Source organism: Mytilus galloprovincialis, chromosome 11, assembly GCF_965363235.1.
Source record: "Mytilus galloprovincialis chromosome 11, xbMytGall1.hap1.1, whole genome shotgun sequence".
In the NCBI taxonomy this organism is placed as follows: Eukaryota; Metazoa; Mollusca; class Bivalvia; order Mytilida; family Mytilidae; genus Mytilus; species Mytilus galloprovincialis.
The window spans coordinates 19,652,350-19,724,438 of NC_134848.1; the positions used below are offsets into that span (position 1 = coordinate 19,652,350).

Genomic DNA, 72,089 nt, shown 5'->3' on the forward strand with positions numbered 1-72,089 from the left:
GGTTTTCTTACTACAATCGAAAAGAACTTGCTGATATTCATTCTAGGTCAGTGATTTCATTTAGTAATAATAATCTCGGTGTAATGACGAAGTTTAAGTGTGTTTATGACACGTGTATAGCAAATTGCTAATAAACTGCTTCGTGATGCGCCGGACTTTAAAGGAACATACAGATAGATAAGGTACACAATGTAACAAGTATTATTTGTATCAATATATCGGTACCTTATTCGATCAGGAACGTATAAATTAATGGTATTTTTAATTATGTGGAAAACGAAATGGTCTGAGATAGTAAAATTTTTCAATCAACATCATTGTCATATAAAAAGTTAAATTATTGTGCAGACATCTGTACTAAACACAATTATAGAGATTAAAAGTAAGACTGTATGTATATTTTAAATTGCTTTCTTCCGATCGCCATGTTCATTGACCCTTAATTCACATTGATGCCAAAATAGCAGCTCAGAAAAAACGGCCATGTTGGTTTATTTGATTCTTCTGTAACATGACTGGTCAGATGAACAATTGATTGTTTCACCTCCCATATAATCCGATCCAAAAATAGTACACTCCTCCGCTATATATCTAAATAACACACAATCAGAGTTACTACGACATACTCGAGCACAATCCAGAATGTTGCGCTGACTTAAAAGACGTTGGATTTGGTGAGACTCAACTGCAGCTTTCCTAAATTGAGTAAATAATACACTTCCTGTTTGACATTTAATAATGTTATTTGAAGCCGTTTCGGATTTATATGGCTTAGATTTAATATTTGTTGTGGAATTTAAAGTTATCCCTTTATCTATTGGGCGTTCTAATTTAGGTTTTGATTCAGGTGTTGTGTCTTCGTGAGAACTAGATGAATATGCCATATGAACACGATTATTTTCAATAGACTGTCTAGTCCAAATGTTGGCTGTAGAAGCCTCTATCTTGTGTTGATTATTGGAATTAGTTTCTATCTGTTTCGTAATTGGATCATCTATCGTTGATACGAAATGAGAAGACGACATAGTATTTCGTGTTGTAACTCCCAACACATATTTCTGGATTGTACCAGCTTGTGCATTTGCGGTTACGCTATCTCTTTGCCTTTCATTCACAGAAGATCCATGTTCATAATCTACGTTTGTGTCGTTAGCATCGTTTGCAATATTACCGTCAAGCAGAGGGAACGTTCTAGCCTCCTTACTTAATTCATCTTCAAGTTTGTTGTCAGACGTCACAGACGCAATGTGGTCATATAATGCTGTTGTTTGTTCATTATTATCATTTATATGATTTATAATGTTTTCTTTAAATATATGCTGATCTGAATCTTTAACTTGATCAGTAGTTTTATCCTGCTTGATATGTTTTACCATCTCTATCATTTCGGTAGTATGTAATAGTCCATCTATTGGAGCTGTCGTCTTTGATGAAATATCATCAGTTATCGTAAGCATACTTTCAGGTACTTCAGTATACATTCCATTTTTCGGTTCAGTTTGTTCGGTTCCTTTTGACAGATATTTATAAGTTCTTTCAACAGCTATGTTAGTTGGAGTTCCTTTGATACTTTGCGAGATGAAGAATGTTGGATTCTCTGTTCTGCCTACTTTTATCTTCATAGTTTCAATGTTGTCATCAAGTGTAGTTAGATCATGATCTGGCGAATATTTAGTACTATGGAATGTGTGTATATTATCCACTGTTGCTGACTGAACAGACATTAGATCCTTTGTAACTTTGTTTACCCGGGAATTCTCAAAAGCTTCATTGATCTTTGTCGTCATCAATTGATCTAAACTTGTGATATTTGGTGATGTACCTGTTTCATATTTTGAAACATCCGTAGCCTCTGATATGTGAGCCGGCTTTGTTTCATCTTTTGAAACATCCGTAGCCTCTGATATGTGAGCCGGTTTTGTTTCATCTTTTGTAAGATCCGTAGCCTCTGATATGTGAGCCGGCTTTGTTTCATATTTTGAAACATTCGTAGCCTCTGATATGTGAGTCGGCTTTGTTTCATCTTTTGAAACATCCGTAGCCTCTGATATGTGAGCCTGGTTTGTTTCATCTTTTGAAACATTCGTAGCCTCTGGTATGTGAGCCAGCTTTGTTTCATCTTTTGAAACATCCGTAGCCTTTAATATGTGAGCCGGCTTTGTTTCATCTTTTGAAATATCCGTAGCCTCTGATATGTGAGCCGGCTTTGTTACATCTTTTGAAATATCCGTAGCCTCTGATATGTGAGCCGGCTTTGTTTCATCTTTTGAAATATCCGTAACCTCTGATATGTGAGCCAGCTTAGTTTCGTATTTTATTCCATTTGTTTGAACCTGCGCACCAGCCGTTTTCTGTGTCATTTGGGAATTTGCAGTAGTAGTATCCAGCGCACTAAATATTTGAAAATATTCAGTTTCGTCTTTCCAGGCAAAAGTTGTTAATTTCTTGCTAGTTTCCATCAACTCTTTTGTTTGATATTTTTCACCAGTTTCCACATGCCAATCAGTTTTAGAAGACTCGACAACTTTTGTCGGCTCTGCTGTTTGAAGTTGATGCGGTAAATCATCATTTGTTTGGATCTTATCAGTTGCAAACCAGTTAGCAGAATACATGTCTTGAGCATTAGTCGTTGGTGAAGCTGTAGTGTAGAATGTTGATTGTTCTAAGTTATCAGGTCTCGTAACTTTCTTGTCATCGACGATTTTTGTAACGTAAGTGGTGAATTCTTGATCTACAGGTTGGTTGTTTTCTATTTCCACTCGTGGAGCATATACCACTGTGGTATCTAGCATATTAGACGGTATCGTCACAGTTGTGGCTTCAGTCTCTTTAAGGAAAGAAATACATTAAAATAATTTTTAAAAACATAAATAAATAACATAGAAGTTCATGTTTGTGTTACTAGTAATAAGAAAAAGTATGCACTAAATATACTTCTTATACAGTTAACTTCAGTGTTTAAATGGTGTAATCATCCTCTCACATCATTCATAATTATACACCATTACACATCACACCATTTGACTCATTTGAACATCGTGAATTATAAATCCTTAGCACTACAGAACATAATTACTATTAATGTAACGAAAGTAAAAGAGGGACGAAAGATACCAAAGGGAAAGTCAAACTCATAAATCTAAAACAAACTGACAACGCCATGGCTAAAAATGAAAAAGACAAACAAAGAACAGCACACATGACACAACATAGAAACTAAAGAATAAAAAACACGAACCCCACCAAAAAACTAGGGGTGATCTCAGGTGCTCCGAAAGGGTAAGCAGATCCTGCTCCACATGTGGCACCCGTCGTGTTGTTTATGTGATAACAAATTCGGTCAATAGTCTAATTCGGTAGGTCACATTCATGAAAGGGAAGGGAATTGTAGTTACGACGTAAGGAACATATCCAATATCATTTGTGAAACGGTTATTCCATAACGGTCAACCAACTCGTGATGGCGTCCGTAAAATTTGCGAAGGGATGATTTCAACTTCACCATTTGGAACTCTTGGTTTAATAGCTTCCTTGTGAGCAGCAACCCTCTATCAAGAAAATCATGATAGGAAATGCAAGCACGGGAATATCGTATCAATTGGGAGATATATACCCCGTATGCAGGTGCTGCTGGAATGTTGCTACTTAGAAATGGAAAGTTCACAATTGGAAAGCTGAAATCATCTCTTTTGTCGTAAAATTTGTTTTCAACTGACCCTCATTGTCAATTTCTAGATGTAAGTCAAGATATAAGGCCGACTTAACTGTATCTGTAGTATCCTTTATCCTTAAAGATAATCAAATATATTAAATGCATGCCAATTCGATAGAACTCATTATTCTGTAGTAGTCAATATACGCATGTGCAAACAAATTTTATTGGATTTAGAGCATGGGTTTTTTCATAAAGCGAATGAAGCACGTCATATTAGATATATACAACTCGTCTAAACATCAACCCAACAATGTTAGATCTGTAAATTTGCTTTCGCAAATTTTTCGTTCTTCCCTCGCCGGGATTCGAACCCATGCTACTGAGATATCGTGACACCAAATCGCCTGCACTGTAACCGTCCCGCTAGACATATATATTAACCATATCAAGAACACTCTAAACCAAAGAATGGAAAGCAAAGGATGTGTTTGTAGAGCTATATTAAACTGTATCTACAAAAATACTCTAAAGTAAATTAACAAAAAGTATTCTTAATTATGTATAACTTAATCAATCAAACATTCCCAAATTGATTATATATACAAACCTCTGCAAATGAACTCTTCAGTAAGAATTTCTGAAATAATAAAGATCAGTGTTTGTATTTTAGAGACAGCATCAATTGATTTAGACTTGTGTGAAAGTGTTTAATTTTTTTTCAATGCAAAATTTTATGCTATAGCGTCATTCAAAATACTTTAAAAAAAGTTCCATGGCGGCAAAATAAAACAAATGCTGTTTCTAATCTGATGACTGTTGACATATTTCTTCCGTCTTATTTTTAAACCATTCCGAATGCCGTAATGGATTTATCGCGATAAACGTTTCTACGGGATAAATAAATTCCCACAGAACCATCACTGATTTTTATTGCAATTTCATTTTATTTTTTTCTGTTTGTAAGATAAATCTTGATTGATAGCGAATTGTATATATTTGCAAACAGGCAGATTATCCCTTTACCTTTAGATCACGTGATATGGTTTTGATCAAAATATAAATTGTCTAAATTAGCTTTATATACATTTCAGATTTAAAAATATCTGTTCATATTATCGATAGTTATTAATAGTTTAATTATGATGGAATTTAATTCTGTTACCTGAACATTTTGGAACACTGCAATAATCCCACAAAACATTGTCAGTGTAGCACCATGGTGACCCCCTTTCTCCATCCGGGTCTCTGCAGTATAAACCAGCCGACTGAATGGTTTCGTCAGGAAATGAGTGTAAGTTAAAGGTTTTGTCTTTAAGTTCATTCCACGGTTTACACTGCAATCCGTTCGACGTGCATATTCTTTTACCCTTATACTCTCGACTTTTACCGCCGACATAGCATTCATTTTCTGTAGAACAAAAACAAACAACGTCAAACTGATTACCGAAAACGATATAAAGGTAGTGGCTTTTTGATATTCCAAAGAATATGTCAGGAGGGTTTAGAGATTTATTGTAGAATTCAGATATTTCATCATTACCACTTCAAACGTTCATTAGTAGGAACTTGCGGAAACGTTTTCGACTTAAAAACAATACCCACTATATTGAAAGAATAATGCATTTTGAAATTATTGACAATGTTTCAAAGGGGCGAAACACCGACATACAATATACATGTCTACACAAACCTTATTCACTATTTATGTTCCTCGTTAAGACAAGGGGTCACGTTTATCTCACCAAGGTGTTCTTTTCAAGTCAATATTTTTGTAAGACCGCATGCATGCATTCTTTAGAACAGTTTGTCCTATTTGCAAACTATTCTTCAATAAGACAGAAGACGGTAAGCGGAAAGTTTCGCCTGTAGCCAGTGTTTAGGTTTCAAATTTTAACGAACGTTATCATTGCATTTATTAAGTCAGGGATTTATTGCTACCATATATTTCTTTAAACCATTACTATTTTTTATTTTATTTGATACAAATATTTGGCTTCAAAGTAGGTCTACATATCGTTGCTTGCTCTCATTTCATTTAGGCTCTGTCTCATTTGCACATCTCCTTTTTCGTATCAATAGAAGAGGGGCGAAAGATACCAGAAGGACAGTAAAACTTATAAATATAGATCCATTCGGTTTATTTAAAACCAATTCTAAATATTTTGTCAATACCTGCACATGATACATAAGCAGGACTCCATGTTCCATTTGCCTGACAAACTTCCACAGGACAATAATTATTGAACGACATCACACCTTCCTGGAGTTTGGCACATTTATAAATAAGTGCGCTTCCTTCAGTTGTTTCAAAATTGTCCAATGGCGCCAACGACACACACTCATTGTCTGCTCTAAGTTGGAAATCCGGTAAACCACAATCTACTAATGATGTAATATGATGAATACAATGGGGATTTTATAGCAGTATGTAGTAAATATATCAAACTTATAGTATGTGACGCCAGCCAAATGATTCGTCTACACAAGGCCTTATCTATGGCATTTTAATAGAATTAAAGGAAAGTTGAGTATTAGAACAATAAAATAATTCATTATTGTTAAACCCACCAAAAGCTGACAAATTTGTTATTAAGCATCAATTTGATCACAAGAGAATACTATAAATTCCAATATAAATTATGTTATATTATTTTAACGCACTGGAACATTATTTTATCATCAGATAACAAGATAACAGATAAATACTCTGATTATTGACCAACATATTGAATTTGGCAGGTCTCAGATTCAGAATCTTTAAATACCCATATAAAAGGCCGTACAACCACATTTTATCTCCTTCAATCTACGTCAGGTGAACATTTGTCTTGTTGGCGACCATAGGACATCTTCTTAATGATGTCTTGGGACATGTTCATATACATTTAAATAGGTCAACGATGACTTAGAATAAATTGTCAATGATACAACGTTTTCCTTTTTTCATTTGTGTTAAGAAAATGTACTAAGATCAAGAAGATACCAGACGTATAACTTGGATTTTTTTGTATGAATAAAATTACCTGTTTGTTCATTTTGACCTGCAAAAGTAACGCAACATTAGGTTAATAAATATTTGATTCAAAACTCTATAGTCATGTAAATCAATTTAATTTCAAACAGGGGTATATACTGTTGCCTTTATAAATGATTTGCGACAAAATAAACATAAAATAACAACATGTATAAATGCATGACAAGAGGATGCGTGTATGATTGAACAAACCTATAATTACATTACGAGTCCCTCGCCGATTGTACTAACAACTGCTTTATAATGGAACCCAAGATGTCCACCAGTTTTAGTGATTTTGGGCAGAAAATAATTTCATTTTTTCATCAAGTCGGCAAACTTATTATATTTTATCTGTAACCCTCTGTGTTGACATGATTTATCATTTAAATGGCCACAATATAAACTAGTCTAACGTAACCCACTTTGAATTTTTCGAAATACTAAGGATTTTTTACTCCAGGAATAGACAACTTTAACTATATTTGGTAAAAACTGTCGGAATTGTTTGATCGTCGACACTCTTCAACTTCTTATTTTTTTATTCTTTTTAATCGTTTTTTATTGGAGCGTCAATGGTCAGTCTTTTGTATACGAAATTTTTAATCCTTGTATCTATGATGACTTTAATTACTATAAAGGTGAGATTATTTTTTAAAGATTATAAACGAAAGGGTTGATATATTTGAGATGACAATCATATGCTATTAATTTCTACTGAAACAAAAGTTACACCACACACTATGGCGACGTCAGTCTTTTCTAGTTTTCTTTTCTTTTACTTTGTAGTGCTGATTATAAAACAACATTTCCCTTGAGTAGATAAAGGTTATTTTCAAAAAGTGTCTCATAAGCAATATTTCAAAATGGGGATTTGATTTGTGAATTATGATTGAAATACATTTTAGCGAATAGAAAGTAAGTATAAAGTCTAATCAGCGTGCGAAAAGAATGCAAAACAAATATAAGAACAAAAATACAGCAAAATATAATAACATAAAAAACAATTACTATATATACCACATACTTGACATAACGTAAACAATATAAACAACTTGCCTTCTGAGCAAGGAATTTCATTTACAGGTACATCTATAAAGGCATTAAAAACACTAAAGTTATTATTTAATAATTCTTTTGAGATTTTACAATCGGTCTTAAATACTGTCTCGAGCTTGAAAACACTTTTTGTCAATAACTATTATATAAGGTCATATAATTTTAAAAATGTAATGCAAAATGTTTTCAACGCTGTTCATTAGAAAATTTCGAATTCCTTACTTCACTTTTTGTTCTGCATTTAGTAATAACTTCGCATTGTTTATATGTACTGTTGGTTTTAATTCAATGATTGTTGATCACAAGAAAAAAGTTAATTTGTTTGTAGCCCACATTTTAAAATATTTTACAAGAAGCATATATTTGCAGCTCTATGAAAGGAACGAATTTTCGAGGATAAATTTAGCGTTTTATTAAACAAATGCATAATAAGGAATGCATTTTATACCTTGGCATTTTGGTATATCACAAAAGTCCCATTCAATATAATTGTCTTGTGTATAACACCAAGGTGAGCCTCGCAGAAAACCTGGATCCCTGCAGGTCCTACCAGCATGTTCAATTGTTTTATCTGGAAACACGTCTTCATAGACAAATCCATGGGAATGTGGCACCTGGCTTGTCCAAGACTGGCATGGAATTCCAGATTTTGTACAAACACGACGTCCATTATAGTGTTTCCCTGTTGCTATACACTCATTTTCTGAAAGATGATACAAATACATCATAAATATATAACAATTATTACAATAACTTCTCTATTTTCAAAGCGTGAGAGAAAAAAAAAAGATATTCCACATCTTATAAAACTGTATACGTATCTATGTGAAAAGCGAAGGAGTAGATTCAATAAGGTTTAAATATGGAACCTACTTCTAGCTACAATTTCAAATCAGTATTTAAGGCCTATCATCACAAAAATGATAAATAGGAAACAATGATTAAGTAGACGTTTTATTTTTTAAAATTTTTGTATTTGCTTTTTGAGGTGCTCAAATTATCATCAATACTATGAACAATGGAAACCTATAGCGCTTGCATAGACACACAGCATGGCATATTTATATACATATCTTACAACAAGTAACAAAAATATATGATTTGCTGATCAAATTTTATATCTGAATCTCACAGATAAAATATACATGAAGATGAAAAAAGCTGTCGATAACAAACGAAATAATTACATTTAAATATTATTAAGTTATAAATGAAGATATTTGATTGTTTAACCTACATGGTTCAAAATGAGGAGTCATCGAAACGATGTAAGATATTTGTTATCAAAATATAAGAAGCCACCATGAACACTTATGTTAAGAATATTTAAAAACAACTTAAAAGATATGAATGGAAAGAGCTAATATATCACTATATGATAAAATTTATATAACAAAGCCCCCATACTTATGATTTAATACGCCAGATGTGCGTTTTTGGATAAATAATACTCATAGGTTGCGCATGAATCAAAATAGTTTTAGCCATAATCAAATAACAGGCAGTTGATACGAAAGAGAGTAATAATTTATGTTTGTCCATCAAATATGACACCACTTGCTTTCTTACGTGAACTAATCTAACTTACTGGCACATGACAAGCTTGCTGTGCTCCATGTCCCATTTAACTGACAAACTTGCACAGGACAATATCCAAACTTAGCTTCTGACATAGTATTTGACCGAGCTTCACAATCAAAACGAATGGTGGATCCTATGGACTGACTATAACGAGGAACAGGCTTGATAGATAAACACGAGTCGTCACCTTCCACAGCCATGTTGGATTCTCCACAATCTGAAATGAATATCAAACAATACACCTTAAAATAATAGAGCATCCCCTATCGAAACCAAATGTTACAATTATATTTTTTTATTAAGACAATCCTTGGAAAAGTTTACTTTACTATAGATAACAGAGATCTATTAGAATATATTTAAACAAGTATCATATTGATATCATCGCGCGATGCAATAATATATCTTTGAAAACAAAAATCGATAAAAGTTTTTTTTTGCAGAATCACGAAAAAAGATGTTTTTGGTATACGTCAATGAGACGACAACCTAGCAACACAATTTACTAGAGGTAAATCGATCTTCGACGACAGACAAAATGTTTAAAAAAGAGGGACGAAAGATACCAAAGGGACAGTCAAACTCATAAATCTAAAACAAACTGACAACGCCATGGCTAAAACTGAAAAGAACAAACAAACAACAGCACACATGACACAATATAGAAAACTAAAGAATAAACAACACGAACCCCACCAAAAAAACTAGGGGTGATCTCAGGTGCGTCCCGAGTTCATACAAATAAATTTAACAAAAAACATTTAAAGATTTGTCTTTAACAAGCAATGCAGGAAAGAAAGAGTGGAAAGATATAGAATTCATGAACAGGCTTGATAGCAGATTTAGGACAACACATGCAAAAGGATTAAAGTTAAACTTGTTTTGAGCCTTTAAAATATTGATCAGTACATTTATTAAAAAAGGTGCATACAATTTAATGCAATAAAAACCAGAACATCACATAACAGTTAACCCCTAACAAACACGTTATATTGTATAATTGCAAAACCCTTAACCTTCTGAAAAGAATTCATATGTCGTCCTACACTTAATATCAATTCATTATTTGAAAATTAAAGAATAATGAATAAAGAAATGCCATAAACCATCAGGCCGATAGACATACTCTTTTAAAGTGTTTGCTGATGAATGTAGTCTCATCAAGTCTATATATAGATCATACGTTTACGTTTAGTTATACTTTTCAACCTGTAATATCGTTGAGATGAAATAATTGAGCGTCTATTCTACCAATATTCAATGTTTTACTTCCTTTGTTCACTTTTGTGAAGTGATCCAGTGTTGCACATGTTTTATTCACGTTCTGACTGCCTAGACAAAATGTCATACGAATGTTTAACATACCTTGTTGTCCCAACAAAAGTGAGGATTCCATATTGCAGTGACTTCCTATGTTAACAAACACAAAAACAATTGTAATTAGATACAGTAAGGGTGATCAGAAATTAGAAAAAAAAATTCATGTTTAGTCCTTAATAGCACTTAATATACGTCGAATTGATTTTTTAAGTTGTAAGTTAACATAAGCTGAAAACTTATTGTTTTAAATCGTGGTCTTTATGCTTATAGGTGATGTTATCTACCCAAAATACATTACCTTTGCTTTATTTTTTTTTGTTGTTATGGCACCCTCAACGGAGTTGGGGTGACATATTGTTATTCTACGTTTCTTTTTTTTCTTATTATGTCACCCTGACGGAGGTCGGGTGACATATTGCTATTGTTCCATTCTTTTTCTTATTTATAATTCCACACTTTTTTGTCCAGACTATTTCTCAGAATTGCATGGACCAATGTTGATGGAAGTGTACCATTATGTTAACCCCCATGTGCAGATGTGCAATCGGGGGTTGGCATTTCCAAGATGGCTGCCGTTGTCATGGAAACAGAAATAATGTGAAAAATCGGAAAGTCTTCTAAAATGAATGAAACTTTGGGGAAATGATACTTGGCATGCGAAGACATGTTATCCATCTTTGGAATTTTCAAAATGGCCGCCGTTGCCATAGAAACAGTACAAATATGAAATTTTTTAAAATGCTTTTAACTTTCTGAAAATTTGCAAATTGAAGTATTGTGAACTATATATTATGTAAATTCAATGTTATTAAATTTCGAAATGGCTGCCACTTTGTGGCAATTGGAGGACCAGGGTGACATCCGCTATTGCTCGCAATGGCAATTCTAGTTATGGCACCCTCAACGGAGTTGGGGTGACGTATTGTTATTCTACGTTTCTTTTTATGGCACCCTCAACGGAGTTGGGTGACGTATTGTTATTCTACGTTTCCTTTTTTATGGCACCCTCAACGGAGTTGGGGTGACATATTGTTATTGTTCGTTTCTTTTTGTCTTATTATGGCACCCTCAACGGAGTTGGGGTGACATATTGCTTTTCTACGTTTCTTTTTTTCTTATTATTTTTTTTCTTCCACTTTTTTTGTCCAGCTTATATTTTCGAATTGGATGAACCAAATGTTATGGAACTCTACCATAATGTTAACCAGCATGTGCAGATTTGCAATCGGGGTATGGCATTTTCAAGATGGCAACCGTTACCATGGAAACAGAACATATGTGAAAAATAAAATTTTTGTTTTTGGTTAATAATTTGAGTATGCCTGAACTTAGAATCATCAAATTTTTATATATTGTTGGTGTCCACCATATACAAGTTTCAGAGGATTTTGAGAATCTTTGGAACTACTATATTGCCATGGAAACTAAATATCATTAGCATTAAACCCTATGGGAAAACCTTAAAGTACCATTTACTCCGTTAACAAGGAAGGTCAAACTCAATGAAACTACATGGATATGTAACATGGCATGTTTCAAAGTGGCACCTGTCTTTGGAATTTTGGAAATGGTAACTGTTACCATGGAAACAGCAAAAATTTCAAAAATTTCAAAATGCTCCAAACTTTATAAAATTTTACATCAATGTTCTATGACATGTGTAGATGCGCTGTCTGACTTTGGAATTTTCAAAATGGCTGCCGTTACCCTGGCAATGGGGGAAGGGTGCCATCCGTTATTGCTAGCAATTACAAATCTAGTTATTATTATATTTATTCTTCCACACTTTTTTGTCCATACTATTTCTCAGAATTGGCTTGAACAATAATGATGGAACTATAACATAATGTTGACCACCACATTATATAGTGCAGTGGGGTATGGCATCATCAAGATAGCTGCCGTTGCCATGGAAACGAAACAAATGTGAAAAATTTCTGTTTTTTGTTTTGGTGAACTGTTTGAATATGCTTACACTCAGAATCATCATATTTTAATACAATGTAGGTGCCCACTATATACAGGTGTTGGATGATTTTGGCACTCATTGGACCTACTATGTTGCCATGGAAACTACACCAAAAATTTCAAAAATATCAAAATGCTCCAAACTTCATGAAACTTCACAGTAACGATGAGCAACATTGAAAGATGTGGCATTTGGCGTTGGAATTTCCAAAATATCTGTAGTTACCATGGAAACAATGCAAAAAGGTCAAAACTTTAAATTTTCACAGAACATTCCAGAACATCAATGTTAAATTTACTCTAGAGACATTAAATGGTCTATATGATTATGGAGGGAAAAAATTGCAGCGGGGGTTTGACTTTGGAATATTCAAAATGGCCGCCGTTACCATGGGAACAGCAAAATTATGAAAAACTTCAAAATGCTTTAAATTTAATGAAACTTATAACAAATTTTGCCTAGCTTATGTAGACTTAATTTTTGAGTTTCGAATTTTCAAAATGGCCGTCGTTGCCATGGAAACAGCAAAAATTTTCTAAATGGCTGCCGCTGGCCTGGCAATGGGGAAAGGGTGCCATCCGCTATTACTTGCAATGGCAAATCTAGTTATGGCACCCTCAACGGAGTTGGGGTGACATATTGTTATTGTTCGTTTCTTTTTGTCTTATTATTATTATGTCACCCGATCGACAATGTCGGGTGACATATTGCTTTTCCTCTGTTTCTTTTTCCGTATTATTATTATTATTATTATTATTATTTTTCTTCCACCTAATTTTGTCCGCCCGCTTTCTCAGAGCTAAAAGAAACAATCTGAATGATGGTGCACTATAACAAGGAACCCTGAATTTCCTTTTGACTTTTTGACTTTGGAACTAAAAAATGGCTGCCATCACCATGGAAACAGAAAAATGGTGAAAAAATATAATTTTGGAGTTAGATGAATTGTTTGAGAATGATTAAGCTTAAAATCTTTAGATTTTGGTACAATGTAGGTGCCCAATATATACTGCTTTGGGATGATTTTGGCAATCATTGGAACTGGTATGTTGCCATGGATACTACACCAAAAATTTCCAAAATATGAAAATGCTCCAAATTTTATAAAACTTCACAGTAACGATGAGCAACATTGGTTTATGTGGAATTTGGCGTTGGAATTTCGAAAATGTCTGCCGTTACCATGGAAACAATGCAAAACAGGTCAAAATGCTCAAAAAAATTCAGGGTTTGTTGAATAATTTTGGTATGCCTTAATTTAGAATCATCTAATTTTCATAGAATATAGTTTGCAACTATACAGGTTTTGAATGATTTTGACAATCATTGGAACTACAATGTTACCATGGATACAGCAGCAAAAATTTCAAAAAAATCAAAATGCTTTAAACTTAATGACACTTCACAATAATGTTGACTGTCATGTGTTGAAGCAGAATTTGAAGTTAGAATTTTCAAAATGGCTGCCTTTGCCATGGAAACATAACATAAAAAATTTCAATATTTCAAAATGCTTCAAATGTTCTGAAAATTTGTAGAAAGATGAATTACCATGCATATATGTGCATTCACTGTTAAATTTTTTTGAAATGGCTGCCGCTTAGTGGCAATGGGGGGAAGGGTGACATCCGCTATTGCTTGCAATGGCAATTCTAGTTATATTTATTCTTCCACACTTTTTTGTCCATACTATTTCTCAGAATTGGCTTAAACAATATTGATGGAACTATACCATAATGTTGACCACCACATTACATAGTGCAGTGAGGTATGGCATCATCAACATGGCTGCCGTTGCCATGGAAACGAAACAAATGTGAAAAATTTCTGGTTTTTGTTTTGGTGAACTGTTTGAATATGCTTACACTCAGAATCATCATATTGTAATACAATGTAGGTGCCCACTATATACAGGTGTTGGATGATTTTGGCACTCATCGGACCTACTATGTTGCCATGGAAACTAAACCAAAAATTTCAAAAATATCAAAATGCACCAAACTTCATGAAACTTCACAGTAACGATGAGCAACATTGGAAGATGTGGAATTTGCCGTTGGAATTTCTAAAATATCTGTAGTTACCATGGAAACAATGCAAAAAGGTCAAAACTTTGAATTTTCACAGAACATTCCAGAACATCAATGTTAAATGTATTCTAGAGACATTAAATGGTATATGATGGTATATATGATTATGGAGGGAAAAAATTGCAGCGAGGGTTTGACTTTGGAATATTCAAAATGGCCGCCGTTACCATGGGAACACCAAAATTATGAAAAACTTCAAAATGCTTTAAATTTAATGAAACTTATAACAAATTTTGCCTAGCTTATGTAGACTTAACTTTTGAGTTTCGAATTTTCAAAATGGCCGCCGTTGCCATGGGAACAGCAAAAATTTTCTAAATGGCTGCCGCTGGCCTGGCAATGGGGAAAGGGTGCCATCCGCTATTGCTTGCAATGGCAAATCTAGTTTCTTATTATTTTTTTTCCACCGATTTTGTCCAGCTTATTTCTCGGAATCCGATGGACCAATGTTGGTTAAACTCTACTATAATGAGGACCACCATGATAAGTTGTGCAGTGGACTTTGGCATGTGCATGATGGCTACCGTTACCATGGAAACTAAAAAAATGTAAAAAAAAATCAAAATTCCAAATCTTTCATTGTAAGACCCAACTGGATGAAACTTTATGGAAATGTTCCTTGGTATGCCCTGATGTACCGACTATATTCAGAAATTCCAAAATGGCCATCATTGTCATGGAAACAGGGCGAAAGTTTAACATTGGCCCTATGGGAAAAAACATTAAACCTGCTTTTTCTTAAAGAATATGATATTAAACCCATAGAAACTTTATGGGGAGGTAACATGTAATGAGTCAAAGTGTAATCTGTCTTTGGAATTTTCAAAATGGCTACCGTTACCATGGAAACTACAAAAAAATGAAAATGCACCAAACTTTATGAAACTTTACAGAAATGTTCACCGGCGTGTGCAGAGTTGAAATATAATTTAGGAATTTTCAAAATGGCCGCCGTTACCATGGAAACAGCAAAAAATCCAAAATTTTCAAAATACTCTAAATTGTCTAAATCTTTACTGTAATGACAACTGGCATGTCTTAATGTGAATTTCGACTTTGAAATGCTCAAAATGGCTGCCGTTCACCTGGCAATGGGGGAAGGGTGCCATCCGCTATTGCTTGCAATGGCAAATCTAGTTATGTCACCCTGACGGAGGTCGGGTGACATATTGTTATTGTTCCATTTTTTATTTATAATTATTATTCCACACTTTTTTGTCCAGACTATTTCTCGGAATTGAATAGACCAATGATGATGGAACTTTACCATAATGTTAACCCCCAAGTGCAGATGTGCAATCGGGGGTTGGCATTTCCAAGATGGCTGCCGTTGTCATGGAAACAGCACAAATATGAAAAATTTCATGGAACATTCAAGAATATAAGTGTTCAATTAATTCTACGGCCATAAAAGGTTATATGATGGTATAATATTATGGGGAGCACAATATGAAGCAGCAGTATGACTTTGGAATTTTCAAATGTTGCCATGGAAACTGTTCAAAAATAGCAAAATTTAGAAAATTCTTCAAAAATGTATGAAACGTTACAGAAATGTTAACTTGTAAATTTAGATGTGGCATTCAACTTGGGAATTTCCAAAATGGCTGCCGTTACCATGGCTGCTGTTTAGTGGCAATTGGTGGACCAGGGTGACATCCGCTATTGCTTGCAATGGCAATTCTAGTTATGTCACCTGATCGACAATGTCGGGTGACATATTGCTTTTCTTATGTTTCTTTGTTATTATTATTATTCTTCCACCTTTTTTTGTCCGACAGGTTTTTTGGAGTGAAATGGAACCAATCTTAATGATAATGCACTATAAGGAGGAACACAAAATTTCGAGTTGCAGTAGGGTCTAAGACCATAAAAAATGGCTGCCGTTTCCATGGAAACGGAACAATTGTGAAAAATTCCAGTTTTTGGTTTTGTGAATAATTTAGAGATGCTTAAACTCAGAATCATCATATTTTATCATAATGTAGGTGCCAGCCATATATTGGTTTTGGATGATATTGGCAATCATTGGAACCACTATGTTGCCATGGAAACTACCCCAAAAATTTCAAAAATTTCAAAATGCTCCAAATTTTTTGAAACTTCATAGCAACGATGAGCAACATTGTTAGATGCGTAATTTGGCATTGGAATTTCCAAAATGTCTGCCGTTACCATGGAAACAGTGCATAAGTGTCCAAATGCTCTAAAAACCTCAGGGTTTGGTGAATAATTTTGGTATGCTTGAACTTGAAATCATCAAATTTTTACACAATATAGTTGTCAACTATATACAGGTTTTGAATGATTTTGACAATCATTGGAACTACTATGTTACCATGGATACAGGACCAAATATTTCAAAAATTTCAAAATGCTCCAAAATTGATCAAACTTAATATGTTTGTTGACAGGCAAGTCTGGATAAGACTTTTGACTTTGGAATTTCCAAAATGGCCACCGTTGCCATGGAAACTGCAAAAAAGTCAAAAATTCTAAAAATGCTTTGAACTTGATGAAACTTGATATTATTGTTAACTGGCAAGTAAAGATGAGACTTTTGACTTTGAAATTTTCAAAATGGCTGCCGTTGCCATGGAAACAGCAGAAATGTGATTTTTTTTTAAAATACTGAAAATTTACAGAAAGATGTATTGCCATGCATATATGTGCATTCACTGTTCAACAATTTTGAAATGGCTGCCGCTTAGTGGCAATTTGGGAAGGGTGACATCCGCTATTGCTTGCAATGGCAATTCTAGTTATGGCACCCTCAACGGAGTTGGGGTGACATATTGTTATTGTTCGTTTCTTTTTTTCTTCTTATTATGGCACCCTCAACGGAGTTGGGGTGACATATTGTTATTGTTCGTTTCTTTTTTTCTTATTATTATTATTATTATGGCACCCTCAACGGAGTTGGGGTGACATATTGTTATTGTTCGTTTCTTTTTTTCTTATTATGGCACCCTCAACGGAGTTGGGGTGACATATTGTTATTCTACGTTTCTTTTTTTTCTTTTTATTATTATTATTTTTATTCTTCCACACATTTTGTCCATGCTATTTCTCGGAATTGGTCAAACCCATATGCATGTTGATGGAACTATACCATATTATGAACCGCCATGTGAAGTTGTGCAAGAGACATTGGAATGGTAAAAAATGGCTGCCGTTACCATGGAAACAGAACAAATGTGAAAAAATCCAGTTTTTTGTTTTGGTAAACTATTTGGATACTATTTAACTCAGAATCATTATATTTTAATACAATGTAGGTGCCCACTATATACAGGTGTTGGATGATTTTGGCACTCATTGGAACTACTATGTTGCCATGGAAACTACTCCAAAAAATTCAAAAATCTCAAAATGTTCCAAACTTAATGAAACTTCACAGTAACGATGAGCAACATTGGAAGATGTGGAATTTGGCGTTGGAACTTCCAAAATCGCTGTTGTTACCATGGAAACAATGCAAAAAGGTCAAAACTTTGAATTTTCACAGAACATTCTAGAACATCAATGTATAATTTATTCTAGAGACATTAAATGGTATATGATTGTATATGATTATGGGGGGAAAAAATGCAGCGGGGGTTTGACTTTGGAATATTCAAAATGGCCGCCGTTACCATGGAAACAGCAAAAATACAAAGAACTTCAAAATGCTTCAAATTTATTGAAACTTATAACAAATGTTGCTCAGCTAATATAGACTTGACTTTTGAGTTTGGAATTTCCAAAATGGCCGCCGTTACCATGGAAACAGCAAAAATACAAAAAACTTCAAAATGCTTCAAATTTATTGAAACTTATAACAAATGTTGCTCAGCTAATGTAGACTTGACTTTTGAGTTTGGAATTTCCAAAATGGCCGCCGTTACCAAAGCTACCGCTCACCTGGCAATAGGGGAAGGGTGCCATCCGCTATTGCTTGCAATGGCAAATCTAGTTATTATGGCACCCTCAACGGAGTTGGGGTGACATATTGTTATTGTTCGTTTCTTTTTTTCATATTATTATTTTTATTCTTCCACACTTTTTTGTCCATTCTATTTCTCGGAATTGGCTTGAACAATATTGATGGAACTATACCATAATGTAGACCACCACATTCTATAGTGCAGTGGGGTATGGCACCATCAAGATGGCTGCCGTTGCCATGGAAACGAAACAAATGTGAAAAAATCCTGTTTTTTGTTTTGATGAACTGTTTTGATATGCTTAAACTCAGAAACATTATATTTTGATACAATGTAGGTGCCGGCCATATACAGGTGTTGGATGATTTTGGCACTTATTGGAACTACTATGTTGCCATGGAAACAACACCAAAAATTTCAAAAATATCAAAATGCTCCAAACTTCATAAAACTTCACAGTAACGATGAGCAACATTGGAAGATGTGGAATTTGGCGTTGGAATTTCCAAAATATCTGTTGTTACCTTGGAAACAATGCAAAAAGGTCAAAACTTTGAATTTTCACAGAACATTCCAGAACATCAATGTTAAATTTATTCTAGAGACATTAAATGGTATATGATTATGGAGGGCACAAATTGCAGCGTGGGTTTGACTTTGGAATATTCAAAATGGCCCCCGTTACCATGGGAACAGCAAAATTATGAAAAACTTCCAAATGCTTTAAATTTAATGAAACTTATAACAAATGTTGCCTAGCTTATGTAGACTGAACTTTTGAGTTTCGAATTTTCAAAATGGCCGCCGTTGCCATGGAAACAATGCAAAATTTTTCTGAATGGCTGCCGCTGGCCTGGCAATGGGGAAAGGGTGCCATCCGCTATTGCTTGCAATGGCAAATCTAGTTATTATTATTATTATTTTTATTCTTCCACACTTTTTTGTCCATTCTATTTCTCGGAATTGGCTTGAACAATATTGATGGAACTATACCATAATGTAGACCACCACATTCTATAGTGCAGTGGGGTATGGCACCATCAAGATGGCTGCCGTTGCCATGGAAACGAAACAAATGTGAAAAAATTCTGTTTTTTGTTTTGGTGAACTGTTTTGATATGCTTAAACTCAGAACCATTATATTTTGATACAATGTAGGTGCCGGCCATATACAGGTGTTGGATGATTATGGCACTCATTGGAATTACTATGTTGCCATGGAAACTATACCAAAAATTTCAAAAATATCAAAATGCTCCAAACTTCATGAAACTTCACAGTAACGATGAGCAACATTGGAAGATGTGGAATTTGGCGTTGGAATTTCCAAAATATCTGTTGTTACCATGGAAACAATGCAAAAAGGTCAAAAATTTCAAAAAAAATAAAAATGCTGTAAACTGGATGAAACTTTACAGGAATGGTCACTGGCATAAGCAAAGTTGACATTTCAAGTTGGAATTTTCAAAATGGCCGCCGTAACCATGGAAACAGCAAAAATGTCAAAAACTTCAAAATGCTCCAAACTTAATGAAACTTAACAAATATGATAATTTGAATGTGTAGATGCACACTTTGACTTTGGAATTTTCTAGATTGCTGCCGCTCGCCTGGCAATGTGGGAAGGGTGCCATCCGCTATTGCTTGCAATGGCAAATCTAGTTATTATTTTTATTCTTCCACACTTTTTTGTCCATTCTATTTCTCGGAATTGGATTGAACAATATTGATGGAACTATACCAGAATGTAGACCACCACATTCTATAGTGCAGTTGGGTATGGCACCACCAAGATGGCTGCCGTTGCCATGGAAACGAAACAAATGTGAAAAAATCCTGTTTTTTGTTTTGGTGAACTGTTTTGATATGCTTAAACTCAGAAACATTATATTTTGATACAATGTAGGTGCTGGCCATATACAGGTGTTGGATGATTTTGGCACTTATTGGAACTACTATGTTGCCATGGAAACTATACCAAAAATTTCAAAAATATAAAAATGCTCCAAACTTCATAAAACTTCACAGTAACGATGAGCAACATCGGAAGATGTGGAATTTGGCGTTGGAATTTCCAAAATATCTGTTGTAACCATGGAAACAATGCAAAAAGGTCAAAAATTTCAAAAAAAATAAAAATGCTGTAAACTGGATGAAACTTTACAGGAATGGTCACTGGCATAAGCAAAGTTGACATTTGAAGTTGGAATTTTCAAAATGGCCGCCGTAACCATGGGAACAGCAAAAATGTCAAAAACTTCAAAATGCTCCAAACTTAATGAAACTTAACAAATATGATAATTTGAATGTGTAGATGCACACTTTGACTTTGGAATTTTCTAGATTGCTGCCGCTCGCCTGGCAATGTGGGAAGGGTGCCATCCGCTATTGCTTGCAATGGCAAATCTAGTTATGGCACCCTCAACGGAGTTGGGGTGACGTATTGTTATTGTACGTTTCTTTTTTTCCTTATTTTTATTATTCTTCTTCAACACTTTTTGTCCACACAGTTTCTCGGAATTGTATGGACCAATGTTGATGGAACTATACCATAATGTGGACCAGCATATGAAGTTGTGCACCTGACTTTGGAATGGTCAAGATGGCTGCCGTTTCCATGGAAACTGCAAAAATCCGAAAATATTCAAAGTGTTCCAAACTGGAAGAAACTCCACAGGAATGGTAACTGGCATGAGCTGATTTGCAGTTTGACTTTGGAATTTTCAAAATGGCTGCCGTTACCATGGAAACAGCTCAAACATCAAAAATTCTAACTCTTTCATTATAACATCCAGCTGGATGAAACTTTATGAAAATGTGACCCAGTATGCCAAGATGTCAAGACAATATTTGGATAGTTCAAAATGGCCGCCGTTGTCATGGAAACTGGGGACAAGTTTTGCATTGACCCTATGGGAAAATGCATAAAACCTGCATTTTCTTAGAGAGTATTTCACCAATGTCAATGAAACTGTATTGATATATAACATGACATGTGGCAATTAGATGTCTGCTTTTAGAATTTTAAAATTATCTACTGTAACCATGGTTGCAGCAAAAATGTTCAAAATTTCAAAAAATATCAAAATGCTGCAAAATGAATGAAACTTAATAGGAATGATAACTGACATATGCAGAGTTGGATTTTGCAGTTGGAATTTTCAAAATGGCCGCCGTAACCATGGAAACAGCAAAAATTGCAAAAATTTCAAAATGCTTCAAAATTAACGAAACTTTACAAAAATTATAATTTGAATGGGTAGATGCACTCTTTGACTTTACAATCTTCTAGATTGCTGCCGCTCGCCTGGCAATATAAGAAGGGTGCCATCCGCTATTGCTTGCAATGGCAAATCTAGTTATTTTTATTTTTCTTCCACACATTTTGTCCGCGCGAGTTCTCAGAATTGAACCTACCAATGTTTATGGAACTCAACTATAATGAAGAACCCCACTTGAAGTTGTGCACCTTGCTATGGAATGGTAAAAGATGGCCGCCGTTTCCATGGAAACAGCACAAATGCGAAAAAAATCAAAGTGGTCCAAACTGGAAGAAACTCCACAGGAATGTTAACTGGCATGTTCTGATTTGCAGTTTGACTTTGGAATTTTCAAAATGGCTGCCGTTACCATGGAAACAGCTCAAATATCAAAAATTCTAACTCTTTCGTTATAACATCCAGCTGGATGAAACTCTATGAAAATATTCTCCAGTATGCCAAGATGTCAAGACAATATTTGGAAAGTTCAAAATGGCCGCCGTTGTCATGGAAACTGGGGCCAAGTTTTGCATTGACCCTATGGAAAAATGCATAAAACCATCATTTTCTCAGAGAGTAGTGCACCAAAGTTAATGAAACTGTATTGATATATAACATGACATGTGGCAAAGAGATGTACGCTTTTAGAATTTTGGAATTATCTACTGTAACCATGGTTGCAGCACAAATGTTCAAAATTTCCAAAAAAAATAAAATGCTGCAAACTGGATGAAACTTTACAGGAATAGTAACTGACATGTGCGGAGTTGCATTTTGAAGTTGGAATTTCCAAAATGGCTGCCGTAACCATGGAAATAGCAAAATTGGACAAAATTTCAAAATGCTCCAAACTTAATGAAATTTTACAAAAATGATGACTTGCATGTGTAGATGCACTCTTTGACTTTGAAATTTTCAAAATGGCTGCCGCTCGCCTGGCAATGGGGGAACGAGGGTGCCATCCGTTATTGCTAGCAATTACAAATCTAGTTATTTTTCTTCTTGCAACAAATTTTGTCCAGGGGATTTCTTGAAATCAAATGGACCAATGTCGATTGAACTCTACTATAATAAGGACCCCCACGTGCAGAGTTGCAGTAAGCATGGAATGGTTCAAGATGGCTACCGTTTCCATGGAAACAGAACAAATGTGAAAAAATCTAGTTTTTTGTTTTGGTGAACTGTTTGGATATGCTTTATCTCAGAATCATTATATTTTGATACAATGTAGGTGCCCACTATATACAGGTGTTGGATGATTTTGGTGATCATTGGAACTACTATGTTGCCATGGAAACTACACCAAAAATTTCGAAATTCTCAAAATGCTCAAAACTTCAGGAAACTTCACAGTAACGATGAGCAACATTGGAAGATGTGGCATTTGGCGTTGGAATTTCCAAAATATCTGTTGTTACCTTGGAAACAATGCAAAAAGGTCAAAACTTTGAATTTTCACAGAACATTCCAGAACATTAATGTTAAATTTATTCTAAAGACATTAAATGGTATATGTTTATGGAGGGCAAAAAATTGCAGCGGGGGTTTGACTTTGGAATATTCAAAATGGCCGCCGTTACCATGGAAACAGCAAAAATATGAAAAACTTCAAAATGCTTCAAATTTAAGGAAACTTATAACAAATGTTGCCTAGCTTATGTAGACTTGACTTTTGAGTTTGGAATTTTCAAAATGGCCGCCGTTACCATGGAAACAGCAAAATTATCCAAAATTTCAAAATGCTTCAAACTTAATGAAACTTTGCAAAAATGTTACTAGACATCTGTAGATGCACTATTTGACTTTGGAATTTTCAAAATGGCTGCCGCTCACCTGGCAATGGGGGAAGGGTGCCATCCGTTATTGCTAGCAATTACAAATCTAGTTATTATTATATTTATTCTTCCACACTTTTTTGTCCATTCTATTTCTCGGAATTGGCTTGAACAATATTGATGGAACTATACCATAATGTAGACCACCACATTCTATAGTGCAGTGGGATATGGCACCATCAAGATGGCTCCCGTTGCCATGGAAACGAAACAAATGTGAAAAAATCCCGTTTTTTGTTTTGGTGAACTATTTGGATAGACTTTAACTCAGAACCATTATATTTTAATACAATGTAGGTCCCCACTATATACAGGTGTTTGGATGATTTTGGCACTCATTGGAACTACTATGTTGCCATGGAAACAACACCAAAAATTTCAAAAATCTCAAAATGTTCCGAACTTAATGAAACTTCACAGTAACGATGAGCAACATTGGAAGATGTGGAATTTGGCGTTGGAATTTCCAAAATATCTGTTATTACCATGGAAACAATGCAAAAAGGTCAACACTTTGAATTTTCACAGAACATTCCAGAACATCAATGTTAAATTTGTTCTAGAGACATTAGATGATATATTGGTATGCCTACATGTTATGACCATATTAGGAAATTCCAAAATGGCCGCCATTGCCATGGAAACTGGACAAAAGTTTAACATTGACCCTACGGGAAAACACTCTTAAGCTGCATTTTTTTTTTAAATATAACAACAATTCCACGCATATCGTAATCAGGAGTATGTGCACGTAATGCTGTACTGCTAACCTGTACTAGAATATGCTAGAATAAAAATATGTATTTTATTTAACGTGCTTCTTTTCTATACAAAAATCGCGCTTTTAAGAGAAAATCGCCACCGACAGAATGAGAAACACTCAGAGTACATATTACTGACATTTCTGCACTTGCGTTAAAGTACATATCCGTGAATGACACACCTGTTAAAATCTACACATTAGCTGAAATCAATCGATAAACATGTAATTTAATTGTACACGATAAGTTACATGTATTGTGTGATACGCGAGCTATTGAAGAATAAATTGAACAGTTAGTACGCCGCTCCGTCAATATATACACGTGTTGTCTGTCCAACGTCCCCTCTAGAAAGAATATTAATATGCTAAGTCCACGATAATATCCTTGAGTATCACGTGACATCACCTTCCTACTTGCGCGCGTGTCTAATTTTAGATTTAAAAGGATTCCCAAACTATGTATAGAACTGAAACGTATTCAACGGAAGAGAAAAAAAAAAGGGGGGGGCGGGGGGGGGGGGGGGGGGGGGGGGGGTTGTTGTCGTGTGTGTGAAGAAATGCTGATTCCCACATGTATAATAGATATTTGACTTTTGTACACTCATAAGTATTGATGCTACTGTGACCATGTGCAGTACGGGGTGCTATCCTCAGCTATTGCTAGCAATAGCAAATCTAGTTATGGCACCCTCAACGGAGTTGGGGTGACATACTGTTATTCTACGTTTCTTTTTTTTTCTTATTATTTTTCTTGCACAAATTTTGTCCGCGCGAGTTCTTGGAATCCAATGGACCAATGTTGATGGAACTCTTCTATAATGAGAACCCCCATGTGAAGTTGTGCACCTTGCTATGGAATGGTAAAAAATGGCCGCCGTTTCCATGGAAACAGCACAAATGCGAAAAAAATCAAAGTGTTCCAAATTGGAAGAAACTCCACAGGAATGTTAACTGGCATGTGCTGATTTCCAGTTTGACTTTGGAATTTTCAAAATGGCTGCCGTTACCATGGAAACAGCTAAAATATCAAAAATTCTAACTCTTTCGTTATAAGATCCAACTGGATGAAACTTTATGAAAATGTTCTCCAGTATGCCAAGATGTCAAGACAATATATGGATAGTTCAAAATGGCCGACGTTGTCATGGAAACTGGGGCCAAGTTTTGCATTGACCCTATGGAAAAATGCATAAAATCAGCATTTTCTCAGAGAGTAGTGCACCAAAGTCAATGACACTGAATTGATATATAACATGACATGTGGCAATGAGATGTACGCTTTTAGAATTTTGGAATTATCTACTGTAACCATGGTTGCAGCACAAATGTTCAAAATTTCCAAAAAAAAATTAAGTGCTGCAAACTGGATGAAACTTTACAGGAATAGTGACTGACATGTGCGGAGTTGCATTTTGAAGTTGGAATTTCCAAAATGGCCGCCGTAACCATGGAAACAGCAAAATTGTCCAAAATTTCAAAATGCTTCAAACTTAATGAAATTTTGCAAAAATGATAACTTGCAGGTGTAGATGCCTTCTTTGAATTTGGAATTTCCAAAAATGGCTGCCGCTCGCCTGGCAATTGGGGGACGAGGGTGCCATCCGTTATTGCTAGCAATTACAAATCTAGTTATGGCACCCTCAACGGAGTTGGGGTGACATATTGTTATTCTACGTTTCTTTTTTTTCTTATTATTTTTATTTTTCTTCCACACATTTTGTCCGCGCGAGTTCTCAGAATTGAACGACCAATGTTTATGGAACTCAACTATAATGAGGAACCCCATTTGAAGTTGTGCACCTTGCTATAGAATGGTAAAAAATGGCCGCCGTTTCCATGGAAACAGCATAAATGCGAAAAAAATCAAAGTGGTCCAAACTGGAAGAAACTCCACAGGAATGTTAACTGGCATCTGCTGATTTCCAGTTTGACTTTGGAATTTTCAAAATGGCTGCCGTTACCATGGAAACAGCTAAAATATCAAAAATTCTAACTCTTTTGTTATAACATCCAACTGGATGAAACTTTATGAAAATGTTCTCCAGTATGCCAAGATGTCAAGACAATATATGGATAGTTCAAAATGGCCGCCGTTGTCATGGAAACTGGGGCCAAGTTTTGCATTGACCCTATGGAAAAATGCATAAAATCAGCATTTTCTCAGAGAGTAGTGCACCAAAGTCAATGAAACTGTATTGATATATAACATGACATGTGGCAATGAGATGTACGCTTTTAGAATTTTGGAATTATCTACTGTAACCATGGTTGCAGCACAAATGTTCAAAATTTCCAAAAAAAATTAAGTGCTGCAAACTGGATGAAACTTTACAGGAATAGTGACTGACATGTGCGGAGTTGCATTTTGAAGTTGGAATTTCCAAAATGGCCGCCGTAACCATGGAAACAGCAAAATTGTCCAAAATTTCAAAATGCTCCAAACTTAATGAAATTTTGCACAAATGATAACTTGCAGGGGTAGATGCCTTCTTTGACTTTGGAATTTCCAAAATGGCTGCCGCTCGCCTGGCAATGGGGGGACGAGGGTGCCATCCGTTATTGCTAGCAATTACAAATCTAGTTATTTTTATTTTTCTTCCACACATTTGTCCGCGCGAGTTCTCATAATTGAACAGACCAATGTTTATGGAAGTCAACTATAATGAGGAATCCCTTTTGAAGTTGTGCACCTTGCTATGGAATGGTAAAAGATGGCCGCCGTTTCCATGGAAACAGCACAAATGCGAAAAAAATCAAAGTGTTCCAAACTGGAAGAAACTCCACAAGAATGTTAACTGGCATGTGCTGATTTCCAGTTTGACTTTGGAATTTTCAAAATGGCTGCCGTTACCATGGAAACAGCTAAAATATCAAAAATTCTAACTCTTTCGTTATAAGATCCAACTGGATGAAACTTTATGAAAATGTTCTCCATTATGCCAAGATGTCAAGACAATATTTGGATAGTTCAAAATGGCCGCCGTTGTCATGGAAACTGGGGCCAAGTTTTGCATTGACCCTATGGAAAAAAGCATAAAATGAGCATTTTCTCAAAGAGTATTGCACCAAAGTGAATGAAACTGTATTGATATATAACATGACATGTGGCAATGAGATGTCTGCTTTTAGAATTTTGGAATTATCTACTGTAACCATGGTTGCAGCACAAATGTTCAAAATTTCCAAAAAAAAATAAAGTGCTACAAACAGGATGAAACTTTACAGAAATAGTGACTGACATGTGTGGAATTGCATTTTGAAGTTGGAATTTCCAAAATGGCCGCCGTAACCATGGAAACAGCAAAATTGTCCAAAATTTCAAAATGCTCCAAACTTAATGAAATTTTACAAAAATGATGACTTGCATGTGTAGATGCACTCTTTGACTTTGGAATTTTCAAAATGGCTGCCGCTCGCCTGGCAATGGGGGGACGAGGGTGCCATCCGTTATTACTAGCAATTACAAATCTAGTTGTTATTGCTGTGTATGCATTGATTTTGTCTCATGAATGGATACCCCATTTCTTTTGTTTTTCTATTTGTTTTATATTAAACGGTCTTCTGTTTCATATACAATCAAAATGTACGTCAATCTAAGGAAACTACTATAATATTACAGTGACTTTGATCGCCTTATTACATTCTGGATTAGTGGTTTTAATCCTACAGCATGTACAATACAATTAAAAATCGTAAATTTGATCATTTGTTAATATTAAACACAGGAAAACTATTTACCTTTCATTTCACAGAACAATACAAGCCAAGAAATGTAATCAGTATACGTCATCTGAAAATATGAATTATGTGCAAAAATGAAACTGAATTTTGTATAAGTCGCTTTCTTGGCAATCAAATTGTATTTTAATATCCCAATAGTAGCAGACATCGTACACTTATATTTTTTTTCTCATTAAGCCAATGCATTACATCGATACAGAGATAACAAACACTACAATACATTTTTACAATATGCCCAAATACAAGCTCTCGAGAGAGGTCACATGAGGGCACAAGCCAAGAGTACCAACACAAGTATTTATATTTTTTATAAAAGAACACAGCTGGTTTTCTTATACTTGACATAACGTCAGAGAATTTAGCTGTATTTTGACATTTTGTAAAATATGAAGACAAATACTCTTTTTGTTTTTGATGGAAAAAAAATGTATTCAAATATAAAAGGAAAAATAAAAGGTTTTGGCATCTTTCTGTTCATTTGGAAGTTTAGGTCTTCGAATTCCACATAGAATAATAATGTCTTTGTAGTAAAAAAAATATTCCTCGAATTCCAAGTTTTTCTTAAACATTTTTTAAAAATTTTTTGGCGAATGTTGAACGAGGGAATTCACATTCTGAAAATATAGATATAACAATCTCTGATTTATAACATATTCTAACCATTCTTTATTAATAAAGTTTTGTTTGTCCACAAACATCAATACCAGATTGTATCTTATTTACTGACAGAATATTTTGAATGAAGTAAACTAATTGAAGAAAAAAACTTCTACAAATTTAATGACAAGAACTGAAACACTGGGTACAAAATAGTCATTGCAGGGCATAACAGTTATATACAATAACAGAGGACGACGAATGCAGGTTTTGGCAATAATTCACATGGATCTGCGTTGCACGATCATAGAAAAAAGCTGATTTACTGTGTTGAGAATAAATCGAAGCAATGCGTTTTATTTAACCCCATTGCGTACAACATTATAGGCCTGTTATCCGTGATTATGTATTTAGACTGGCTTTAAAGAAAACTTTTTATTTCTTTTAAATTGCAATTTACATTTTATTATTTATTATACCACATTTATTTAATGTTCACAGCAATATAAAATCTGTATTTGAATTAAAGGAATTTGATAGTAGCTTGAACATCATTGTATTGGAACTTATTTTTAAATTAATGCACTGCATACGTAATAAGATGTTATTTTGACAGTAGTAAATATGTAAGTTTAAGGTTGAAAAGCATTGAGGACCCAATTTATACTTGCTGTTTAGTTATAGTACATTTATTATTCTACATGTAACTATCAAAGACGTATCTACTTTTTACATGACGATTGCGTAAGAATAAGAAGGATAATTGAAGTTTATAAATTAGGGCAGGATCTGCTTACCCTTCCGGAGCACCTGAGATCACCCCCGGTTTTTGGTGGGGTTCGTGTTGCTTAGTCTCTAGTTTTCAATGTTGTGTCGTCTGTACTTATTGTTTGTCTGTGTCGTTTTATTTATGGCAATGGCATTGTCAGTTTATTTTCGATCTATGAGTTTGACTATCCCTCTGGTATCTTTCGTCCCTCTTTTAGAAACATTTAAAGTAACAATTAATGTTTTTTTCTCGATATCTACAATTCAAAATATTATGACAGCTTACCTTGTCAAAAGCTGGAATATCTTTTACACTACTCCAGTTTTATCTCTTTGACCATATAAGATTTATTTGTCTTTAATTGGATCACATCCGTATTGAATATGACTATTTCATTGACTTCTGATTATTTAATTGACTCCTGACATCATCTCATTGTTAAGACTTAATGTGTATTAACTAGGAAAGTTTTATGATCATGTTGTTTTCGTATTGTTCTAATAGGCCCAATATCTATAAAGAATGCATGTCATAACTATAACTGTATAAATTTTATTTCGCTAGAAAAAGAAAGCATGATTACTTTTCCGCGTTATAGCAATTTTAGAGTGATTGATAGGATTCACAAATGCATAGGATAAATACTCCCTAATTACTATTTACATGAAAGTTGAAATTGGCAGACCCCTGCACAAATTGACTTGACCTAAATATACTTAAAATTATGACCATAAATGTTCTATGTAACAAACAAAATCTAGCAGGAGGATAGGCGATATTATAAGTTTGGTTTTCAATCGCAGTTGTCAAACTTACAATGTATTTGAACATGTTGAAAGGCAAATTTATTTAAGTTAAGGATATTTTAAATAAAATAAATTATCATACTACATTACAGTACAAGTCATATATTTACCAAGGTATAAAGAAATTTAGTGCATGTTTTTGTGAATCTTTTATCCAACAACTCAAAAGTGTGCCAAGGGTACTGTTGTCTTAAAGGTTTGATATTTAGTACTTTTCTTTTTTGGATTTCAATTTCTTCTGATTTTTCTTGGATATTTTACTTAAAATAGATTTTTGAACATTGGTAACCATTTATTTTTGCAATTTATACTGACGTTTTTTGGGTATTAAGTTTAAACTTTTCATAATAAAAGTAATATTTCCAATGCATCTCCCTAACTAGGGGAACTTATTGTATATTAGCTTTTCGCTCTTTTTTCTTATTAATTAGAATCTCAAATCTCAAATCTGTTTGAATATGGTACACACATATTTCAGTTTATAAAAGAAACAGCACTTATCCTTAAAAGTGGCTACACCAATTGACATTAAACATGTCAAAACATATCCCTTTCGAAAGACATATTAAGTTGTAAAGTAGTTAAGTGAGTACAATTAAACTTTGAAATATTTAGTGACTGTACGTAATCATTGTTTAAGATATCACTTGCATTCATATGGTAGCCGGTTATTCTATAGGGCGAAAACGCGAAATCGCGTTTTCGACTTCGCCTTTTCGCGTTTTCGCCTATAGAATATGAAACGCGAAAACGCGAAATGGCCTTAACTGGCCACCATACATTAAGGTTTTCTGAAAACGTTGACTCATATGGTCAATAAAAGTAAACTCATTGGATTTGCAAAACGGATAATCTTTACTGAATCAAATTATTATTCTGTACATTCGAACAGGTTGGCAATGTAATATTCCATTACAAACATAAAATGATGAGTTAACCAAATACTTGTAAAAAGTATGGAAAAAACAGAAACAGCAGCCTCAAAGTGATTCATAGACTAAGCAGAATGTAGTTCACAAATTTAACTGAACTGACATTAAATAGTAAATGTAACAAGTACTTCCTCGATATGAGTACAGAGTTTTAGTAGATCACATCATTCGTACATATGATAATTGAAGTTAGTCGGAAGTAACCATGAAGTGGTTGTCTCTTGAAAATAGTAAAATTATTAAGTACAATTAATCAAATTTTAGTGCCAGTGTCAAAATAAATTCAACAAATATGGAAGAAATTTTAAGCACTGCGTATAATAATGACGGCTTTGTTAAGATCATTAATAAGGAATACATTTCAAAGATATAACATGGTCATAGTTAAACATGGGTGATCAAGTTGAACTTGTAAATATTCTAGACACGGAAGACTTTCAGGGAGGGGATAATATCAAAACTAACATGTGGAATCAGAAACTTGCTAAAATTCACAAGGTTTTGGGGAATAGAGATAAATTTATTCTAGTCTTTATAGTAGTGCAAGTGATTTGTGTTTCCCTGACTATTGTATATTTGAACGGTAAGTATATTTGAATCTATTCTAAACTTATTTGCATGTGAGAAAACATTCTAATACTGACAATTTACACAAGAAACAAAACTTGATGAAACACTAATTTACTAAACAAGCGACATAAAATACATCAAGAGGTTAGTGTATTGTCATCAAACTCAAATATGTTCACAGTCTAATACGAAGTTGCAAACAAAGTACTCAGTACTTATATATCCATGCAGTGTTTCATTGGTTAATTGTTGTATTCTTGCATTTTGTGGATGCGGTTTGTCCAATAACTGAATGTCAAAAAGCAAGATAAAAAATAATCAAACAAGAAAGCCTTCATATCATATCTCTATTCCTCCTAACCACAAAAAAAGACATAAAAAGGGACTTCTAATACCTTTCTACAGGTACCAAAAAATACACAGCAGAAATAAAATAGCCCATTTCTATCAGAATGAAAACAACACAGATAAAGAATTCAAGCAATGATCATAATGCTATATATAACTAACGACGAGGTTAACTATATGTAACAATACAATGTCTGAGAACAGTGCTTAATTGGTGAAAATCTCTTCTAATAAAAGCATTGTTAGCGGTTACATAACCCAGATTCTACATGACATTTCAGAGGTTCTAGGTTCAAGTGTCAATACGTCATCAATCATGGGCCAAGTAATAAATGAGACATGCAAACAGATGTTGTGGGTGAAATAGATATGACAGAAATTCACTTTAAAAATAAGCAACAAGATAGTTATAAATGTCGCCATGATATATGGCTTTAAAATAGTTCTTTGTAATACATATGTTTAGCTGTTTCCATAATTTATTAATTCAAAGAGATCTACATACATTCCTCGAAATAAAATCACTTGCTTAAAAAGAACAAGAACATGTTTATAAGCCACGAATGGTACTCACATAGTATAATACTGACACGCCATGTCGGAAGTTTAATCAATAACTCGAGAGTTAGCAGGATCAAATGCCAGAACACATGACTCTGATCCCGTACCAACCATTTTTGCATTTTACCCAGTATTTGGCTTGTTGGCAAATATAACTTAGAAAATGTCGGGAGTCGGTTTCACAAAAAAAAACTAGGACTAATATAAATCTTAGTCGTAAGTTTAAACGAAGCCTCATTCCTTTGCATTAGGTGATGACCATCTTACTATAGAAAAGCAGTTAATTGCATGAATATCTTACTTTTTATGCTAATTCTTTTTAATAGTTAATCAAATATCATATATATTTTTTCAGCTAATATTGAAAAGATTGCAAGACTAGAAACGCAGATACAACAATTGACTGCTAATAGTTCCAAACTAACAAGTGTAGATAGACTAGTTCAGTTATCAAGTGAGTTCATGTATACGTGAAGAGTTAAAAACTCAAAACAAGGCTAATGTAAGATTTTTTGTAGGACAAAGCAAACTATGATACAGATTTCCATGTGTATGTCACAAGATTCTGAAATATGATCAAAATGAATCGGGTTACGTTCGAAACTAAAACTTTTGAAAAACAGGGGCATTATAGTAACACAACCTTACTTCAAATAAGCTTACATTAAGAGTTATAGAATAAATAATCGAAGAATTCAAATAGAGACAAGTATTCAACGAGTGACCGAAGAATACACTAATTTACGAATGCGAATTATCAGTGTTGTTCGGTGACGAGAGGAATATTTTTCGATATTTTAATTTTTGGTTAGTTATTCTTTTTATTACATTGGTAAATGACTTTTTTTCTATATGAAATTAATGAAGTAACTGTAAGGAACTATATCTTTTTTTCTACGCATTCACAATTTGTTTTCCAAGTATACTGCTGTACGACGTCAGAGAGTTAAATAACCACGTTTATTTCATATGTGAAATCATCATATAAAAAAGAAGATGTGGTATGATTGCCAATGAGACAACTATCCACAAAAGACCAAAATAACACAGACATTAACAACTATAGGTTACCGTACGGCCTTCAACAATGAGCAAAACCCATACCGCATAGTGAGCTATAAAAGGCCCCGATAAGACAATGTAAAACAATTCAAACGAGAAAACTAACGGCCTTATTTATGTAAAAAAATGAACGAAAAACAAACGACAACCACTGAATTACAGGCTCCTGACTTGGGACAGGCACATACATAAATAATATGGCGGGGTTAAACATGTTAGCGGGATCCCAACCCTCCCCCTAACCTGGGACAGTGGTATAACAGTACAACATAAGAACGAACTATCAGTCTTTATTTAACAAGGTAATCAATGTAATAAATTTAGTAAATGATTTCGAAAACCCTGGTGTGATAATTTTTCAGTAAAACAGATTTCTTTCGTTCAAATCAAATACGTTGTTTTATACACAAGCGAATCAAACGAGTTGAGATATATAAACACCATAAGATGGTGACAAGGGAACGTCACCATCTAAAAATTGATAATTAACAACAGGAAATGAAAGATCATCTCTTTTATCATAAATTTTGGTATTAAGCTTCCCGTTAAAAAAATATATAACAAGATATAGGAAATGGCAGTGTTCATTATTAGTATTTATTTAGCTTTATCAAAAGTCAGTTGGTCAGGAGAAATTTATTTAGTATACATACTGAAGTCGTCATTATTGAGAGCCAATTCATCATCCAAATATCTAAACGTGTTATTAAATTTTTGAATCAGATTTTGTTTTTATGTATTTGTTGGTTTTGGTCATAAATTGTAACTCATAACAATACAAAAACAAGTCCGCAATAAGTGCTGCACAGTTAGTCCCCATTGGAATTTCGGTAACTTGTTAATATCCGGAATCTCCATATCGAACAAAAATGTTATCTAGTGAAAATTCAAGGGCAGTTAAAGTATCAAAGATGGTACAATTGACATATTTCTTTTTGTGTGTTGCTAAAAAAAGTGACATAAAAGAATTTGAACATATATATTCACGTTCTCACTTTTATATGCCCATACATGTACTGTACCACATGTTTATATTTGATGTTGTCTTTTAATATGGGTTGATTATTTCTGTTTGATTCTAAATTTATATTTGGTTACTGATCTTGCAAATACACATGAAATGCACTTGTTGGTCCTTTATTGGTGAATATTCGGTATGGACTTTGCTCACTGAAGAAGACCATACGGTGACCTGTAAGTGTTACTTACTGTGTCATTGGTCTCTAGTGGAGAGTGGTCACATTGGCAATCTTACCATATCTTCTTTTATATAATTATGAAAAGGTAACAGAGGATTCGAAGCGTCAACTAAAGATGAAAAGGTCTACAGAGATGAAGCTAGTTCTTATCTTAAAACGGGTTCCTTGGGTAAAAAATGTTACCATAAGGGAGAGAAAGGTGAGAGAGGTGATAATGGACTGAGAGGTTTGTCGGGCGACAAAGGCAAAATAGGAGACAAAGGTCCACATGGTGAAAAGGGACCAACTGGAAAAAAAGGTCAAAATGGAGAAAAGGGGCTAAAAGGTGAAATGGGACGTATTGGAGATAAAGGTCAAATAGGCAATAAAGGTCAAGATGGAGACAAAGGTGTAAATGGGACAAAAGGCCCTCACGGGAACAAGGGAGAAGTAGGAGCTAAAGGTCGAGAAGGAGATAAGGGCGAAAAGGGCTCGATAGGTATAGTTGGTTCTACTGGAAATAAAGGCTTGTCTGGTGAAAACGGATTGGCAGGGTCAAAAGGTCATCGGGGAGAAACTGGACTTCCTGGCTTAAAAGGTATACATGGCGAAAAGGGAATCAATGGTGACAAGGGTGCAATTGGAAATAAGGGACGAAGCAACAACAATGGTCAAAAAGGTACTAGTATATAATATTCATTAAATATCAAACTAACTTGAAAGTGAAAAAATGCCGTCAATTTGAAATTATTGTAAATACTCATGTGTGTCAATTCGAACAGTGGTATACTACTGTTGCCTTTATTTTTCTATTCTATTATTGAATATATTTAATAGCAGAGTGTATACTTTACGAAATGGAATCTTGTTCATGTATTGTTTGCATGTACAGTTTGATTCACTAAGATTGTGAGATAAAGAGACGAAATATAGTTGATCACATATTAATTGAAAAAGTATGACAAAAATACCGAACTCTACTGGAAAAACAAAAAGGGGGAGTTTATGAACAATCACGCGCTATCAATAAAATTGAATATGTGAAAAATAGCTGTCAAATTCTTTACTTGGTACATATATTACAAAAGTTTGTTTTCTTGCTGGTTGCTTAAGGTGCAATGGCAAATAGTTCATGCATATTTAGGACGAGAAAAAATAACAATATCAAAGGCATGTAGGTCCAATACTAGAGGCCATTCCCGATTAAGATCGTGAATATTTTGACTGCCATTGGGAGAAAAGGTACATTGGATAGTGAGAAACATTTGTCTCTGCACCATGTCATTTACATACCCCTGATAAAGGAGGAACATCCCACTTACATACCCCTCATAAAGGAGGAATATGCTTTCTTTTCAAATATCCTAAGTGATGTATAACCCGTGTAATGTGGACATGCTTAACTCCTGAATATAAACAACACTTTGGTAAGGGAATTCATATTATAGTTAAAAGACCGATATATAAGCCCAGGTGGTCGTGTGGTCTAGCGGGACGGCTACAGTGCAGGCGATTTGGTGTCACGATACCTCAGTAGCATGGGTTCGAATTCCGGCGAGGGAAGAACAAAAAATTTGCGAAAGCAACATTGTTGGGTTGATGTTTAAACGAGTTGTATATACATAATGTACACAGCCATGTGTCACCATCATTGCTGGTGATCCGATGGATAAATCTGTTGTAGAGTTGTCACTGACTCAGACGTACTTATTAATATAATTATTTTCTGTGACTGTATCTTGCATTAATTTGTAGGATCCTTTACTATAGATAATTGAGCTGATCTGTAACAATAACATCTTCATGCCTTATATATCATGTACTGTAGTACGCCGCTAAATTAAAACTAACGAGGAAAGGTAACACATGGCCACCGAAAGCTTCATTTTTGTGAAGCCCAAGTGGTCGTGTGGTCGTGTGGTATAGCGGGACGGCTACAGTGCAGGCGATTTGGTGTCACGATATCTCAGTAGCATGGGTTCGAATCCCGGCGAGGGAAGAACAAAAAATTTGCGAAAGCAAATTTACAGATCTAACATTGTTGGGTTGATGTTTAGACGAGTTGTATATACATAATGTACACAGCCATGTATCACCATCATTGCTGGTGATCCGATGGATAAATCTGTTGTAGAGTTGTCACTGACTCAGACGTACTTATTGGTATAATTATTTTCTGTGACTGTATCTTGCATTAATTTGTAGGATCCTTTACTATAGATAATTGAGCTGATCTGTAACAATAACATCTCCATGCCTTATATATCATGTACTGTAGTACGCCGCTAGATTAAAACTGACGAGGAAAGGTAACACATGGCCACCGAAAGCTTCATTTTTGTGAAGCCCAGGTGGTCGTGTGGTCTAGCGGGACGGCTACAGTGCAGGCGATTTGGTGTCACGATATCTCAGTAGCATGGGTTCGAATCCCGGCGACGGAAGAACAAAAGCAAATTTACAGATCTAACATTGTTGGGTTGATGTTTAGACGAGTTGTATATATATATATATATAATTCGTTGTAGAAGGGTCTAAATACAGCACAAACAACATTTTCAAAAGACCAAAATTAAAAAGTGAAGAAGTTTATTTAAACAAAACGCATTTGACTAACAGGTCGAACAACTGATGTTCTTTAACCCTGCTGACTGCCATTGGCGATTGCCAAATAAAATTGATCCCAAGATGTAACAAAATAGATCTTCATATAAATTTAATACTAAACAGAAAACAATTAACTTGTGGCCACAATGTTATGCACCAAACATAAGGTGTAAATATTTTTTTTTGTACACCAGATCCGGATTTCGACAATAAATGTCTCTTCAGTGATGTTAGGGATCGAAACGGTATTTGGAAGGCCATATAAAATGTAACCTCATTTTTAGATATACTCTTGAATTTTAGGAGTCAATATAGGATGAACGGATCAAATAAACCGGAGGGAAAATATGATACAAGCCCAAACGAAAAAATATAAACGAGTCTAAATTGAAAGCTACGTTCAAACCTATGATTGCGTTGGATAAAACGTTTTTATACGTGTGCATGTAAAACAAATTTCGTTGTAGAAGGGTCTACATACAGCACAAACAACATTTTCAAAAAGACCAAAAATGTGAAGAAGTATATTTAAACAAAACGCATTTGACTAACAGGTCGAACAACTGATGTTCTTTAACCCTGCTGACTGCCATTGGCGATTGCCCAATAAAATTGATCACAAGATGTAACAAAATGCATCTTCATATAAATTTAATACTAAACAGAAAACAATTAACTTGTGGCCACGATGTTATGCACCAAACATAATGTGTTAATATTTTTTTGTACACCAGATCCGGATTTCGACAATAAATGTCTCTTCAGTGATGTTAGGGATCGAAACGGTATGAGAAAGGCCATATAAAATGTACTCTCGTTTTTAGATAGACTCTTGAATTTTAAGAGTCAATACAGGATGAACGGATCAAATAAACCGGAGGGAAAATATGATACAAGCCCAAACGAAAAAATATAAACGAGTCTAAATTGAAAGCTACGTTCAAACCTATGATTGCGTTGGATAAAACGTTTTTATACGTGTGCATGTAAAACAAATTTTGTTGTAGAAGGGTCTAAATACAGCACAAACAACATTTTCCAAAAGACCAAAACAGTGAAGAAGTATATATATATAGTCATTGTTTGTTTTGTTGCAGGTCAGGAGAAGTCATGTGGTGATGGATGGGAAAAGTTTAAGGAAAGTTGTTATTTCATTGAAATCAGACCAACGAAGACATGGAATGAGGCAAAAGTATGATTTTTCCTTCATCAAGAGGAACACTCGAAATCAAACTTTCCTTCATCCGGAACACTCGAAATCAAACTTTTCTACATCAGGAATAGATTACCTAAGTTTACGATTATTTGATCCTCAATGTCTCTCCACTTCGTACATCATTATGCCTTTTTAACACATTTTCATTCCAGCGTCACTGATGAGTCTTGCGCAAATTAAAATTTCATTTTATTGTACATTCGACCTACATACATGAAGAGCTATTTGACCAGAGGACATCTGCAAATGTTGCATCTTTATATGTTTCTTAGTATATTACACAATATATGTTCATTTTCTATTTTTTCTAAATTGTCAAATGAGATTTGTCATATGATCTATAATCATAATAAATAATATTGCGTGTTTCTTGATTTTAAACTGTATTGCCTTATATGCAACTATCTAAATGAATGTGTACTTTATTTTCAAGATGGATTGTCACATTAAAGGAAGCAGACTTGTGAAAATAGACAATGCCTTTAAAAATAGCTTTTTGAAATCATTTGCAAAAGGTATATACTTAACTGCTTCGGATAAATTATATCAACCATTTCTTTAAAAAAATATTAAGATAGTAGCAAAAATTGGTTGAAAAAATTGTGATATTGCACGAATTATTCGACAATTGAATTCTTATGATTGATATTCAGAACTGCTATCGTTAGTGGATTGTGATTAAATTCTTGCGGAAAAAATATTAGTTTCTAATTTTTCAGGCAAAATAAAAATTACAAAGACGCTTGATAAACTTTAATAAAGCAGGGATACAGGGGATTCCCTCTATCTGATACATGACGTCATAAAGGCACACACAAGTAACGATGAAGGAAATTAATTGTTATGATACAAGAAAAATCTAACTTATGAAGGTTTACATATAAAAAAACGTGAGAGAGAGAGAGAGAGAGAGAAAATATGTATCTTTTTCCTATCATAGCTTACATTTGATTAACATACTTCATTTCAGATAGGAATGCACGTCACGTTTGGATTGGGGCACATATTCCATTCAGAAAATCTCATTTTGTTTGGGAATCTGACAACACAAATGTTACTTTTACCGACTGGGCATCTCGACAACCTGATAATTATCGAAATGCCGAAGACTGTGTTCATATGGACTACGGCCTGTCAAACACATGGAATGATAATAGCTGTTCAAAGAGACTCGGATACATTTGTGAAAAACAATAATTGCTTTGAGTATCAAGCTGAAACTATGAAAGGAAAACAATCGAAATAACAGGCGGCAGATATGACAACTTTGAGTCGTTCAATTTGTGTCTTAATTCCCTTTGTTTAAACATATATAAAATTAGAATGTGCTAAACTGATATAGCTACTTACAATTATGTTCAAATACAATGAAACCGGCACAAATAATGTTTGTGTACTGAATGGCGCAGTGACCAGCTCAAACTTAATTTTCAATTGCAAAATACCTCCTCTACCTCAAAGTCAAAACTAAAATAGAAAGTCCATATAAACAGAAAAAAAAAACTGTTTTGCAGAAACCGTGTCCTTTAACAAAACAATCTACAAAATATAGCAACAAGTAAATGAAACTTAAACAGAATGAAACAAAAAATAGTTTGTGAAAGAAAAGTAAGACTTCTAACTATAAAACGTGTGTTGGTTTAGTCACTATAAACTCCTCAGTTACTTAAACATGATAAGTGACCTTAAATACTGACCGCCAAGCCGAATAACAACAATTTTTACACAACTCATTTAAACTCTTCCATATGAATCATTGCGCAATCTTTCAAACTCATTCCGCAAAACGCTATAATTCACTATCTTTTTTTTTAAACTAAACTAAAAAGTATATGCTAAAGAACTACATTTTTTGTAAACCATGTGAAAATAATTGAGCATATGCAATTCCTCTTTCTCACTTAATACAATGTTTGGGTAATGAATGACGCAATGACCAGCTTGACGCACAAAGAAAACATGCTTGTTTGGGTAATGAATGACGCAGTGACCAGCTAGACGCACAAAGAAAACATGCTTGTTTTGGTAATGAATGACGCAGTGACCAGCTAGACGCACAAAGAAAACATGCTTGTTTGGGTAATGAATGACGCAGTGACCAGCTAGACGCACAAAGAAAACATGCTTGTTTGTGTAATGAATGACGCAGTGACCAGCTAGACGCACAAAGAAAACATGCTTGTTTGGGTAATGAATGACGCAGTGACCAGCTAGACGCACAAAGAAAACATGCTTGTTTGGGTAATGAATGACGCAGTGACCAGCTAGACGCACAAAGAAAACATGCTTGTTTGGGAAATGAATGATGCAGTAACCAGCTAGACGCACAAAGAAAACATGCTTGTTTGGGTAATGAATGACGCAGTGACCAGCTAGCCGCACAAAGAAAACATGCTTGTTTGGGTAATGAATGACGCAGTGACCAGCTTGACGCACAAAGAAAACATGCTTAAGTAAAGATACATTAGATACATCAAAAAAAAATCTTCGAAACTGCAAACAATTTCTAAATTTTCTAGTAGGTTCAAATTTTTAATGTTTTTGATTTCCAGTGACAGTGCATTTAAAATATTCTATCAGATTTAATATTCTGAGCGGCAGGTATAGCCTCGCCACTCACAAGATTTAAACAATGTTAACCGGAAACAGTTGCATTACCTCCAAATTTAGCTAGCATCGTGCAGATTTTCTTTTCTTAAAGAAAATGATTAAAGTATAAAGAACCAAAGAGTTCTTCATACAAACGTATCATATGTCATATATCTTTATTATCTACATCTTAAATTTTTTTTAAGTAAATATTTTTTCGTCAACAATAATTTCGCTACTATTACAAAAAAGTCTGATGTTCACTATATAATATGTGAAAATTCATTAAAGCGGGCTAAAATGTATAAGCTGAAGAACACATAGTAAGCAAACGCGAGTCTGAGTACTGCGAGTATACTTTAAGGAAAACAAACTTAATGCTATGAAAAATCAGAGGTACCTTTTCTTGATAATGTTAGATATTTTTGTCCTTTGTACCTTGCAGAAATTAAATCTGAATCAGGATGGTTCCCGATGTTTTCGATGTTTTCCCACTTAATTGTGTTCCGATATGAAACTGTAAAAAGTGAACTGAAATATACTAATTTAATGCATTGCTGTATTCCTTCAGATGTTTAAGGTTTAGGCCATGATTTTCATAAATTTATTGCAATATGAACAAGCATTCATAGGACACTTAGAACAATTATAAAATATTTTTACAATGGCTGTCAAGGAGAGGCGAAAGATACCAAAGGGACAGTCAAACTCATAGATCGAAAATAAACCAACAACGCCCTGGCTAAAAAAAAAAGACAAACAGACAAATAATATTACACATCAAGTGAGATTTATGAAAAATGAAGTGTTCACACCACACCAGTGGAAATCAATATTATAGCTTACACTAAATTGTACTATTAGTTACATAGTGTGCCAGTGACCTAACGGTATATATGGGGTCAGTAAATTCCATATGGGGGAGAGCGAAGCTCGAATCCCCATATGGAATTTACTGACCCCATATATATCGTATTACGTCACTAGCACACTATGTAACGAATTTATCTTAGCGACTATCGATTTTTTCTCAGTACTGTTTTCTTTTTCTAAAGGGACGTAACACCACTACTAACCGTGTATGACATAAGCCCCGCCTCCTTGTTACCTTATATGGAATATAAAGGGACGCAACTCCACTACTAACTGTGTATGAAATAAGCCCCGCCTCCCAACTAACCAAATATTAAATATACATGGTTTCCACGAGGACGCTTTTAACCAATCATAATCTTAGAAATGTATAGGAGGTAAGATAAAGTCACTTACATGTAATTGTTTTCGGCGAAATAGATAAGTTTGGTAAGAGTGCCCGTATTAAATAAATTGTTGAATTTTAGACATGGTATGCATGAAATTTTGAAATTATTTTCTGAATTTATAAAGTGTTATTTTCGTTGATTTATTTCTGCAAAGATCAGCATTTCAAAAAGTAAAAGTATTTTTTAAACTTAGATGTATGTTGATGATTAGTTCGACATCCATATCTCTTAATGGGAGTCTTTTCATTTGAACTGGATGTTTATTTTTTAATGATAACGTATAATTTTTCAGACCTGCATGTTTAATTATATATGTTCATCTATATCTTCAAATGATGTATCATTTACACTTAACTAAATCAAATAACTGCAGATAGGTCTATACAAGATTCCTATCCTACGATGTCAAATAAACAAAATATATTTCTTTTCACCGTATTTTTATAATGGCGGACAATATTACACTACTCTTTCTTTTAAATATGCGATTCATTTGTGTGTATCTTAGTAAACTAAATATAGTAATAACTTTAGTATTCTAAGACGGAATAGATAAAAAAAAAAGTCAAATCAAAAGGAAATGTAAAACAATTGTTCGATTGAAAGCATCCACTTTGTTAATATCTTAGAAAAGAAATGATAAGTTACTGATACAATAGTGTTTCATAAACCAAAAACTCTTCGGAATATATATAAAAGTCATTGCATTTTAATTAATTCTGTTTTAAAAAAAAGTGAAAATGGATGAACATGTATATGATTTACCGATGGAAGCTCGTGTATATAGTATCTTAACTAAATTGTTGAATGATAAACATGGTGGTAAATCGAGTCGGAAAAGAGATAAATTAATGATAGTCCTCATAATAATGCAGTTGATTTGTTTATCAGTTACGGTTGCATTCGTTATCATGCATTTAAATGTTTAAAATTTAAACTTTTTTTCTTTCAGGACATAATTTGTTAAGGGAAAGTATTCACAAAATACAAAACCTCGTTGTGTTTAACAGAAAGAGTTGTAGATTAATATACAAAAACAGAATGAAAGTGTCGTAGGAAATCGGACGTGTGTTCCATAATGATGGTGATCAGACTAGTTACAAGTAGGAAATGATGCATGCGTTTGATAAGTATCAATAACGTTTTACGATCATAATGAAATAATATCAAAAATTAAAATATTATTGTTATGTCATGTATTTCAATATTATTTTTTACAGTGAAATGCAGTGAAGTCTAGCATTTGATAGTTCATTGATAACATTCTGGCGTATCATAAACAAACAACTTGTAACGTCTCATTTCATTTGCCGAAAGATTCAAATACAACAACAATGTAGTCAGTGTGCACGTGAATTGACACAGGTGACCGACAATGGAATGTACTATGTTACTACAACGTAAAAACAAGGATTTGTTTAGTTTACAAACCTTTGGTCAAAAAAATTAGATAAATCTTTTGTTAACTTCAAATAGTGGGGTCGAAATATTATACTGATATTTTGTATTAAATAATATTCTAAGTTTTTTATGCATGCAGCAACTCAATTATCGTGTACCGCATAATGAGAAATATAAGGATAAAATAAAATGCATGTGCCGCTTTTATACGGATGAATATATGAACCACTTTTAATTTCTTTCATACTGACGATAGGTTATAATCCTAACAATGTCGTAGTCCCTTATAATAAGTATCTCATAATGCTGATCCATTACAATAATTAATGATGGGTTGCACTGACATTCCTCTTTTATTATTTTCATGCTATAAAACATACACATAGTAGCTAAGCGTACCATAAACGGAGGAAATTGTCCCCCAAAATAGAAACAAAATAACTTTAATTGTATCATTTGTGCACCTGAATAATTTCAGTGAAGGCATGTTGTTGTAATAAATTGAAATGTTACATCGGCGAAGATTTTTTCTTTTGCATGTGTTGAACAAAATAATAAATTAAAACTTGCGAGAAATGTCGTAGTTTATAAGGAACAATTCTCGTTTGAATTGTTTTACATTGTCATTTCGGGGCCTTTTATGGCTGACTTTACGGTATGGGCTTTGCTCATTATTGAAAGCCTTACGGTGATCTATAGTTGTTAATTTCTGTGTTATTTTGGTCTCTTGTGGAGAGTTGTCTCATTGGCAATCATACAACATCTTCTTTTATATATGTATTTATAGTATACAAGCTAGGTATTATCCCGCAGTTAAGATTTGTCACTTTTTAAGACCACATCCGTAAAAAACGGACGCCCACCGGACAGAAGGGATCAGAAGGGCAATCATACCACATCTTCTTTTTTAAATATAAATGTACTGTTTTCGACTTAAAATGGATGAACATTTAATTTTTAATTTTATACTGTAAGAATACAGCTGCATAACATTGTTGAACTATTCGCTAAAGTACATGTAGTATGTACTCGTATTTAACATGAAATACAAAACGAAACATGTATGATAAAATGATAAACAAAATATCAAGAAATTAAGGATGACTAAATGCATGTACAAGAAGAAACTCACCTTTTATATCACAACATTTTATGAATAAACACTTTTTTTTAAAAACTGATTGTTTCTATTTACATGTACATATTTACAATATACGTTCGTTTTTCAACCGAGAATAGCAAAACCTCATGAAGTATATCGCTGGGGTTTATTAACTACATTTAATTACGCTGTGCCATGGTTTGCCATCTCCGTTTTTTTTAAACAAAGTATGGTTGGTTACATGTAAGAATTTACTTACAATTTCGGGATTTTTTTTCTCAAGTAAACGGAATCAGAAAAAAATCACCATCCTATGTCGAATACCTAAAACTTGTCAAAGAATATGAAAAGTGCTTGTAGAAAAGTACTGTGGTGCCGCTTATGTATACATAGAAGAACCAGTCCATATCTTACAGTATGCCAAGCAATACCTCTGGACGACTGACGTCACGAGGATTCTCTTCGACTTCCGTTTACTGTATTAACCACATGTATTATTATATTGCTGTCTACTGATTCATCAGATATACAGAGATTTACAGATATTAAAGGTATTCTGTTTATTACACATACACTTTACTTATTTGTACCATATCGGCACAACATTGGCGTCGTACGACAAAGAACGAATACATTTTTTTAGCAAGTGAGGCGGACTCCACGAGGGCGCCTTTGCAAATTTGAAAACTTTTAATACTTCATTTTTTGTAAATTCATTACGTGCGCATTACCATAAATTTACATCAGATTGATTGTAGATTAAATTTCATCAAATTTTTACAGTTTAGCACGTATGAAATCTTCATATTTTATATTTTTCATCAGATAAGGTTAGGAACTTCCGGTTATCGCCATTAGGTCTTTCTTCACGGAAGTCATTTGTCTGCAAAACTCCATTGCGCGGACGCAAACCGGAAACAGTCTTCATTTCAGTAGATTGGTTTCGTATAATATTTTATACTGAACTTGGACTGATATTTTATATTAAAGAAGGTATATACACTCATAAATATTTATGAGCAACATATTATACACCGTATAATAAAGTACAGTGTGTCAGCTGAGTCTCTGTTCCGGTTCTGCCCTATTTTGTTGCCTGCATTTTTGAAATTGTAAAAGTAGTAGCTTTTATAAAAAAGCTGCATTGTTTATGTCTTGAGTCACACATAAAAGTTGTGATTTTGAGATTTATTTGCCTTGAGTAATTACTCAGTGCATATTGTCATATTGTTTTGAGTTGCATAATATTGTAATTTGAAATATTTAAGAATATTGTAATTTGAAATAAAGACAACATGTCAGGAATTGGGGATGAGAATGAACTGAAGGAAAACATTGAAACAGAGGAGTTGATACATGATGACATATTCACAAAAGAACATATAGCTGATAATACTTTAACAGAACAAGCTGAAAATACCAAAATGTCATTGGAACAGCTATACCAAGAGTTTCAGGCTGATAGAAAAGCAAATGCAATAAGAGCTGTTGAGACTGAAAACAGAGTGAAACAAAGTGAGGATCGCATTGAACAGATTTTTCACGGTTTGTTAAATATTCAAGCCGAACAAAAAGAAGCAACAAAAATCAGTTCAGAAAACATAGTGGCAATATCCCAACAAGTGCAACAATCAGAACAGAGAATTGACGAGAAGATTGATGCTAACGGTAAACGTTTAGAAGAGTTAACATCGGATAAGTTTAATGCCTTGGGAAGACGGCTAGACAAAATGGCTGCTGCTAATGATGAGGCAAGTACTGTGCAATTTAAGAGCGCATTTGAACACCCAGGTTCATTTCAGCAGATGGCATCAAGTGTTAGCACTTTAATTGACAAGAGGAATAAGGAAGTCAAGCTCCCTTCTATGGATACTCCTGTTAAACAGAAATCTTATATTGCCAGTACTCCATTACTGCAAAATAAGCCTCCAGCATTTGGTCTCTCGCCAATTATGTCATTCGATCACACTTCACAGCCTGAATCTAAGGCAGGTACAACTCCAGTATCGAGTGCCAAAGGTAATGTGTTAGGGCCCTCGGCTCTGCACAACACAGTGTTGTTTCAACAGCCTCAGGGCAAAGGTATGCCAGAAATTGTTGGTAGTGAGCAGGAGATTTATCATATGCAAGGTTCGTTGCCACTACTGAGTGACAAGGGAAGCGTGCCAGGGCCCTCGGCTCTGCACGGGACAACCTCAGATATGGTAACACAGCATCCATTCAAAGGCATAGAAGGAGCATCCACTGCATATAAACCCCAACATTACACAACTCCAGCAACGGCTACTTTTGCATTGTCCTATGTGGGTACGCCATATGTATCTCAGGGTATCAATGTTAGTACACCTTTACACGTTGCACCAGCTACCAGTAGCGAATCATATGCAGCGTCCTTAGTACAGAGTAGACCAGCACTGTACCCTCATATAGGATCCATGATACAACAACCTCCGCCTGCGTTTATGACCCCTGTGATGACAACAGTCGCATCGACAGGTCCGTCACCAATGCAAATTGACACTAGCAGGTCATCAAGATCACGCACTAAAAAGCAAAAGGAAAGAAGTCACAGCTCTTCGTCAGACTCCTCTCTTGATAGGGAGTACTCTAGATGGCAGGAAAACTCTGGGGCGAGAGTCAGGAGTAGAAGTCCCCAGCTTCCTAAAATGCAAGTTTTCACAGGAAGAGGTTTTCTTACGTGGGAAGCCTTTATCTATCAGTTTGAAAGAACAGCAGGAAGGAGACAATGGGAAAGTAGGAAGAAAGTTTGCCGACTATTGGACTGTCTAGCTGATGTGGCTTTAGAATATGCAAGAAAGGTCAACATCGATGATGACTATAAGGCTTTAAGGAAAGCACTGAAACAGCGTTTCAGCAAAAAGGACGAACCTGTATCAGCAAGACGTCAGTTGCAGTATGTGAGGCAGCAAGACAGTGAAACACTGGAGGAGTTTGCTGAACGGGTCCATTTTATTGCAATGGATGGGTATGATAAATGTGACAATTCTGTCATTGATCAAATTGGCACAGAGGCATTCCTCAGAGGTTGCAAGGACAAGGAGGCTGCCCGTCACGTGATAGAAAGGAACCCAGAGTCCATCAATAAGGCGTTGAAAATCATGAAAACGTCCATAGCAAATCAGAAGGCTATTTATGGATCTAGAAGTCCAAATTTTGCTCACAGACAGGTCTCATTTGCTGATAGCGCTGGTAAATCACAGGACAAAGAAAGTGCTAGTACTGTTAATAGTCCATTGGAAAAGGAAGTAAGGAACTTGACTCAACTTGTGACCAAATTGACAGAGGTGATGCTTTCTTCTGATCAACATACACGTGGTAGGTCTCCTGAAAGATATACACCACCTAAGTACAATGCGTATCGATCACCTACACCACCTCCTAATCAAAGTTCATATAGTCCTCAACAAAGGTCATATAGTCCTCAACAGAGGTCATTTAGTCCTCAACGTCAACGTTCACCATCACCACGTCCAAATTCTAGAAATCCAGGCTACTTTAAACAACGGTCTCCTTCACCTGGCGACAGAGCTTATCCTAGCTCTAATCCAACAACGGAGTCGTTAAATGCCAACGGGTCGAGCCGGTAGGCCAACACTCGACTCTTAAATCACATGGCCAAGGGAAAATACCACCCGACAAATCAGAACCGAGGCCCACGGCTTCGTCTGATATTGTTATAAGACGTACGATTGGGAAAAGTTTGGCGGTAAGGGGAACAGTGTTTCAACAAAATGCAAGTATGATTGTTGATACAGCAGCTATGATTACACTCGTCAACGAGAAATTAATACCAGAAAATATAGAATGCTCCGAAACAGTGACGCTCCGTGGTTTGGGTGAGCAACTGGTCATTGGCAAGATCATTAGGAACACACTCCTGAATATAGATGGGTTAGAAATAAGATGGGACGTGTGCAGGGCACCACTTACAGATGATGTCATTCTAGGTCTAGATATCCTGGATACGCTTGGTGCAGTCATAAACCTCAGCACTCCATCACTTACAGTTAACAACAGAGTTATACCTGCATCATTCGTTACTGGATCTGATGATAGTGCTTCTCAACAAGTCTGCATTAAGCGTACACTCACAGTCCCGCCAAATTCAAAAATGATCCTTAGCATTGATACGCACAGAGGATCTGAACAAGAGTTTATTTTGGAGCCATGCTCTCTTGCCAGTGGAGTTTTAGTTTCACATGTTGTCGGAAAAGGCAAATCTTGCCCTGTAACTATTTTAAATGATGGGAATCGTTACATACGTATTAAAAAGGGTACACCGATAGGTCATTTAGAAGAGATTGACAGTATAATGGAGGAGACTTTGGAAGAAAGTGAAAATCGAACTCCAGATGTCCGTCGTGGCATCGTAGAAACACAAACCCAGGTGCCCACGGCACCAGGTTTAAGCCAAGAAGAATCGTCTACGTTGCCATCCCATTTAACAGACCTGTATGAACGTTCTATAAAGCATGTGATTAGTCAAGAAGATAAGTTAAAACTCAAGAAGTTATTAATCGAATACCAGGATATATTTGCACAGCACGACCTAGATCTCGGTTGCCTTACAGCTGTCCGGCATAAAATAGATACAAAAGACCACGCTCCAGTTAAACACCGAATGCGAAGAACACCTCTTGGATTCCAAGATCTCGAACAGCAACACCTTGACAAGATGTTACAAGCAGGTGTCATTGAGCCATCATCTTCTGAATGGGCCTCAGCTCCAGTGCTGGTAAGAAAGAAAGATGGAACCGTGCGCTGGTGCATTGACTACAGAGCTTTAAATGACAGAACAATAAAAGATTGCTTCCCTATTCCTATTATTGAGGATTGCTTGGACTCACTCCAAGGCACCACCACGTTCTGTACATTGGACCTTGCCAGTGGCTATTATCAGATTGAGCTTGAGCCAGAAGACCGAAAGAAAACAGCATTCATTACAAGATATGGGTTGTTCGAGCACACCAGAATGGGAATGGGCCTTTGTAACGCTCCAGCAACATTTCAGCGGGCCATGCAACTCGTTTTAAGAGGACTTACTTGGACACAGGTGTTAGTTTATCTTGATGATGTCGTGGTTCTCGGTCGCAACTTCGAGGATGGTCTCATTAATTTGAGGGCTGCATTTGAAAGATTTAGGCAGTATACCCTGAAGCTGAAACCGAAGAAATGCCAACTGTTTCAGCCCGAAGTTGAGTTTTTAGGAAAACTGGTGAGTGCTAATGGCATCTCCGTTTCTCCTTCTAAGATAGAAGCAGTGAAAAAGTGGCCAACTCCCAAGTCAAAGAAAGAACTCATGTCATACCTAGGGTTTGTCAACTACCACCGGGATCACCTACACAACTATGCAGAAATGACTGCATGTCTATACGACCTTGCTCACCAAACAGGAGAAGTTGAATGGCAACAGTGTCACGAAAAGGCGTTCCAACAGTCAAAAACGGCGTTAATAAGTGCACCTTGCTTGACATATCCTAATGCCAATGATAAATTCATATTAGATACCGATGCATCTGACACCACCATAGGTGCAGTTTTATCACAATTACAAAATGGTGAAGAAAGGGTTATATGCTTTGCAAGCCATGTTCTCTTGAAGCCTCAGCGTCGTTATTGTACAACAAGGAAAGAGTTACTGGCCGTTGTAAAGTTTTGTCGGCATTTCCGTCACTACTTACTTGGTAGACGTTTTATTTTACGCACTGATCATAACAGTTTGGTATGGCTGATGCGTTTCAAGCATATTGAAGGACAACTAGCGCGATGGTTGGAAGAATTGTCATCATTTGACATGGAGATCATCCATCGTCCAGGAAAGAAGCATTGTAATGCCGATGGTCTAAGTCGCATCCCAGACGATGTTCCTGAATGTGACTGCTATCGGGCAGGACTTGATCCCACAACACTGCCATGTCATGGTTGTAAATATTGCCTACGAGCTCACGAACAGTGGAGCAGATTCGGAAATGACGTAGACGACGTGATTCCATTGGCTACTAAGTCAGTGATAGCATCAGTACGCACTGTTTCAGTAGTCGCTGAAAATGACAAGGACATGTCCACTGACCAAGAGCCCACGGCTCTGGCAGGGGATTGTCACTCAGATCCATCACCAAATTTAGACGATACTCTACCATATGCTGATGGTAACCCATGTAGCAACTGGGCACCTGAATACCCACCTGAACAGTTAAAGATATTTCAGCAAGAAGACCCTGATTTGGCTCCAATATTAAAATGGATGGAGGAAGACGTCGAGCCAACACAGGCTGAACTACGTTTGCAAAGTAGGGCAACTAGGTCGCTTTGGTTGTGTAGACCTTGCTTTGTCATGTTTAACCATGTTCTATACTACAAATTCATAGGTTGTCCAGCACGCCAAGGTCTTTGTTTAGTTGTTCCATCAGAATTAAAAGGAGAGGTGCTTAAAAATTGTCATGACACCAAAACATCAGGACACTTGGGTCAGAAAAAAACGCTCGATAAGTTAAAGCAGGCTTTCCTCTGGTATAACATGCGCAAAGATTGTGAGGATTATGTAAGTACTTGCGCCACCTGTAGTCAAAATAAAAAGGCGCATGTGCAACCTAGAGCACCACTTGGGCAGTTCCACGCTGGGTATCCGATGGAGAGAGTACATCTTGATATTCTTGGACCTTTTAATACAAGTAATAGCGGCAACAATTATGTTTTGATGATGGTGGATCAGTTCACAAAATGGGTAGAGATGGCTGCGTTACCTGAACAGACTGCGAAGTTGATTGCCGAGAAATTTATTGTGCATTTCGTGGTGACATTTGGGTGTCCCTTGGAAATCCACACTGACCAAGGACGAAACTTTGACAGTGACTTATTTAAAACACTATGTGATGCCTTGGAAATTGCCAAAACCAGAACAACCCCGTATCATCCCTCATCAAATGGCCAGGTAGAGAGGTACAATACCATTGTATTGGCCATGATTAGATGTTTTATTGAGAAAAATTGTCGTAACTGGGACAGAGACTTGCCTTTCTTGTCTATGGCAATGCACTCAATGGTGAATAGGCAAACTGGATTTACGCCGAATCAAATGATGTTGGGTAGAGAAACTATCCAACCTGTTCATCTTCTCCTCGGCATGCCACAGTACGGTCAGAACAGAATGACCCCCAACGTTTGGGTAAAACATTTAGTCGGTAGGATGCAAAAGATTCACGAATTTGCAAGGCACAGTCTTCATACCTCGCAACTAAGACAAAAGCGGGATTATGACCTCAGAGTTGTTGAACATAAATATCAACCAGGCGATTTGGTGTACAAGGCAGACTCAACTACAAAAGTCGGACAGAGCAGGAAGCTTAAATCACCATGGTGTGGACCGTTTCTTGTCGTGTCTAGTAGACCCCCATTGTACACTATCCGAGGAAGAAAAGGAGACTCAGTAGTGCACCATGACAAGTTGAAACTTTGCAACGACAGGGATATCCCGACCTGGATCAAAAGACTAAGGCATGCGTTATTCCAAGCTGAAAGTGAAATGGATGAGAGCTGGGATGATCTTGATGATACAATACCCTATGGTGTTGACTTTAATGTTCAGGGCATGTTCGATGCAAATCAGCCCACTTTTGATAGTGTTGTTTTACCCCAGTCATTAGGTGACCCGTCCTATACCCACACTCTGTTGACACAAGAACTGGAACAGGGTCCCCAGTGTGATACAGTTACCGCTTTAGATGCTACTAATAATAGCATTGATGAACCTCAAAATTTAGACCTGGGGGAAATTTCAAGTTCAGATAACGGTTTCAATGGGGACATTGTAGATGCCGAACTCAGCAGCACAGATGACGAGAAGAGGCCCTCGGCCTCTCTGTCTTCTGAGCACACATCAAGGTATGGTCGGCCAATCAGATGCCCACTACGATACCAAACGTAATAGATATTATGTGGGATAATTTCATATGTATATATGTATATATTTATTTTTGCGTGTTCGTACTTAGTAATAAATGTGCATAATTTTCGCTATTGTATTTCTAACCATGTTATGTTTTGATTTCCTCTCATTCTAGGATGGAAGAGGGGTCTCGTTCAGACCAAGATGTGTTGTCACTGAGTCCACACAGCGAATGGCATGAAAGTAAATCCGATTGTACCGATCTTGACGTGGCAGATCTAATGGTTATAGATGAAGTAGGGCCAGATGAAGACGTATGTCCAGATGAAGAAGTAGGTCCAGCTGAAGAAGTAGGTCCAGATTACCAGACTGCTGGTGTAGCTTCTGGGGCCCTAGGCCCTGTTGAGACACACAGCAGTGTCGGTGTAGATACTAGTATTGGTATATACCATAGTGAGATCGATGAGGAGAGAAGCGGTGCGGTAGCAGTCTCGAAAAACAGATTACGACAGTGTCCAATATGTGGGATGGTGTCCAGGGAAAAGACACGCTGTCATGTCCTCAAGAGACACCTTCCATGGTTTTGGTCGGGTGCTACTGCCTGTTGGGATTGCTGTGAGCAGGAAATCCAGGCATCTTCTCTAGCCAGGAGACACACAGAGGAACATAGGATTGGTTGTTTCTTTGATGAAGAACACCTTCATTTGTGGTGCCAGTTGGTGAGTGGCTCTCTTCACCTTGTTAAATCGTGGTTTGGCTTAACAGATCTCGAAGGCTTGTTACAGTATGTACTTGACCGGCAATTACATGAAACAGTCACCAGTGGTTTCAGTGACCAAGAGCAGCAGCTACTGGTGTTCTATGCACAGAACTATAGTCCTGACCGCCTGTCGCACATCAGTGCTAACCCTCCCAACCATGTCATCAGTCTGACCAACTGGGAGATTATGACTAGCCTATTACGCAGAGTGGGACCTGCTCAACAACAGTCTCTTTTGTCCTGTGATAAATTCGTTACTTACGAGGGGGCATGGATTGTGGACACTGTACCAGTACTTCTAGAGCCATTTGTTTTTGTAGACAGCCATTTTCATTTAGATTTAATCCTCAAGAGACTACATTTTAACACATTTTTACATATGAGCTCACGGATCTCTCCGGCTGAGCACAATAACACCTTTTACTACGGAGTTGCCAATTACGTCTTCCCCGAACATTGGGATAGCTGGTCAGTACAAGTTGGAGCTGCAAAGTCAGTGTATGTATCATTCGGAATACATCCCCATATTGCTGCCAGAGGAGTCAGTCACAAGCAACTTGAGGACTTGGATCACCTGTTGGGAAACTACAAGTGCGTAGCAGTCGGCGAAATAGGCCTTGACTACACAACCAGGTGCGGATGCAAGCGATGTCACACTCCACAGCAATGTCAGCAGCGAATGCGGGACTGTCAGGAAAAAGCCTTGTTGGAGATGCTGCAGATTGCACAACGTCGACAGTTGCCTGTCATCTTGCACTGTCGTGATAGAGGTAGTGGTGATGCTGCAGCCCGTGTATTGGCCATCATTCGCAGTGGTTTTGCTGAATTGCACTATCATCGCCATTGCTTTGATGGTAGTATTGAGGAATTGAGAGAATGGCAAAGCCTTCCTAATGTTGTGTTTGGAATCACGGGCAAGTTTCTAAAGGACACGAACACAAACAGTGATGCGATCTCAAGGATCTTACCACATCAGTTAATCCTTGAGTCCGATGCCCCGTTTCTTTCGCCAAGGTCATGTTGTGAGGTGAACCATCCCTGGAATTTGATAGATGTTGCTTTGGCAGTGAGTCAGCGCAGAAACATTCCGTTGAACATTTTAAACTGGATGGCTAATGATAATGCCCTCCGATTCTACGGTATCCCAAAGTTAAGACAAGAGCCAGCTAGCTGGGGCCCTAGGCCTCGTTAGCAATTTTTCAATAATAGAGTTTTTGATGGATTCTGTATATAGTTTTATCAGTACCAGGAAGGTTCCGATATATGTATATGCGCTTCTTTTGATATATGGATGACTTTGAGTTTCTTCAACTAAATATTTTATAGAGAAACTGAATATTTTATACAGAGTGTTTTAATTTGCATCTCTAACTATTACCCGCAACATCAGAGAGTTATGAACTAGCGTTCAATTTTTGGCTATATTTTATCTTGTTTTTAGGTTTATTTTTTTAGTTTAAATATGTGACTGATTCTACACGAAGGGGACGGATGTGGTGCCGCTTATGTATACATAGAAGAACCAGTCCATATCTTACAGTATGCCAAGCAATACCTCTGGACGACTGACGTCACGAGGATTCTCTTCGACTTCCGTTTACTGTATTAACCACATGTATTATTATATTGCTGTCTACTGATTCATCAGATATACAGAGATTTACAGATATTAAAGGTATTCTGTTTATTACACATACACTTTACTTATTTGTACCATATCGGCACAACAGTACGGTTTCATTTTTCAAGTACAACGCTAATTCACCGAGTCCATTGAAAGAAGAAAGACAGGATGAGCAAATTGGGGGGGGGGGGGGGGAGGAGGAGTCAATGAACAAAATATGTGGATTGAGTTTTTTTTTAATTTTTCATTGAACTTTTGATGTCGTCCCTTGATCCAGAGGACAAATTTGAATTAAATATTTCGATGTGAAAACTGTTAAGATTTTAAATTTTAAGATTTTACTATCAATTGCAGAAAATTTTAAAACCAATGAATTTCACATGCACATTTATAAAAGCTAGAATTGTGATTGCATAATCAAGAACACAATCATGTACACAAATACGACGATGGAAGCTTTAAACGACCTTGACCAGCTACGTGAATATTGATCAGTCCATTCAACGTTATAGTACGCGTGTTCTATTTTCGCTGGTGTGAGGTCGAAGGTTTGAATTGACCAATGAAAACGATCGTTCCTTAAATAGTTAATCGAATAAAGTTTGTTTGACTGATTACGTCGCAATACCTTTCGCTAAGCGTTACCGCATATGAGTGTAAAAGACCAAATTCCATCACATAAAACCAAGAAAATTAAGCGATTAACTAATATTAATGGGGAATTTTACAAATATGTATTAAATTTAGCTATTTCCTAATATAAGGATATTTTCCTTTTTGATTCTACTTAAGTAGTAAATAAAATTGAGAATGGAAATTAGGAATGTGTCAAAGCGACAACAGCCCGACCATAGAGCAGACAACAGCCTAAGGCCACCATTGGGTCTTCAATGTAGCGAGAAACTCACGCACACGGAGGCTCCCTTCAGCTGCCCCCTAAACAAATATGTATACTAGTTCATTGATAATGGACGTCATACTAAACTCCGAGTTATACACAAGAAACTAAATTGAAAATCATACAAAACTAACAGAGGCTCCTGACTTGGGACAGGCGCAAAAATGCGGCGGGGTTAAACATGTTTTTTTGGGATCTCAACCCTCCCCCATACCTCTAGCCAATGTAGAAAAACAAACGCACAACAATACCCACAGTAAAACTCAGTTTAAGAGAAGTCCGAGTCCGATGTCAGAATATGAAACAAAAGAAAATAAACAAATGACAATAATACCAAATAACAACACACTACTAGCGGTTACTGACATGCAAGCTCCAGACCTCTATAAAACTGATTGAAAGATCATGTCTTGATCATATGAATATCAGGCACAATACCTTCTGTTATGGGTTTAGTATTATACCATCATGAAATATGTGAGAAGAACATAACCCGTGTCATGCCAATAACTTGTTTAGAATAAATGTCTGCGTGCTGAGTTATTTTTACGAATCATTTCTTTATACCGATGATAAAACTTAGTAAATGTTTTGACTAGTTTGTGATATCGAAAACCCTGGTGTAATAATTTTCATTAATACATAAATTTCTCTTGCTTAAATCTGATACGTTGTTGCATACACTAGCGAATCGTACAAGTTGAGATATATAAACACTATAAGATGGTAACAAGGGAACATCACCATTTAAAAATTGATAATTTACGGTAGACATTGAAAAAATCTCTTTTATCATATTTGTTTGTATTAAGCTTCCCGTTAATGATATAGATATCAAGATCAAGGAAAGGGTCATTGTTTGTATTAGCTTTATTTAAAGTGAGTTCAACAGGATAAATTTCTTTGGTATACATACTGAAGTCGTCATTATTGAGAGCTCATATCTATAGTTAAATTTTTGTATCAAATGTTGATTCGATGGGTCTTTGCTGATTTCATTCATAAATTGTAACTCATAACAATACAAAAACAGGTCTAAATTAAGTGGTGCACATTTAGTCCCCATTGGAATTCATATAATTTGACGATATACGGAATCTCCAAAGCAAGCAAACATGTTATCAAGTAAAATTATCAGAGCAGATATAGTATCAAAGCATGTCTAATTGACATACATATGTTTGATTTTTCGATGGATTACAATACTTTTGTTATTTTATCTTTTCATTATTGTAAACCACATGTACCGTCAAACTTCAAAGTAACGATTAACACTTGTAATAGAACACGTGAGTTAGTAAGCGGAAACTATTTATCATTAAAGACTCATTTGAACAAATGTGTAAGTATCATATCAACCAATAATTACATAATTATTAGGGAGGTGTCACAGGAATACATTTTCTATCAGGTAAACAATTCAGTTGCCCGGATGGATGGGAACAGTTTATAGGCAGTTGTTATTACTTTCAATTCTCATCAGAAAAGACATGGGGTTCAGCAAAGGTAACTTTAATGGTGCTGCAATTCAAATAATTTAATAACAGCATGGAAGGAACAAAAAGTGAAATATTAAAACTTAAGTATAAAGGACAAAAGATCATTATAGTTATCCACATCTTATGTTCAGGCTATTCCTTAATCCTACTTAGTCAATACATCGGTCGTAGAATCCTCTCTTTGCAAGTAGAACGATGGCTGACTGTGAGAGGTGTCCTAATTGATACAATGTTAAACTATAACACTTGAAACTCCAACAAAAAAGCAAGAAGAAAACAGAAAATGAACGAGTTTAACATGGATTTGAAGGCGGACATTGCTGTTATAGTATTCAGGCTATTGGAGAGGGAAGGCGTAATGGTGCCTATCCTTACCAAGTAGATGTATAATTCACTTCACTAATTTGTGCCTGTCAAGTACTCACTTATCTCAGTTGGTAACCCATGATATACGATACAACAAGGTTCGACCACTTGCCGGTGCTATATTGTTAAAAGACTACCCCGGCTCTACGTTACATATACAATTGAGATATTGTATATATATAAAGTGTGTTTATCGTGCATTAGCTTTACAGACAGTTCAGTATGTTGTTGAATTGTACTGGCTAAAAACAACAATTGAACAGTCTGAACATTTGCATTAATTTAATTATCCTTGTTCTTAACTTTCAGCAACTTTAGTTCTGTTGAATTTGATATCCACTATCCACTATACATTGACGTGGTTGACAAAAAATGTAGAACTAGTAAAAAAGGACAAACTATCAGCCTCATTTAATTATATTAAACAATATATTGAAAAATGTAGGGCAAGAGGAATCCGACGCCAGTTATTACTGGTCCCATGATTGCAAAGGACAAATCAACAATGTGATGAGGTTAAACAAAAGTAGTGAATCCAGCACAGAAAAACGATATCATCAATAAAATTAGAAATCTGAAGGAAAGGATTCATCATATCAGTTTGTTAAAAAACTCTTTAAAAACTTAGTTACAAGCAAATTTACAGATCTAACATTGTTGGGTTGATGTTTAGACGAGTTGTATATATATATATATATATAAACAATTCTCTAAATTGAAAACTACGTTCAAATAGTTATCAAAGGTACCAGGACTATAATTTAGTACGCCAGACGCGCGTTTCGTCTATATAAGACTCATCAGTGACGCTCATATCAAAATATTTATCAAGCCAAACAAGTACAAAGTTGAAGAGAATTGAGGATCCAAAATTCCAAAAAGTTGTGCCAAATATGGCTAAGGTAATCTATGCCTATGATTGCGTTGGATAAAAACCGCAATTTTTATACGTGTGCATGTATGTCGTTGTAGAAGGGTCTAAATACAGCACAAACAACATTTTCCAAAAGACCAAAAAAGTGAAAAAGTATATTTAAACAAAACGCACCAGGCCTTCCTGATACATCAATCCAACAATGTTAGATCTGTAGATTTGCTTTCGCAAATTTTTTGTTCTTCATCACCGGGATTCGAACCCAATGCTACTGAGATATCGTGACACCCAATGACAGTCATCCTATAAAGTAAATTCTAAAATGAGCAGTTTGACTTTATATAGATATCAATTCAGCAAATTATGCTTGTATTATTATTATACAATTATTGCTTCTGTTGAGTTCATATGCAAAACTGATAGTCACTGCATTTCTAAAATATTATTGCATAATGTTCAGTGAAAAGAAAATAGTCAAATTCAAAACATTACGAAATATACCTGCATATCATACAATCCTTCATAAATTGTATTTCCTTAGACTTCACAATTTTGAAACCTCAATCTATTGCGACGTGTCGCCTGCTCGGGAATCGTGATTTAATGAAGGTACCGTTGTGGTTATACCAACGTGTTAAATGATAAAAAAATATTTGTGTAAGACCATAGATTTGTGAGAAGCTATACAACTCATTATATTTTATGTAGGCATATCTGATATATGAGTTTTGTCTAAATTTCATTTCAGACAGGCAATCTTCTGTTTGGATTGGATCCCACGATTCTAATGAAGAATCCTATTTCGTATGGGAGTCCGACAGTTCAGCTCTTACCTATACTGACTGGTATCCTGACGAACCAAACGATCAACAGGATTGTGTACAAATGAGTAAATCGTATGATTACGTATGGAATGATCAACAATGTTCATATGTTATATTATATATTTGTGAGAAACAATAACGTTCATCATATCTTATACAGGCCTTCCTGATAAATGAATTCTATTTTTGTTTCATTTGTGACAGTCCATCTTCTGTTTGGATTAGAGCTCACGATTATAATGGAGAATCCTATTACTTCTAGGAAACATATCACTTATACGGATTGTTCCCTGGCGAAACTTACAATGACAACGACGATGATTGTTTACACGTGCGTTTATGGCAAAAGAGCATATGGAATGATTCACAAAATACATGTTGAGAAACTATGAAAGTTCATTACGATTAAGACACACTTGCAATTGTACTATATTTATGAATTAAAACGTATGTAGCATGTAAGAAAAATGTTTAACCATTAGTTTTATTTGTGTATTCTATTTTTGCTAAAAGTATAACTCAATTTATTTCACTTGACTGAGCGGAGTTTAACCGTTTTGCTCATGATAAACCATTCCATCTATAGATAGGTGTTTTAGGATAAACTCATCAATGAGGTGTCCAGTTATTCTTTTGTAAATTCCTTTGATGGCACTGATAGGTGATTAGAAACAGTAATAATTATAACGGCAATCATCCTAATCACACACATCTTCAAATAGACTGTCCTTATGCAAATTAAAACGTAAGCTCCGCCCGATCAGTTGAAAAGACATGGGTAATACAATATATGTAATTGACCAAACCCATCAACAAGAAGAAAGCTTAAGTATAGTACTGATAGATGCAGAAGAAGTAGACTATGTCAGAAAGTGTGTAAAGCAAAAGCTATATGAATCAAATCAGACATTGTGTATGTACTGAGAGGTATACGATCATGCATTCAATATCTTTAGTGTACAATGAGGACATGTCTTTCTAACTCTTTGAAGAAGCCCGAGGTTTAAAATTAGATGTCATATCTTCTGTCCACGGCAACAATGTTGTAGTTCTAGTAGACAATGCATCGCACAGTATTGCTTTATACTAAAAAAAATAATTGCTAAGTTTAAGTCAACATTGTCACAAAATAACTAGGAAACCTTAGTATATCCTCGTCCTTCATATGTGCTCCAATAAAAATTGTACACTAGACGGCAAGTCAGCTTGAGTATTTAGGCCAAGTGGTCCTATGTAACCTGTAATTATATTTTTTCTCATTGTATTATGTGTAATGATATCGTGTGTTAAACCTTTGACTCGAACCTTTATTAAAGTTAATTAAAGCTGAAAACAAAGATTAAGACGCAAAACGAGAAGGGAAATGCTGGACCAAATTGTATAAAAATACGAATTATTATGAAAGTCCATTTTGTTTTTTTTTACTTAATTGTCGGCGGAGAGAAAAACACATATTTATGCAAACAGACAATTCCTAATCAAGGTAGGAACTGTCTGTAGGGATTTGCCATTTATTGTCAGATTGGGCAGAAGTAAAAAATATAAACATGGTTTGACTCGATTGATTGAAGTTTTTGATTTGTAACGTCGAAAATTGATTTTGGTATAATATGTATATGAATAATCTAACCCTTAAATACCTTAGCAATAGAACCAAAATAGACGCTACTAATGCAACAGCCTTTGTTATTTCTGACAATAAATATCCTTTAACCTGTATAATCCAAATGTTCCTGTTTATAAGCACAAGGAAGTATGTACTTATGAAAAAGGAAATATGTGTTTAGAAATGACAAAATGTATTTATTGTTTCAAATTGTGTTCTCATCGGGAAAAAACAAAAATTACAGTATAATATTATAGCACTAGTATATGCACAATTTGTGTCAATACCATGTAACCCAATCAGTCCACACTAATAAACAGCCTTTCTATAAAATCATAACGGTTAAGTTATATAAAATTTATATCCATAGAAAAGACAGGTATCCGAAAAAAAACTACAAATTGTTTTATCATATTTTACAACAGTCTAAAATAAGGACAACTCATTGACAAAACGTCAAAATATGCATGTTAGAAGTAACAGACTATACGCATAATAACTTCAGCAAGGGTACTTGTGTTTTTCAAAACAGTGTTATATCCGCGAAAAATCGAATGAATGATATGTTTTATACATAAAGTATTACAATATTACTGAATATGCGTTCCTGTAACGACCAACGCTATTTTTTGGCAAAAACAAATAGTGTTCATTATGATCAGATTTAAAAAATGTTAAGGTTTCAAAATATAAGATTAAATGAAATTTCGTTAGTGTAAATTATGCTCACAAATGTACATAGATACCAATATCAAAATCGAAATTTTGCAGCACTTACACCACACATAAAAATGCAACGGCTTCTTGAAAGTGTCTTACACGATGTCCAATGTCGGATTTTGCTGCTTTTTACAAATAAACTGTCATTTGCAACGTTATTTATTGAAAATTTAGATGTGTTGCATGCTTAAAAGTGCTTTTCAGTAAATGTACTTTAACTCTACAAAACAGCTACATACTTTTTGATCATTTGTGTGGTCAAAACGACTTCGTTTTCAAAGAAATGAAATGTCTTGCAAGTTTGTCCACTGAACGATTTTCATACGTTTTCAACGTTATCGATTTGGGAAGCTATTTATGGTGGATCATCTGTATATATTTTCTCAGATAGAATTTTCTTGATAGTCAGATACTATCAACAAAACACACAGTATAAAAAAAATCCGATGACTGGGTTTGTTCGTTTAGATGAGGTTCTTAAGTTGTGAAAAAAATGTGTATTACGAGAGGATAAAATCATCTTTTTCACATTTTCAAATTTGGGAAGCGCAAAACTGCTATTTGTTTCATTTCTCTGCCATAAGATTCATATGTATAGAACTTGAAAGTGAAAATAAAATTGGACCTGAATCGTGGCTATTTACCTCTCCGTATCATATATACAAAGCATGTAAATATATGAAATGAATACATCTTAATCTAGTGGACCCGTTATTAAAGAAAGTAAAGTGAATTTTATAAGACCTGTTTAACTTGTAATTCCCGACAAACTTTTTTAATTAAAGCAAAATACCTCCCTTCTTCCTTTTTTGGATCTAAATGGGGAAACATTAATCATTAATCGCCGTAAAAGGTAAATATTTGACGTTACCAGTTTAGATGCAATATCTTGCGTAACGTCACAAAATAACGCTGATTATAAACGGTGTCGAGACAGCAAACCAAATAGGCATCACTGTACTCAGCTATAAAATGGCTAGCTTTTCACTCGCAAACAAAAGGTGTAAATGAAAAGGATCATGCACAACCAAGACTTGCAAATGCAAAAAAGCTATGATACCGTGTTGAAGTAAGTGTCACCCCAAGCCTACATGCAAGAATGAAATTAGCGATGAAAACTAACTATGGCATCAATATTTAATTATAAGATAATACATTGTCATGTAGCAATCATTGTTTTTTTTAGATAAAGTTGTTGTATTATTGAAACTTTTATAATGTAATTTGAAAAAAATACCTCTATGGTCCAAATACTCATATGGTCCGGCCCGTTAATAACCAAACGAGTATTATACTCATATGGTCCGACCATATGAGTATACGCATATGGTCATGACCATACGCGTATGGTCCAAATACTCATATGGTCCGGAAGGGAGAGAAAGGCGAAATAGGAGACAAAAGTCCACTTGGAGAAAAGGGACCAACTGGAAAGAAAGGTCAAAATGGAGAAAATGGTCTTAAAGGTGAAATGAGACCTATTAGAGATAAAGGTCAAATAGGCAATAAAGGTCAAGACGGAGACAAAGGTGTACATAGGACAAAAGGCCCAGACGGGAACAAGGGAGAATTAGGAGCTAGAGGTCGAGAAGGAGATAAGGGCGAAAAGGGCGAAAAGGGCTCGATAGGTATAGTTGGTCCTACTGGAAATAAAGTTTTGTCTGGTGAAAAGGGATTGGCAGGGTCAAATGGTCATCAGGGAGAAACTGGACTCCCTGGCTTAAAATGGCAAACATGACGGAAAGAGAATCAATGGTGACAAGGCTGTAATTGGAAACAAGGTTCCTAGTGGCGACAATGATCAAAAAGGTACCAGTATAAATTTGAGAATGGACATGGGGAATGTGTCAAAAAGACAACCCGACCACAGAAGAACAAACAACAGCAGAAGGTCACCAACAGGTCTTCAATGCAGTGAAAAATTTCCGCAACCAGAGGCGTCCTCCAGCTGGCCTCTAAACAATATATATACTAGTTCAGTGATAATGAACGCCATACTAAACTCCAAATTGTACACAAGAAACTAACATTAAAAATGAGACAAGACAAACAAAGGCCACAGACTCCTGACGTGGGACAGACGCAAAAATGCGGCGGAGTGAAACATGTTTATGAAATCTCAACCCTCCCCTATACCTCCAGCCAATGTAGAAAAGTAAACGCACAATAATACGCACATTAAAATTCTGTTAAAGAGAAGTCCGAGTCTGATGTTAAAGAAAACAAACAAAATGAAAATAATACATAAATAACAACAGTCTACTAACAGTTAACTGACATGCCAGCTCCAGACTTCAATTAAACTGATTGAAAGATTATGTCTTCATCATATGAATATCAGGTACAATCCTTCCCGTTAGGGGTTTAGTATCACACCATCATAACATATATGAGAAGAAAATATAACCCGTGTCATGCCAACACCTGGTTTTTAAATGAATGTGTTTAGTTCCGATGCAAAGACCCTATAAGTGAATCAATATTAACGCCAAAATATGCAATCTTTAATGACCTGACAACAGTATCGTAACTTTATCCCTTCTTAATAAGTCTATTTAAAGGTTTTGATAGCTTCTGAAGTGAATTCTGCCATTTTTGTGCTTTATAAAGAATATTTCCATACAAAAATTGGGTGTGAAATACATGAACGTATAAGACGTCTGCATGTTGAGCTATATTTACGAATGATGGTCTTATACCGATGATAAAATTTAGTAAATGTTTTGACTAGTTTGTGATATCGAAAACCCTGGTGTAATAATTTTTCAGTAATACATAAATTTCTCTCGTTAAAATCTAAAACATTGTTACATACACGAGCGAATCGTACAAGTTGAGATATACACCGTAAAAAGGTGGCAAGGGAACGTCACCATCTAAGAATGGATAATTACTGATAGGAAATAAAAGATCATCTCTTTTATCATAAAATTTAATATCAAGCTTTCCGTTAATGATATAGACATCAAGATCAAGGAAAGGGCAGTGGTCATTGTTAGTATTAGCTTTATTTAAAGTAAGTTCAGCAGGATAAATTTCTTTTGCATACATACTGAAGTCTTCATTATTGAGAGCAAAAATATCATCCAAATATCTATAAGTATTATTAAATTTTTCTATCAGATGTTGTTTCGATGGGTATAACATTCATAAAATATGAAGCTAACTTGATAATTATCAAAGGTACCAGGATTATAATTTAGTACGCCAGACGCGAGTTTCTTCTGCATAAAGACTCATCAGTGACGCTCATATCAAAATATTCTTAAAGCCAAACAAGTACGAAGTTGAAGAGCATTGAGGATTCAAAATTCCAAAAAGTTGTGCCAAATAGAGCTAAGGTAATTTATGCCTGGGATAAGAAAATCCTTAGTTTTTCGAAAAATTTAAAGTTTAGTAAACAGGAGATTTATAAAAAATGACCACATTATTGATATTCATGTCAACACCGAAATTAGTGGGCTGGTGATACCCTCGGGGACGAAACGTCCACCAGCAGTGGCATTGAAAGTAAATAAATGCTGTAAATTTGAAATTATTGTAAATATTCATGCGTGTTTATTGTTCTATTCTGTTATTGATAACAATTTAAATATTTTAGATAGCAGAGTGTATACTTTACCGCTATGGAATCTTAAATCTTGTTCATGTGTTGGTTGCCCGTATAGTTTGATTACAGAAACGATTGACTAAGGTTATCATATTATCATATTATAGTTAAAAGACAGATATATATATCATTGTTTGTTTTGTTGCAGTTCAGGAAAAGTCATGTGGTGATGGATGGGAACAGTTTAAGCAAAGTTGTTTTTTCATTGAAATCACACCAACGAAGACGTGAAATGAGGCAAAAGTATGATTTGTGTTGCTTCAAGGCAAATAGATTTGTAAATACCACTACAAATACCGACACAAATATATATACCTTCCTCAGAATCGCTCGAAATCAAAGTTGTCAACGTCAAGAATACTTTTCCTTAGCTGTGTTTTTGGTTCTAAATGCTCATCAAATTTGTACTTCATTTGACCTTTTTAACTTGTTTTATTCGAGCGTCACTCATGAGTCTTTTGTATACGAAACGGGCGTCTGTCTCAATCCTGGTATGACAACAAATTTAAAATTTCAATCCTGGTATCTATGATGATTTTATTAGACATACAACCCCCACACACGGAGAACTGTATATGTCAAGAAGGCACATGAATATGTTTTTGTGTAATTACTTTTGTGGGCCTCTGGTGAAGGAAGTAATAATAAAAACCATAATGGAGTTCATAAGTTGTATTAAATATTATTATCAATTCAGCATAAGTAATTCACAACAGATACAGTAGTTCATAAAACACATGAAATAGAGTTATCTTAATATACAAAGACACATTTTATTCCTAACTGCTATTATATAATTCCTATTGCACTCGGTGCAAAGAAATCTAGTCGGTGCAAGAAATTTAGTCGGCGCAAGAATTTTAGTCGGTGCAAGAATTTTACTTGGTGCACACCGAGCAAATAATTTCAGATACTGCTTGGTGCAGGTTATATTTTTTTAACCTCATAATTTTATAAGGATCATAAAAGACTAATATTAAAATATCTAAAAGCTTTCTATTAAAGAAAAATACTTTTCACCAAGTAATTCCACTTGGTGCAGCACCGAGCAAATATGCTTGGTGCTAGCCATAATATAAACACCGAGTACGCTACTTGGTGCAATACGGCAGACGCAGGTTTTATTATATTCTCCGAACAATGATATCAAATTCTCTTTACAAAGTTTTAGAATAAACAATTACCAATCTTTGATTAAATCTTAAGTGATTTTGCGTCATGTTCTGCATTAGTTTTATATATAATGTGCTTGGTGCAATATAATTTCTATTGCAAGTTAAAAGAGCTGCGATCGTTCTGCATTGAGGTGAAAATCCTCCTCGGTGCACGCAAACCTAGCTATTTATACTTTTGGCCCCGCCCACAAATATGACGTAGTACACAAGGAAAACAAAACATAAGGAATGGCGCCGATAAGTGAAAGTAACGATAAACTGAGACAAATTTGGGCAAATGCACCGTCAAATGAAGATGACACATCGATTAAATAGAATCATTAGATAGGTTTAAGTACAGGTAAACCACTCCTCTCATAAAAATACCATACGAGGCGTACTCGGGGACATCTGCATGGAGAAGTGTGGAACGGGGGTCACAAATTACACACGATGAAAAATACACGTTTAAGTTTATAAATAAGGCCAAGGGCCAGAGCGTAACAATATATAAGTTCATTTTCTATTTTATTTATTTTTTTATTATTAATTGTCAATATTAGATTTGTCATATGATCTATTTATAGTAAATAATATTGCGTGTTTTTTTATTCATTATACATACTTTATTACATTATATGCCATTATCTGCAAAGCCCTTATTACTAACGGCCCCTCTATGACATATACAAAACAATTCAAACGAGAAAACTAACGGCAAAATTTATGTGCAAAAAATGATCTTAAATAAATTTGTAACACATCAACAAACGATTACCACTGATTTACAGGCTCATGACTTGGGACAGGCACATACATACAGAATATGGAGGGGTTAAACATGTTAGCGGGATACCAACCTTCCCCTAACCGGGAACAGTGGTATAACATTACAAAAAAGAACAAACTATAAAAATCAGTTGAAAAAGGCTTTACTTATCAGATTGATACAAATAGAAAGAAACCTTTACTATTTCTTAAGGAAAAATCACTGTATAACCATTTTGGATTGTACATACGCAGTACACAATAGGTCTAGTTATATTTGCATTATTTATTGTATTCTCCAAAATATTTAAACTAATGTAGGTATTTGTGTTTTTCAAAATTAATTTTCAACTTAGTCACTTAAAGGAAGATAACTCTTATAGTAAAAGTTTTATACTGGAACGATGTCAAACTAATTTTTTTAATGTTTTTTTTCGCTAAATTGTGAAAAAGGGAAATTTAGTTATTAAATGCATTGCGGTATTCATTAAAATGTTTAAGGTAAAGACCATGATTTTCTTTGTATGGTAAATTGGAAATTGTTGTTGCAATATAAACCCACTTTTAAAGTCTTCGAAGGTTGAAAATCCGTATTTTAAAATTCTGACGCCACTTCTTAAATCTGTCTTCCTAATAAGATCTAAGAGGCATGTAGTTAATACACAGAGTATTTTATTTTGTATAATTATTTGTATCACAAAACTATGATTTTTTTACTCTAGTACTACTAGTTTTATAGGCCAAAGCTAAAACACAAAAATATAGATGAGCAGAAATGGAATATTTAGGTGTTATTAACAATGACTTTTTATTGCCTTGGTACTGTTTTTGTAGCATACTTACCTCGATTGCGACAGTTTGAGCGTTCGAACTCTTCCAAGATAAAATCAAAAGCATGGATAGAATGACAGGTTCAACATTTATCTTAATCCTTATACAAGGCATGCGCCAAAGGTTATTTGGTTTTATGTATTCATAAGTATCGAGATAAGTAGATACTTCAGAAAAGTGTGATATTGTCGCTAATCAGGACGGACTCCTCTCAAAAACCAATTAAGAATGAATTAAGATATGTCATAATGAAAAACAGTCACAATACAAATGATATGGTTCATTTAACTCATATGAAACTTGTATTTCTCATTTTGATATTAATTGATGAAATATAGAATTATGATGTAGAACAATTCAGTACAGAGTATATAACCTTCTAGCATGATATGAACTTAATATAATTATGACACCTGTTTGAAATTGTCGCCAACAGACCCCTTACTTGTTGTTGAACCCATCCTAACGTTGATATCATGATCGCTATATTTACTATTTAATCAGGGCAGCCCATCTTCTCCATTTAGACCGTTAACACAGCTCAGTCATCTTTCTCCATTTAAACTCTGCTCAAAAAAGATTATTATTTTTAGATCCCGTTCACCCACATTTTTCTTCCTCTGGACCTCTTGCGCCATATGTCTTCCTAACATATTTCAATCAATTGAACCTAATTTTCCAATATTTGCTCTGCCATATTTTTGTCTTTATACTTATTGTTTGTTGTGTCGTATAAGACTTTCAATCCGATTTGTCTCAAGTGTTAATTCTAACTTTATGTCTCTTTGATTCTCTTGCCTGTTCATTATCACAAACGTTTTCTTAAAAATGGTTACACCCTTTCGTCCCTTTACATCTTTTTTTTTCTAATGACATTACATTTTCAAATTGTTCAGCTTTACATCAAAAATGTTTTGAAACAAGTCCTTTTGTAATAAGACTGTAACTGTATCACAATATGTGTCTTTGTACTGTTATAAATATTCAGAAAGGTCACACAAAAACATGAGATAAGTTTAATAAAAGATTATGCTATGATTATGACATATTTGCAAAGATATTAAGGTTTATCACTTATAAGATAAACCAATTTAATGAAAGAGATTTGATTAATATATTTATTTTCTTTAAATGACATATTCTATCATTCGATCCGCATCTCGCTTCCGGCTTATAAACATCACGTGACTTCAGCCTCACAGTTGAACTAGCCGCTCTGGATAAGTGAAAGTTTCAAAACCCACCCATCTCCCCTCACACTCTACCAACAATTACTTGTGTCTGCTGCTGTTTTATTCATTTTTCAGGCTGTTCAGAGAGAAGCCTGATACGTAATACATTGTTGGACAAAATAAAGATGTCTAGACTAAGTCGATGGAATTTTTTGCTGAACAAACTTTTGAGAGCTATCGTATTCTAAATATTCGAGTGAGTGTTATACAGTTTTACCAGGACAATCAGCCACCAGCAATGCGATTGGAACAATCATTATGATTTTAGTTTATCCACATGGAACACATATAGAACTTTAAATTTTTGTTATGAACTTTCAGAGTTTATATCTCCAATAATAGTATAATTGTTCATTATATGGTAATAAAATATTTTGTCACAGTAAAAGGTTGTTTGGCGGGGTCTGGCAAGATTAAGGGGTCATGATCCGTTCCTGTATTGTACGTCGGATCATATTAGTTTTTTACTTTCCTGCGTTACCGCAGGAAGTTCTGTTGAGACCATCTCATGTCTACCCTGAGTGGCCGGTTCTGAATTGGTGCCAGTTCGAGCTTAACTGTTTTATGATCTAGAAATTGTTAAATTGTTAATCTTTACTCCCCTGAAACCAGGGGGTGATGCGAATAAGACCCGACGTATTTGGGGATCATGGCCCTCGTTCTCTTTAGGATTTAACCTAGAGGAACTTGAGCATCCATTGCTACCAATGGTGCACAGATTTGTCAGTTAAATCAATCATGTCGGCATTCTGTTATCATGTCAGACCTCGTCATTCAAAGTGAACTGTGGCCGTTAATTCCACATAAATTGCTTGTTTGTTATGCTTTGCCTTAAACTTGATTCTTTAATTAATCATTCAGATATATCAATCTTTATTTCTACTTTTGATTGCAGTTGTTTATTTTCATTTTACGCGTCATTGTACACATTTCAAACTATTGCCTTTAAATTCATTAAACGCTATACTACTGCACAGTACTCATCAAAATTAACTTTCTGAAAAAGTTTTATAAGAATATTCATCACGTACTTATATAAAGATGATAATTGACGATTCTCGGATGTCTTATAAGAAGTTTACGAGGATGGGATTGAGGTACTGGATTTGAAAAATAATTCTTTAAAAAAAATGTAATGATCAATCATTTTCCTATTTAGACGCGTACATTGCTCAACCAGTACCTCGTAACCAGAAACTGCAATTGTTACGTTCATTTGACTCTAAAAGTATAGGAAAAGGAGCGTTTGGTGATTGACGTTGTAAACCTTTCCTTCCCTCATACATGTCACTTAACTGAAGAAAATTTCCGATCTAGTCCAATGGGAAATACTTTAGTTGAGAATTTCCGTAAATCATAAACAACATATATTTCTATATGATATCAAGGAGATTTTCATACATACTGCGTCAAATCTACAGTTTCCATTTCAAACATTGATAAGAATTTTTAACGACCGTATATAGACGTAATTGAAAATGAGTGAACAAGTTCAACTGGTAGATATTTTACAAACTGATGACTGGAATAAATCAGAACAAAGCAGAGATGGTATAAAAACTAATGCTTTGAATGATAAACTTGCTGAAATTCGTTACGCGAGTAAAAAAAGAGATAAAGCATTTTTAGCCCTGACCATAATGCTGCTGATATTTTTTTCACTTGCAGTAATAGTCATAGTCGTATACTTGGAAGGTAAGCGTTTTTATTTTTTGCTAATGTGGGGCGGACGGACCTTTTCAAGAAATTCGGGTTTGACAAGTTATTTCGTCGGTAACGTTGGAACTTGATATTTAATTATATCTGTTACGGCCAGAATTGTAGCCAACAAAAGACACTAATCGATTATAAAATTTAACAATATTTATTATACAAAATTTTACAAGCAGTATTACACAAATATTACTGTCAACTTAATTGTCAAAATATAAGTCCAATCTTTACCTTTATCTGTATCCGGAAATCTTCTTGGAATCCAATCAGAATATTACGTCCACTACTAAAGTCACAATCTCGTATGATGTTTGTTTGAAGAATAAAACTGTCAATCCAAATGCTGTGAATACTAATGTCTATCGATGTCTAAGTCTGAGAGTTAAATTTAGTGTCTGTATATATATGGTTGTCCCGGAAATTTCTAGAACACTCTAGAAATGGAACGTCCTAGACAGTTACAACGCAAGTTTCTAGTAAAATGAAGAAGTAGAA

General features: G+C 35.0%; 3 protein-coding genes across 3 annotated transcripts in view; 2 read left to right on the plus strand and 1 right to left on the minus strand.

Annotated features, from left to right (window-relative positions):
- Positions 1 to 325: 325 nt before the first annotated feature.
- On the minus strand, positions 326 to 28,257 carry LOC143051826 (uncharacterized). Its single transcript, XM_076224799.1, has 9 exons — positions 28,210 to 28,257; positions 10,674 to 10,718; positions 9,316 to 9,525; positions 8,176 to 8,430; positions 6,679 to 6,696; positions 5,828 to 6,037; positions 4,818 to 5,063; positions 4,263 to 4,292; positions 326 to 2,827 (listed from the first exon to the last, which is right to left on the minus strand). Exons 1-9 carry the CDS (start codon positions 28,214 to 28,216, stop codon positions 492 to 494), a joined length of 3,357 nt encoding a protein of 1,118 aa, XP_076080914.1. The 5' UTR covers positions 28,217 to 28,257; the 3' UTR covers positions 326 to 491.
- A 3,291-nt stretch (positions 28,258 to 31,548) lies between these two features.
- On the plus strand, positions 31,549 to 40,192 carry LOC143051833 (uncharacterized). The gene is made up of 6 exons (XM_076224812.1): positions 31,549 to 31,899; positions 33,151 to 33,249; positions 35,142 to 35,714; positions 38,737 to 38,831; positions 39,289 to 39,370; positions 39,826 to 40,192. The coding sequence occupies exons 1-6, from the start codon at positions 31,707 to 31,709 to the stop codon at positions 40,050 to 40,052; spliced, it is 1,269 nt and encodes a 422-aa protein (XP_076080927.1). The 5' UTR covers positions 31,549 to 31,706; the 3' UTR covers positions 40,053 to 40,192.
- A 27,086-nt stretch (positions 40,193 to 67,278) lies between these two features.
- Positions 67,279 to 72,089, plus strand: part of LOC143051831 (uncharacterized) — a 12,758-nt gene continuing 7,947 nt past the window's right edge. The window contains exon 1 of the mRNA XM_076224806.1: positions 67,279 to 71,576. Within this exon, the coding sequence (XP_076080921.1) occupies positions 71,360 to 71,576 (217 nt within the window). The 5' untranslated portion in view covers positions 67,279 to 71,359. The remainder of the gene's footprint in view (positions 71,577 to 72,089) is intronic.

Coding starts and splice junctions, on each gene's coding strand:
- LOC143051826 (XM_076224799.1), bottom strand. Junction 9,526..10,673: donor ACTTTTGTTGGGACAACAAG/GTATGTTAAACA, acceptor TATTCATTTCAG/ATTGTGGAGAATCCAACATG. Junction 2,828..4,262: donor TGAAGAGTTCATTTGCAGAG/GTTTGTATATAT, acceptor CTTTCCTTAAAG/AGACTGAAGCCACAACTGTG.
- LOC143051833 (XM_076224812.1), top strand. CDS start 31,707: ATGGGTGATCAAGTTGAACTTGTAAATATTCTAGACACGGAAGACTTT. Junction 35,715..38,736: donor CAACAACAATGGTCAAAAAG/GTACTAGTATAT, acceptor GTTTTGTTGCAG/GTCAGGAGAAGTCATGTGGT. Junction 38,832..39,288: donor AGACATGGAATGAGGCAAAA/GTATGATTTTTC, acceptor TTTATTTTCAAG/ATGGATTGTCACATTAAAGG.